The following is a 71833-nucleotide window of genomic DNA, read 5'->3' on the forward strand; positions in this document are numbered from 1 at the left end:
CCAGGCGCGGTGGCTCAAGCCTGTAATCCCAGCACTTTGGGAGGCCGAGATGGGCGGATCACGAGGTCAGGAGATCGAGACCATCCTGGCTAACATGGTGAAACCCTGTCTCTACTAAAAAATACAAAAACTAGCCGGGCGAGGTGGCGGGCGCCTGTAGTCCCAGCTACTCAGGAGGCTGAGGCAGGAGAATGGCGTGAACCCGGGAGGCGGAGCTTACAGTGAGCTGAGATCGCGCCACTGCACTCCAGCCTGGGCGACAGAGCGAGACTCTGTCTCAAAAAAAAAAAAAAGAATCTATATATTTGTGCTTACATCATACCTTTGTCTCCTCAAGCCCCCAAAAGTCCCCTCAGCTTGGTTTATCTGTTGCCTAGTAGAGTTTTAAAACTACCCACATCTTTATATCTGATGGACCTTTGAAGCAGGACACATGGCACTTGTTTTCTAGCTCTTTCATTTAGCCAAGCATGGTCCTACACTGGCTTGTTCACACACTTAAGTTAGAGGTAGGCTGCACTTTTGCAGCGCACATTGCTGCATTTCTGAGCAATAGCTGACATCCTAGACTCCTTAGTAGTAATAAATTGTGTTGAGCCAGAGATTAGTGGTAGTTGCTTTGAGATAGCCTGTTAGAATTGGTAGCATTTCTAACCTTTAGATACATTACTTCCAAACAGCTTCCAAGCCATTATCTTATGCTCCCATTGGTAATTGAAGCCTTAGCCTCCACTGTCTTCATCATGATTCAAGCCTACAAAATTACAAGGGAGAGAGGACTTTAATCTGTTACCCATTATAACAAAGCAATGAGCAATGTTGTTCCTACAATCCTTGTTAATGCCCTGAAGAAAAACTTTCCCTTAATCACTAAAATTAAAGTAGTTTTTGTTTGGGTCTATGAGATCTTCCTAGCAAGTGGAATGTCTTAATTTTGAGACTTCTATAGGAGGGAGAAGAAGCAAAAAATTCATACCACTTGTGTACATAAATACTGTTGATTGTTTTTAAATGTACTGTGAAAGAGTAGTACAGCAGTCTGCCTTAATATCACTGCCTTTTAAATCAGGTGAACAGAGGAACTATTATCTCCACTTTAAAAACAAATTTAAGGGATATGGTCCAGGTCATGCAAACATAGTATACGGTGGATTGAACTGACAACCCAGCCCCAGTATTGTGATTCCCTGTCCAGTGTTCATTTGGCTACATATTCTGAGTTTATACTTTGTTCATTGAAAATCCCCTTTTTCTTTTAAAGTACGCTTTCAAAATGATTGGGGAAAGGGAGTGTTTTCGGTAAATGGGTTTCTAGTGTACATACAGTTAAGCATCTAAGAAAGGTTTTGATAGGTCAAGGAGACAGAACCTGTGGACAAAGTAGGTGGAGCATTGAGCAAGTAAAAATCTCATTTTGCTTGTCCAGGAATCTTTTACTGTTGGCAGAGAAGCAGGAGGAATATTAACAGAATAGTTTTCCTGCTGTTGGGCATGTAGTTTTGTCGATCTAGAATAAATCTGTTGTTGGCTGAGTAGAGCAAATTCATATCTGAGAGTTGGGGAAGCATGGCTAATGTTAAACAAGAAACTGTGTTTCAGTCTGACTTTGATGTCTGCCTTCCTTATGCTGTGGGCTAATGTATATCATAGCCATTTTTTCCCTCATTTTCCTCTGATAAGAAATCTGTTTTGCCTTTTCTGATGGATATTTTTACAAAGAAAGACTTTTGCTCAGTATTTGTTATCATACATTCTCATTGCTGCTGCTGCCCTCAGAAGGATTGTATAAATGAGGTAGGTAAGAATTTCCAGTATATATATCAGTCTATATTGTAGCCTTTTTGCTGATATTGGTAGAAAGTTTCCATTAAAATATTGAAATTATTAACTTGAGAATGCTTTAAAAATATTTAGAGTTCTATAATTTAGTGAATTTACACTGTATTCTGTGTGAGGAGGAGGTAGGCTTTTGTTAATTCTGAATAGTTAGAGAGAAGTTTAACCTTTATTAAGAGTTCCTGTTAATGTTACCCTACCACAGTCAAAGCATAAGCTTTTAAGAAGCAAGTGCTGGCAGTTTTTAGGATCTGAAAGACTGAGTCAGAGAATCCCGTATTATGACCCACTTTTGTTTTTCTAGCAGATTAGTTGGCAAAACATAGTCTATAGAATTCAAATGAGAAGTCAGTCCATAAAATGTGTACATGTTTTTGTGGGTTTTTTAGTTCAAATAACGCAACATAAAATTTGATAAACATTTCTCTTATATCAGACTCTTATTGTGCTGTCATAGAGTTACAGTTGTTCATTTTTTGTACCCCATTTAAAATTGTGCCGAAGTGGCCTTTGTGTTTTGTAGTGAGTGTACAGTAGATGTTCAAGAAATACTTAGATTTAATGGAGAAAAATAAGCTACTGTCCCATGTCAAAAAAATGTATGACACTACTGCCTAAAGATAACTCTTGTGAATTAGAAAAATAAGAGAAAAATACCTGTGGAGCAGTGAGTTGTTGGCTCTGGAGGAGTGGACTGAGAGGGCTGTATGTCCCTAACAAACTCTAGTTCTGTTCTGTGTAAGATAGTAGCCCAACTTATCTAGCTTAGTTCTTTTTTCTTCTTTTATCATGAAAACATCTTGTTATCATTATTTTGTTCTGTCTGGTGCTTGAAATCGTGTTTTAGAATAATCTAGTTCACCTTTCAAAAATTATCAGTTACAAAAATTACATTGAGTTCTCATGTCTTAAGAACAAGAAGCCTGTAAGTATATTTTAAAAACTGTAATTTTGTATTTATTTTAAACAGCTTTCTATTACATGTCCCAGATGACTTTTCTGTGGGTCACTTTTACTATCAGTGAGGTTTCATAATCATTGCATGTACACTTTTACTTTTAATAATACAATACCTGTATATGCTTGCTTCTTAAATGATTCAGAATACCTCTGCTAGGTAGTTTAATAATCCTGGCTTATTGATGGTTGCTGACTGGTAAAATTCCTTGTTATATTTTTCAGTATTTAAGTGGGTAGCATTAAGCAGTCTTACTCTTTTAATACCAGCTACTGGACTGGTAAGGTGTGTCTCAGTTTTATTGGCTCCCTTGGCACCTACAGTATATTTTTTAAGGCAGTAGTAGTATCTGAATATGTGGTATAGCATTGGTATGAAATTTTCTATACAAAACTCTTGACTATAGGTTGAAAAAGCAGCAGAACCTACTAAACGTTAAGTTGTATTATATACAGTTACTGGTTTTGCTGTATCTTAATACCTGTTTTGCTCAATAAGTATTCCTATTTGTAAAGTCGTGAATTCATATATGTTTGCAGGGATAGGATTAGCAAGAGGATTATTATTAAGGATAATCAAGGATGAAAGCAGGTTCAAGAGAAGATTTTCCTTCCTTTATTATCTTTGGTGATTGCCTTTTTACTCAGGTAGCCTTGGGTCAGCGAACTTAATACTTCAAAGAGCTTTGAACCCAGATACGACATTTGAATTCAGTTGTTGTAAATTTAGATAGACAAGTTGGACAGGTATTATCATTATTGGCTAGAGAGGAAATCTGAAGCTCAGAACTACTTCTGTTTGTCCAGTTCACACTGAATTCAAGTCTTTTATTGTTAAATGTTTTTGTCCTTTCAATGTGCCTATGCTAGATTAAAACAGAAGAATCAGTATACATTTGCTTTGTTAAATTAATACATAGTTTTATTGCCAGTAGGCTACATACATTCCCCTGAAATGTATGTGCTGATGGAAGAAGGAACCTGTTTTTTGAGACAGGGTCTAACTGGGTCACCCAGGATAGAGGGCAGTGGCACGATCATGGCTCACTGCAGCCTTTACCTCCCGGGCTAGAATCATCCTCTGGCCCAGCCTCCTGAGTAAGTGGACTGCAGGCACATGTGCTGCCACATCCAACTACTACAGGCACATGTGCCGCCACACCCCACTAGTTTTTGTCTCCTTGGAGAGACAGGGTCTTGCTTTGTGCCCATGCTGGGCTCAAACGATCCTCTTGCCTCGGCCTCCCAAAGTGCTGGGACTATAGGTTTGAGCCACCACACCTGGCCCTAGACTTTTAAAATGCTATCAAAATAATCAGAAGAGCCAATTGTGTTAGCTCACGCCAGTAATCCCAGCAGTTTGAGAGGCCAAAGTGGAAGGATCGTTTGAGCCCAGTTCGAGATTAGCCTGGGCAACATAGCAAGACTTTGTTTCTCCAAAAGACAAAAAATTAGCTGGGCATGGTGGTGCACGCCTGTAGTCCCAGCTACTTGGGAGGCTGAGGCAGGAGGAGTTTGAGGCTGCAGTGAGCCACAATCCCACCACTGCACTCCAGCCTGGGCAACAGAGCAAGAACTTATTTTCTTTCTTTCTTTTTTTTTTTTTTGAGACAGAAGCTTGCTTGGTCACCCAGGCTGGAGTGCAACGGCCCTGTCTGGGCTCACTGCAACCTCTGCCTCCTGGGTTCAAGTGATTCTCCTGCCTCAGCCTCTCAAGTAGCTGGGATTACACACACCCGCCATCATGCCCAGCTAATTTTTGTAGAGATGGGGTTTCACCATGTTGGCCAGGCTGGTCTCAGTGATCCGCCTGCCTTGGCCTCCCAAAGTGCTGGGATTATAGGTGTGAGCCACCACGCCTGGCCAAGAACTTATCTTTGCAAAAAAAAGTTTATGCAGTTTTTATGTGTTTATTGTAGAAAACTAAAACCAAATGTAAACCAAAATACAGTTGTTCCTCCTTGTCTGGGGAATTGGTTCCAGGACTCCACACTCCTGTGGATACCAAAATTTGAACATGCTCAAGTTCCAGAAATATAAAATGACCCATAATATTTACATGTAAAAATCATTTACAATATCTAATACACTGTGAGTGTTATATAAGCAGTTGTTATACTGTATTGTTTAGATAATAATGATAGGGAAAAGCCTGTACGTGTTCAGTACATAAGATGGTTTTCTCTTTTAAATTTTCAATTTACAGTTGGTTGAATCCACAGACGTGGAAACCATGAATAAGAAGGGCCAACTGTACTCAGTTTGTACTACCAGAGAATTTTTAGTGCATAGTATTCATTTTTTTCTTGCATTTCCTATTTTCGTAAGTCTTAAGTTTGAAATACCCGCTTGCTCAATTAAAGCAGCCTTTGCTTCAGCAGCATTATTTTGTTTTCACTAGAATCATACGAACATATAAACAAGCTGGGAAAAAACTTAGATGGAGTTGGAAAAATAAGATGAGGAAAATACAGATAGTGATCTTTGCAGTCATTCTCATAAATGAAGCTTTTAAATACATGAATTTAACTTTAAGGTCAGCCCTACTGACCTTTAAAGTTTTCCTTGCTGTGAAAAGTTAGCCCTGGGAGTAGAATTCTCCAGTTTGGGTCTTCGGAATAATATAATGAGTAATTGAGTATTATCCAGCTTTGGATATAACTCTTGTACTTAAAAGACTTTAGCCGGGCGCGGTGGCTCACGCCTGTAATCCCAGCACTTTGGGAGGCCGAGATGGGCGGATCACTAGGTCAGGAGATCGAGACCATCCTGGCTATCCCGGTGAAACCCCGTCTCTACTAAAAAAATACAAAAAACGAGCTGGGCGAGGTGGCGGGTGCCTGTAGTCCCAGCTACTGGGGAGGCTGAGGCAGGAGAATGGCGTGAACCCGGGAGGTGGAGCTTGCAGTGAGCTGAGATCTGGCCACTGCACTGCAGCCTGGGCGACAGAGCCAGACTCTGTCTCAAAAAAAAAAAGACTTTAGAGCTAATCATTTTATGTATTTCATTTATTTCATTTAGATCTATGAGAGATTACATGCGTTTCTGTGATTAGTTACTAATTTTGTTTTACCATATCTGTCATTGAAACTATAGATAATTAGAATTATGTATATTTAATAACTTTTCTGACCGCCCCACCCCAACTCCATTCCCTTTGTTTTATGTGTCTATTGACTTGCAGTGCCACTTGAACAGCATGTCAGTGCTTCAGCTCTCAATCTGTGTGGTGACTTAGTTGAGGTCGGAATAGATGAGATATTTTTCTCTTTTACCCCACCTCTTAGACAGTAGCATTTTGTTCTTACATCTTACATATGTTTTCCACACATTGCTGTTTTGGTTTTGGTTTCGTTTTTAAAGATGGAGTCTTGCTCTGTGACCAGGCTGGAGTGCAGTGGCTCGACCTCGGCTCACTGCAACCTCTGCCTCCCGGGTTCAAGAGATTCTCCTGCCTCAGCCTCCTGAGTAGCTGGGACTACAGGCATGCACTACCACGCCCATCTAATTTTTGTATTTTTAGTAGAGACGAGGTTTCACCGTGTTGGCCAGGCTGGTCTCAATCTCTTGACCTCGTGATCCGCCCACCTCAGCCTCCCCAAAGTGCTGGGTTGACAGGTGTGAGCCACGGCGCCCAACCTGAAAATTTATTTTTAAAGAATTTATTGGCTGGGTATGGTGGCTCACGCCTGTCATCCTGGCACTTTGGGAGGCCGAGGAGGGCAGATCACCTGAGGTCAGGTGTTCGAGACCAGCCTGGCCAACATGGAGAAACCCCCATCCCGTCTCTACTAAAAATAAAAAAATTAGCTGGGTGTGGTAGTGTATACCTGTACTCCCAGCTACTCAAGAGGCTGAGGCAGGAGAATCGTGTGAACCCAGGAGGCGGAGGTTGTAGTGAGCCCAGATCGCACCACTGCACTCCATACTGGCAACAGAGCAAGACTCCATCTCTGGGAAAAAATTTTTTTACAAAAGAAAGAATTTATTTATTCTTTTTTTTTTTTTTCCGAGATGGAGTCTCGCTCTGTCGCCCAGCCTGGAGTGCAGTGGCCGGATCTCAGCTCACTGCAAGCTCCGCCTCCCGGGTTTATGCCATTCTCCTGCCTCAGCCTCCTGAGTAGCTGGGACTACAGGCGCCCGCCACCACGCCCGGCTAGTTTTTTGTATTTTTTAGTAGAGACGGGGTTTCACCATGTTAGCCAGGATGGTCTCGATCTCCCGACCTCGTGATCCACCCGTCTCGGCCTCCCAAAGTGCCAGGATTACAGGCTTGAGCCACCGTGCCCGGCCTATTTATTCTTTTTAAAGATTCTAAACTATTACTGTGATGACCACTATGTAGTATCACATGTAATAGTGGTAATGAGTTTTCTTCTGAGATTAATTGCAGAGCTTGTCTTTCACGTGGGTCCAATATTTTACTTTTCATTGTGTTTTATTTGTGCAGGACAATTTGCCCTTCAGTTATCATACCAAAACAATATAAATTGAGTTTGTTAAAGATTACTATGATAATATAATGCCTGCCAAACTAAGTATATGAATTCATGCCCACACATGGGTTTGGTGTTCCAAATAGTTAAATCCTGTATTGATTGATGTGTTTAGGGAACAAGGTTGAACAAAAGATCTTCTAATCGATTAGAACATTTAGCTTTCTTTTTTAGTCAATAACTTCCTTTACTTGAAACACAGCAGAAGATATTATTAACATCTGCCTAAATTTTTTCATTGCCACATATGGAAGTAAGTGACCCCGCTGTCACTGTTCCATGTTTTCTTGGGAAGAGCTAAATTGCCACTACCCAACTGTGACACTGCGTGGACCAACTCCTGCAGGCAAATCAGAAAAAAAGCCAGGCTAGTAAGAAAGGAACCTAGAAGAACCTTAATTGGAAATTTAAAAAACAAAGTTCAAAGACCCTTTTTTTTATTAATGTATTTCTGTTTATGCTTTTCAGGGGGTGAAGCCAGCCAGTTTTGACAAAGTAGCAATTCCTGAAGTGAAGGAAATTATTGAAGGATGCATACGACAAAACAAAGATGAAAGGTAAGTTGCCTCTTTTGACCTGAGTGATACTTGAACAAAACCTAAAAAGTAATGTGCTTTGAGTACAACACTCATTCTTCGGTGTATTTAATATTTGTGATTGGTTTCTCTATTTGTGCCTGTAACATTTTTAAAGATAGGGTTCTGTTCATTATGGTTATACAGATGTGATATACTGGAACACTGTAAAAATATGGTTTGATAGAGTTTCAGTAAACCAGAACGACCATAAACATAGCTACATTCCATGAGAACTACTTACTTAAAACATCAGCATGATTTATAAAACTCAAAAAAGAGTTTAGTATCTAACACAGGAAATCTTTCCTTAGTCGTTTACCATTGAATTCTAAATGGTGAAATAAAACCTTGGCTCTTTAAAGTCAACTCAACTATTATAGGTCTGATTTGCTGTCCTTATGCCAGAATTGAAGAAGAGCAAAACACAAAAATTCCTTGAGTAAAAAGAGAAGACTTCACCCAGGGGTTAGAAAGAGATGTGGCTTAGTCATTTGTACTAACAGAGGACTTTTCTTAGAGGAGTAGCAAGTATCTGATCTGCCATATAGCTGATTCATCACCCGTTAGGCATGGTGAAGGCCCAGTGTCTGTTTCTGGAAAACAGTCTATCTTTGCCACCCGTTTCCATCCTCCAAAAAAGAAAAAGGAGACCAGCTAGTACAGATATAAATTGCAAATTGAGCATAATCCACCACCTGAAGAATGAGAGCAATCAGATATATCAACCAAACTAAAGAATTCCATCTTTTCACCTCTCCAGTCTCGTTCTTTTTATAACATCATTATTTAGGAGAGCTTAACTTCATGGCTTAAGGCTTTATTAAGTAAAAATTTAGTTTGAGTTTTCATTTGTATATATGCTGGGTCATTAAATCTCTTCAAGAACTTTTTTGTTTTTACTATAAACAAAGGAATGTTTGTTTCAACTCTTTTTTTTTTGTGACATAGTCTTGTTCTGTCGCCTAGGCTGGAGTACAGTGTCACAGTCTCAGCTCACTGCAACCTCTGCCTCCCGGGTTCAAGCAATTCTCCTGTCTCAGCCTCCTAATTAGCTGGAACTATAGGCGCACATCACCACCCCCGGCTAACTTTTGTATTTTTAGTAGAGACGGGGTTTCACCGTATTGGTCAGGCAGGTCACAGACTCCTGACCTGAGGTGAACCACCCACCTTGGCCTCTCAAAGTACTGGGATTGCAGGTGTGAGTCACTGCGCCCAGCCTGTTTCAACTCTTGATGGAGCAGCTTATTAGATTATTGGCATATTGAAATCATTTTATCTTAAGACTGTTTCGCAATCAGACTTCTGCTTGCCCAGTACACAAATTATTGAACAAGGATTAAGAGAACTTATTGGTGTAAATAAAGCTTACTGTGGTAGAAGGTACCAAACTAGAAACAAAAATGTTTATTTTCTAGTTTTTATTTCATTATTTACAGCTTTTATAACTGTGAGCAAGATTCTCAACCTTTCTGCGCCTCCATTTCCTAATAATCAGGAGATGATATTGAATTGGGTGTTGGTCAACCAGATCATAAATATGAAGATTTGTGTTACTTATAAAATGCTGTATAAATGATCATGTGATATTTTGAAGCTTTAATAGAGCCAATTGTGTTAGCTCACCATTACTAGTATACTATTACTAAAGAGATCATTGGATTTAAAAATTTTCACTATCAGTTCTTATTCATGAATGAGATTGTTATGATGTTTTATAACTTGAGAGTAAACCTCTGTAGTTACCATTCAAATGCAGCAATGTTAAAATGAGTTATAAACTTTCCCATGTATTTTTTCCCATTTTTTTCTTCTGTGAATAACAATAATTGGCCACATTTGAAAATTATTTTTTCAAACTAATGGTGTTTTATTTTTGTTCCTTTTCTTTTCCCCTCTGTTTGGAAGATATTCCATCAAAGACCTTTTGAATCATGCCTTCTTCCAAGAGGAAACAGGAGTACGGGTAGAATTAGCAGAAGAAGACGATGGAGAAAAAATAGCCATAAAATTATGGCTACGTATTGAAGATATTAAGAAATTAAAGGGAAAATACAAAGACAATGAAGCTATTGAGTTTTCTTTTGATTTAGAGAGAGATGTCCCAGAAGACGTTGCTCAAGAAATGGTAAATTGACTTTAGCCATTTAAAAATTGATTTAGACTTATATACATTGATACTATTATTAAGTAAAAAAGCAGTTGATGAAGTGCTGTGTGTGACATACCCCACTGACAGAAAATTGCGATGACCCTAAAAGTTATCTTTGATTAGTGGGATTTTCCAGTGTGTGTTTTTTGTTTTTTGTTTTTAACTCCCTTCTTTGTATTGCTTTTATAATGGGTGTTAGATTTTATAGTCCTTTTTAAAAGTAAATTTTTTTTTTTAAGGGAGAGAGAGACAGGGTCTTGCTCTGTCACCAGGCTGGAGTACAGTGGCCTGATAATCACAGCTTACTGCAGCCTTAGACTCCTGAACTCAAGCAATCCTTCTGCCTCAGCCTCCCGGGAAGCTGGGACCATAGGGACGTGCCACTACGCCCGACTAATTTTTGTATTTTTAGTATAGACAGGGTTTCGCCATGTTGGCCAGGCTTGTCTCGAACTCCTGATCTCAAGTGATCCTCCCACCTCAGCCCTCCAAAGTACTGGGAGTACAGGTGTGAGCCATTTCGCCTGGCCAAAAGTTATTTTTGAGAAAATATGTAGATAGATAGATAGATAGATAGATAGATAGATAGATAGATAGATACACACACACACACACAGGGATAGATGGATGAGATAGATAGGTAGAACTAGTAGAGTGCATTCCAAAGTCATTTTGAAAAGTCTGTAAGATTGAGTGACTCCCAGTTTATATAAGCATCATTCATTTAGAATGACAACTTATGTTTCTACATATTGGTTCATTAGCCTTTGATCAGTTATCTGGATGAACCCTATAAACAGACATAGGACCATGAATTGTTTTTACTTTGAAGAGAGTTTTCCTGATCAAATATTAGTAGGAAGCCTTTGATGTATTATTATTTGAAGTATGTCTAAAAGATCACCCTTCCATAAGGAAACCCTTCCCCAAATTTACGCTTGCCATAGTGCCCAAAATAGCTAATTATTATGGAAAGATAACTCAGAATATCTCTACTCGGATTTATAAGAACCATTCAAAAGTGGTAGTTGCCTCTGGGAAGAGATCAGGTATGAGTTACTTGTGTTTAACTGTTAGTTGTTTGTATTATCTGAGCTTTTTTGCTTTTTTGGAGGGGAGGAGCAGTGTTAAATCTTCATATTCGTACCACAATTCATACCACAGTTGTTTTATCAGATTGAGTGGTTGCCTTATAAAAGAAAGTAAGATCAGCACAGGTTAATGTTAATGGTTACGTGTGAGGCGAAATACAGTGACTAGAACAGAGTACCTTACTTGGTTTAGGAACTGAGGTTTTAGTTGCCCCATTGTTTTGTTGTTTGTTATAAGGAGTGAAGGTATACCTGCCCTTCGGGTTTCTGCAAAATGGTGGTACCCACTCCTCAAGTATCTACAAAGATGGTAGGGAAACGCATAATGCAGACCAGGAATTTTACAGTTCGGTTAAGGCCAGTCCTGAGAGAATTCTTTGTTCCTCCTCTTCTCGACTTTTTTACAATGCCTTTTTTTGGGCGGTTGGGGGGCAAATGGGCGGGTGTTGTTTTCTTTCAGTATACTACTGCTTAATATACCCTTTTATTCTGTAGGTAGAGTCTGGGTATGTCTGTGAAGGTGATCACAAGACCATGGCTAAAGCTATCAAAGACAGAGTATCATTAATTAAGAGAAAACGAGAGCAGCGGCAGTTGGTACGGGAGGAGCAAGAAAAAAAAAAGCAGGAAGAGAGCAGTCTCAAACAGCAGGTAGAACAATCAAATGCTTCCCAGACAGGAATCAAGCAGCTCCCTTCTGCTAGCACCGGCGTACCTACTGCTTCTACCACTTCAGCTTCAGTTTCTACACAAGTAGAGCCTGAAGAACCCGAGGCAGATCAACATCAACAGCTACAGTACCAGCAACCCAATATATCTGTGTTATGTACGTATCTTGGGAAGTGACAGATAGGCTAATGATTCTCCTAATTGGTTTTTTTAGCTTCTTGTTATTTTGCATTGGCTTCATGATTTTGAATTATGAATCCTACTATTATACAAAATTTGAAATGGTTGTCGTCTAGCTTCTCTTGATTCTTATATCTGTGACTAGGAGAATAGAAGGATGGGGCGGTAAGGAAATGTGATTAGGATACAAAATAGTTTTATAAACTCCAACATCCTGGAGGTTTCAATTTGTAGATTTCTACTTTTCACAATTTATTTAAATAAAATGGAATTAATAATGAAGAATGAACTGGCTTGGCTACTAAAATTGAACCCATCAGTCTGGTTGAGCTCTTTTAGCAAAGCTGAGTGGTGTATAGACTAAAAACTAATGAGAACACTGGTTATTAATTTAATTACCTGTTTAACACTGAGAACCTTCTGGCCTCCGTACTTTGAAAGCTGTGTCAAATTTAAGGCTTATAGTGTTCCATGTTGTTTCCCTTACTCTTCAGGTGGTAAGATTCTGTGATAGCCGTATGGATTCCTTATTTAAATATAGAAATCTAAGGAATATGGTTATAATTCATTTTTTATTTAGTTCAAATCTGTGCAAAGAATAACTAGTAATATAATGGGTCTAAAATATGAGAAAATGTGAACCTCTGTTTTGTGATTTGTCTCTCTCTCTTTTTCCTTTTTTTTTTTTGGGTGATTCATTTTTCCTTCAGCTGATGGGACGGTTGACAGTGGTCAGGGATCCTCTGTCTTCACAGAATCTCGAGTGAGCAGCCAGCAGACAGTTTCATATGGTTCCCAACACGAGCAGGCACATTCTACAGGCACAGTCCCAGGGCATGTACCTTCTGCTGTCCAAGCACAATCTCAGCCCCATGGAGTATATCCACCCTCAAGTGTGGTAAGTAAATGCTTAAGGGAATGTAATACTACAGTGAGAGCCAATGGATAGTCTGCTAAATTAAAATTCTTTGTACAAACCAAGTAGCAGTATGAGTCTGAAGTAGAAAATATAAAATGCTATATCTCTAAAGGCTTATTCTAGAGTATAATTAGAGTAGTCCTGGTAGAGTAGGATATAGACATTAATGTGTGGGCATTAGCTGAACTGCCTACATGAAGCAACTACATACAAGATTTAGACTAGTTTGCATTTTTACTAAAGGTAATGCTCTCTTTAGCACTTGAGTTGAAACTATTCACAGCAATAAAAGCTGGATATACAAATGTTTTGCGGGTGGGGCAAGGAGAGTTTTTCAAAAGCTTGTTAAAATAATTACTAAGTATTTCCTGTAAGATTCCGTATTGTACAAAACACAGGTAAGACCTTCAAACCATTATAGAATGCTGCATGTGAGTACTCTAGATTGAGGGAATCCTTTATTTGAATGACTGTTTAATTTAGCGCTTGTGTTGAGTTAATCATCAGTTGCTGTGTGTGTTCCTGCCTTTTAAAGTCTGTGTTGGACACAAGTTCCTTCCCTAGTATATGTTCTTTTGCTTTTTCCCTTTAGTTGGTAACTGTTTTATTACTGATTTCAGAATCAACTTATGGAAATTATTTCCTGAAACATTTTATGCTTGCACACACAGACACACACACACACACACAAATTATCCTATGTTTTACATTAGGCACTCTTGCTTCTCATACAGAGAATGTTAAAGTAGATCATCAAATACTACTCCACATCAGATACTACTCCATTTCTTTTGTTGACCTCAGAGGAAAATAAAATACGTCATCTGCCTCTGAAAGGTACTAGAAAATAAGTAACTTGTCACTGTATAGCACTTGTTTAGCGAGATCTTTAAGCAGACAGATTTCCCCCTCCTCAGAAAGCTTTTAATCTAAACTTTGTGGAATTCTTGCCCTTCTTTAAATGAAAATCTTTCTCTGTTAAGAAAATACTTCTGCTTTTTCTGATTTTTTTTATCCTACAGCTTGGAATAAAAGATGTTCATTTGTTTCAGAGTCCATTTAAACCTGCTTTGGCTAGGTCTCAAGATGAATGGCCACAGTAACACAAATAAAAAACAACTAATGTACTAATTTTTTTTTTTTAACAATCTACTTTCTCTCTTTAAAATAATTAAGTGAGGGTAGGATAGAAGAACTTTATAAAGGCTGCACAGAAAATATATTTTTGTGTTCTGACAAATATTACTTGTCAGCATTTTTTGTCAGTTTCTACTTTTGATTGATTTTTTTCTGGATTATTGTAACTAGATTTTGCTAAAACTCCTGTTTTGTTTTTTTAAATTTTCTCTTGTCTATACTCATCATGGGGGAGCATTAGTTCTCTGTTTTCGAAAGCAAGTAGAATGACATGAAGATACTAAGTATTTGAGCCACTAATATAGCCATGTTTATTGATGCTCTAAAAGCAGACGTTCTTGCTTTTTAATGACAGTATTCTATGGAGGTATTATGAAGAATTATTAAATATTGAGAATTTAAAAATTTGTCTGATTCTATTCTTGTCTCATTTCAGGAATGTGGCTTACAATAATATAGACAAATTATAAGTGAAATTTTAGAAATTAGAATAAAAGAAATAAGGCTGGAGAGAAATCAAAACAGGAGTGAAACTAAATAATCATATGATGATTTTTAAATCCTTGCTATTGGTGGGCCACAGATTTGACCCAAAGCATTCTACACAGCCAAGTTTTGGAAATGAAAACATAGTTTTCATAGTTCACAACATCTAAAAGGAAAATAACAGTCTTATTCAAGACAACCTTTATAGCATTGCTAATACTGCCTTATAACTGTATTAAACCCTGTGCCTGAAAATTTTTTTAAGTTACTCTTTTTTTTTTTTGACAGCGTCTCATTCTGTCTCCCAGGTGGGAATACAGTGGCATGATCTTGGCTCACTGCAACTTCCACCTCCTGGGCTCAAGCGATTCTCCTGCCTCAGCCTCCCCAATAGCTAAGATTACAGGCACCCGTCACCACGCCCAGCTAATTTTTGTATTTTTTTATTAGAGACCCAATTTCACCGTGTTGGCTAGACTGGTCTTGAACTCCTGACCTCAAGTGATCCACCTGCCTCGGCCTCCCAAAGTGCCGGGATTTACAGGTGTGAGCCACCACGCCCAGCCTAAATTATTCTTCAGAGATTCAGATTGAAGATATTCTCCTATTGATTACTTTGTAAAAGTACAAAATATTTCCTATATCCAGTTGTGAATTTCTTCTAGAAAGCTAAACTTTTTCCTAGTAGTAGATCATGACTTTTTACCTTTACAAATAGAGTGGCAAGTATAAGAAATACTGTGAGCCAGCAACTTTCCATCTCATGTCTTCTAAAATAGAAATGAGAGTCTTTTTCTGAGGTTTCCAGAGCTCTTGCAAAATAATCCAATCTTAAAATTCTCTGTATCTTTTAATGTACTTTAAACTAATAGAATTCTTGTTGAATCTTAAGTTTGCCAAAGTTGCAAGCTAATATTCATTGCTTTCCCTGTCTGCACCCTTCAGTCAGTTGGTCATTCTTAAATTCATACACTCATAACACTTGGTGTTATTTCAGAATATTTAGCATGATAATTGATCATTATCATGATCATTCATTAAAAAAACCTGTACTTGGCTGACAACCTAGAATAGTTGTGATCTGTCAGATGTGCTATGTTGAGTTATAGCTCTCCTCAAAAAAAACTGACTTTGGAATTGGGAGAGGATGGAACATTTCTTTATGCAACTATGCCCTGTTATCATTGTACTTTTGTTTATTTTGTTTTCAAAGTGCTGTGTTTTTCATGTGTGTGTTTGTTTTCTGTTTAGCCTCGTCGTGGCCGTAGCATGTCGGTCTGTGCCCCCCATCTTTCTGCTGTTCCCTCTCTGTCCCGCATCTCTCCCAGTGCTCCTTCCACCCCACCACCAGTGCTGTCTGCACCTCTTTCTCCTTCCCTCCTTCGGACTGCCCCTGAGGAAACTTTTGCCGAAAAGCTTTCTAAAGCATTGGACAGTGTCCTGCCTATGCACTCTGCCTCTCAGCGCAAGCATCGACGCTCCAGCCTGCCTTCCCTCTTTGTCAGTACTGTATGTAACTGTAAACTTCTGACAAATGAACAATTATTACCAATGAATACATCCAGGCAACAAGAATTTTAATTAAAATTGAATAAAGAACAGGACTAAACTCAGTTATATTATGCTTCTAGGATACCAGTTATTCCTATAGGAAACTATTTTTTGTAATAAGGCTCTTAGGGGGAATCAAAAGCAAGGAGGTAATGAGAGAGAATACTTATAATGTCCTTGGCACATACCAGCGTGTGTCCAATAAAATTTACCTTTTATTATATCTTCCTATTTCCTATCAACATAAAATTCTTTCATTTTCATATTCTAGTTTTAAAAGTATTACTTAATTTTAAAGTTATTGCCTTAATCAAAAGCAAATTTTATCAAACATTACCCAAACATTTTTTCTCCTCACTTTATTCTAAGGAGACACTAATGAAACTGGATGAGTCCTTTTTTTTAAATAACCTTAGTCAGCAAAGGATAACCTTGGAGTGAACATTTATTTTAATTTAATCATTTGTGTAAGATGATGTGTCAGCAAACCAAAGGGCTACATAATGTTCCCCCATGGGAGTACTTTTTCCTTAGGTTTCAACCTAAGGTGGGACTGTAGCTCTAATGAATACATTAGACACATATATAGTATGTGTGACTTTCTTTGGCTCCATTAATGTTTATAAAAGATATATTTCTTAAAATTATTTTAAGTGTGTGGGTTCTTGCTGCTGCTTTTCCAAATAAAGAGTATAGTTAACTTTCTGACTAGCAACCCTAGAATTTTCAGATTTTTACTTAGGAGAATGAAGAACTGTACAGTGTTATGACTTTGAGACATACCATGAGTAAATAACAATAAAATGAGCATTCGTATTGAAAATCGAAATCCTCTTTTAGCTATTGTGAACAGTTGATCTACTTTGCCAGCTCGATAAGGATCTTTCCTATGGAAGAATGAAACTGAATTATTTTAAAAGGGGGAGTCTATGATAGTAAATTATTTGCTTGCTTGCTTATTTATTTATTTATTTACTTATTGGAGGTGGAATCTTGCTCTGTCGCCAGGCTGGAGTGCAGTGGCATGATCTCGACCCACGGCAACCTCTGCCTCCCGGGTTTAAGTGATTCTCCTGCCTCAGCCTCCCGAGTAGCTCCGACTACAGGTGCCTGCCCCCACACCCAGCTAACTTTTGTATTTTAGTAGAGATGGGTTTCACCATGTTTGGCCAGGATGGTCTCGATCTCCTGACCTTGTGATCCACCCCCTTCAGCCTCCCACAGTGCTGGGATTATAGGCGTGAGCCACCGTGCCCAGCCGATAGTAATTTATTATAGTGTATATTGTTTGCATTTGGCAAGCTATGTTTCTAAATTTAGTATTAAATCTAGAACTGCTTCTTGAATAAAAAGTGCCATCAAATAAAATTGGCTGTCATTTACATTACCCTTGTCAGTTGATTTGAACATCAGGATGTCAGAATCAGAAAATTCATGGTTACAGCCGGGATCGGTGGCTCATGCCTCTAATCCTAGCACTTTGGGAGGCTGAAGTGAGCAGATCACCTGAGGTCAGGAGTTCGAGACCAGCCTGGCCAACATGGCAAAGCACATCTCTACTAAAAATACAAAAATTAGCTGGACGTGGTGGCACACGTGTGTAGTCCCAGCTATTTGGGAGGCTGAGACAGGAGAATCCCTTGAACCCAGGAGGCGGAGGTTGCAGTGAGCCAAGATTGTGTCGCTGCACTCCAGCCTGGGCGACAGAGCAAGACTCCATCTCAAAAAAAGAAAAAAGAAATTTCATAGTTATGCAACTCTTATTTAGGATCAGAAAAGTGGACATTTTGTGATTTAACTCTGTAACATGTTTCGTGTAGTAAAAATATAGTAAAACTATTAATCATCTAGTTTGGGTAGATAGGACAAAGACATTACTGTCACTAGTCAAATTATATATCTTTTACTATCTACCAAAAATCTCTTCTGATTTCTGGTTAGAAGGCATACTATTAATTGATAAGAAAATAACACTGAAGGCCTCTATCATATCACAGTATAATAAGAATATAGGGCAAGTTAGTTCACTTTAAATTAAATTTAAGTTAAATTAAATTAAAGCACACGTCTTACAGTATAGAACTAGTCAGGCTTTTATGCCTTGTTTTAGTTCTTATTCTTCCTTTAATTCTTTTTCTGTTGATATAATTTACATTAATGCTTAAGAGTAAACTTTAAGTGTGGGTAAAAATGAAATAATTACTTACAAAGTTTAATTCTTCATTTCCTGTGAGAGAGAAAAGTTATGGAAAAGCAGCTTTTATCTAAAGCAGAGAGCCCACAGATTGATTTCATTGGCCCTGGATGTATTTAATGGGTTTTTACTGTGCACATAATTTCCAGAAGCATTGTTATTTATATATTAATTATAAATTTGGTGTAACCATTTCATAGGGTTACACAAAACTACCCAGTTGTGCATGTCTGATGTAATTTCACATATGAATGTATGAATTACTTGTCTTATTCATGTTGATACAGCCTCAGTCCATGGCGCATCCGTGTGGGGGGACCCCAACATACCCAGAATCACAGATATTTTTCCCAACTATTCATGAACGTCCAGTTTCTTTCTCACCACCTCCCACCTGCCCACCGAAAGTAGCCATTTCCCAGCGGCGTAAGAGCACCTCCTTCCTGGAAGCCCAAACTCACCACTTCCAACCCCTGCTGAGGACTGTTGGCCAGAGTCTTCTTCCACCTGGTGGCAGCCCAACTAACTGGACACCAGAGGCCGTAGTTATGTTGGGTACTACAGCCAGTAGAGTAACTGGAGAGTCATGTGAGATACAGGTCCATCCTATGTTTGAACCATCTCAAGTTTACAGTGACTATAGACCTGGACTAGTACTTCCAGAAGAAGCTCACTATTTTATTCCTCAGGAAGCAGTGTATCTAGCTGGGGTACATTACCAGGCCCGGGTGGCAGAACAGTATGAGGGCATTCCATACAACTCATCAGTACTGTCAAGTCCTATGAAACAGATACCTGAACAGAAGCCAGTACAAGGGGGCCCTACTTCAAGTTCTGTCTTTGAATTTCCATCTGGACAGGCTTTCCTGGTAGGACACCTTCAGAATCTAAGATTAGATTCTGGATTGAGTCCAGGATCTCCCCTCTCTAGTATTTCTGCACCTATCAGTACAGATGCTACACGTTTGAAATTTCACCCTGTCTTTGTTCCTCATTCTGCGCCCGCTGTGTTAACTCATAACAATGAGAGCAGAAGCAACTGTGTATTTGAATTTCATGTTCACACACCAAGCTCCTCTTCAGGAGAAGGAGGTGGAATTTTACCTCAGCGTGTTTACCGAAATCGGCAGGTTGCAGTGGACTTGAATCAAGAAGAACTGCCTCCTCAAACAGTTGGATTACATGGCTACCTGCAGCCTGTGACTGAAGAAAAGCATAATTACCATGCCCCAGAATTGACCGTTTCTGTGGTAGAGCCTATCGGACAGAACTGGCCAATAGGAAGCCCAGAATATTCCAGTGATTCCTCACAAATCACTTCTTCAGACCCCAGTGATTTTCAGTCACCTCCCCCTACAGGGGGAGCAGCTGCATCTTTTGGCTCTGACGTCTCATTACCCTTTATCCATCTGCCTCAGACAGTGTTACAAGAATCCCCACTTTTCTTCTGTTTCCCCCAAGGAACCACATCTCAGCAGGTCTTAACTGCCTCATTTTCTTCAGGAGGATCTGCACTTCATCCACAGGTTATAGGAAAACTTCCACAATTATTTTAAACTACCCTACTTTGCACCATAACATTTAAATTTTCTATTCCTCATTTCCCTGAATCATGGATTTTTGAGAAATATTGTTTAATTTTATCAGTAGAGTTTCCCCATCTTTGGAGGGTCGTGAACTACATATATGTATTTAAAAACAAAATATGAGAGAAGCTACCTGATATACCTATTATATGTGAAAACCGGTGGAAAAAAGAACGCAAAAACTAGAATTTTAGTCATTCATCAAAATCAACGACTTCTATCCCTATGCACATTATGTTCAACCAGTAGTGAAAATGCAAGTGTATATAATGTATGGTTGACCCAGCATTATTTAGGAATACAAATCTTAAGTATTACTTTCTTCCTCCAAACAAGTTTTTTAAAAATAGGATAAATTTTTTTTCTATAAAATATAAAAAGTGGAAAATAGGGAATGCTTTTTTTTGGAGTAGTATTAATAATACACAGAATTTTCATTAGTGTAGAAGGATCTAAAAAGACAAAATATATCTTACGGGAACAAAAAAAGATAGAAAAGGAAACAGTTTAGGAATTTGCCTTGAATGAAATTGCCTTTTCAAAATGGCATCAGTCAAGCAAGTTGCTGTGTATTATTATATGTCCAAATAAAATGCTAATTCATAAAATTAAGGACTGATTCTAATTTCTAGCAACTAACAATCTAGTGAGTGGTGGGCTTTTTTTTTGTTATAAGAATTTGTGATATGGCCGGGCGCGGTGGCTGAAGCCTGTAATCCCAGCACTTTGGGAGGCCGAGACAGGCGGATCATGAGGTCAGGAGATCAAGACCATCCTGGCTAACACGGTGAAACCCCGTCTCTACTAAAAAAATAAAAAAAATTAGCCGGGCGAGGTGGCGGGCGCCTGTAGTCCCAGCTACTCGGGAGGCTGAGGCAGGAGAATGGCGTGAACCCGGGAGGTGGAGCTTGCAGTGAACTGAGATCCGGCCACTGCATTCCAGCCTGGGCGACAGAGCAAGACTCCGTCTCAAAAAAAAAAAGGATTTTGTGAATGTTACAAACTAAGGAACAGTAGACATCTCAGGGCTTGTATTTTCCTCAACAAATTTAATTTTAGTTCTTTATGTGTATGAGCATATACACACTTAGTATATAAAGACAGTGTAATGAACGTAATAGAATTCAAAAGTACAATCGGTGTTTACTGTTTCATATATTCATTTGGTATATTTTATCAAATGTGTACATCTTGTAAGATCTACGTAGAAGACTATGCAGTTATATATTGAAGACATTTGGATACGCTACATATTCTACTCTTTTAAAAAGTACTGTGTGTTGTTCTTCCTACTTTCTTCCTATGTTCTTCCCTCATCGGGAGCATAAACAACTCCCAAAATTGCACAAATTATCAATTATTTAGAGTTACACTAAGACACAAAAAGATCCAGAAGCTTGAAAACTATATATGGGCATGCAGTATATTCACATCAGTATTCAAGTTGCAGCCCCTATTATAAATATTAATGTATTGCCAGTAATTATCCTTTAGACTTTCCAAAGTAAAAAATACCAGGTGGTTAATGTATACACATACTACAGAAGGAATCAATACTTAAAATAGTTAAGCTGCAGTGGAATGTGATATTATTATATCCATGTAAGCTTTAAGGAACCGCTTCTAAACTGAAATGGAATGACAAAAGTGGTAGCCTTTTCATTTCTTTAACGTACCTATATATAGTCCTGCATTCATTTCTCACTTTCTCATTTGTTTTAATTTGGACTTCTCAGTGATCAGAACGCTCTAGTTGGGGTTTCTCAGACTCAACGCTGTTGACATCTGAGGTTGAATAATTCTTTGTTGTGGTGGACTGTTCTATGTATTGTAGGATATTTAGCAACATCCTTGGTTTATACCTCCTAAATACTAGTAGCAGCCATCTCCCTCACTTGTGACAACCAGAAATATCTCCACATATTGCCAAGTGCCCCCCTGGGGGTGGCACAATTGCTCCTGGATAGCAATGATCGTCCTAGGTACTTAGCAGTTGATGATGATAACAGATTTTTTGATACTTTTGATAAAAGTCATTGTGGCACTATAAGAAGTGTTACCAAATTAGCATTACCAAATACCTTTCTTTAATTTTTCAGATAAATTTCAGATTGATAGTATTAACACTTTGTTCCTGATTATTGTATTTCTAATAACAAATTTTATTATGAATCTGACCATTCTAGCCAGCTAAAATTACAGCCTGAGCAGCATTGACAGCTTAGGTTTTCACTATCAGTGGGTTTTGCATGGGTTGGGATCAGAACATGTTGTGTGGTATGATCCTTCTCTAAATTTTTCTTACAAAAGATGACCCAGAGGCCTCTCCCATACATGATCAGGTTAATGTTTCACTTTGATCAAGCAAACTCTGAGGAGATTAAATATTCATTGCAAAAGCCTGACCTCTATACATTTACTTTAAGCCTTCTCTAATTTGTTGTGTTCACTTCTTTCCTTCAGGCACAGGGGCAGAGCCAGGGTCAGCCATCCTCAAGTAGCTTAACAGGGGTTTCATCTTCCCAACCCATACAACATCCTCAGCAGGTGAGAACAATGCATTGCAACATTTTATGGATTAGCAGTGGCCAGAACACTATTTTAACATTTGTGATTCGTGATATAAGTGGCCTGCTAAGTTTTTGAAAGGAAAATTAAGAGGCACACCATGTCTTGTGTTCAATAACAAAGAAACAAAAGAGATTTTTTCTGAAACACATTTTCTGTTTCTGTGAAACACAGAAAATGTGTTTCAGAAAAAATCTCTTTTTTTCTTTAATGTGCTTTTGAACAATTTAGTAGACATACATTATTACTTATATGATTGTCTTTTTTTAAAAGAAGATTCTACACTTTTTTTTTTTTTTGAGACAGAGTCTCACTCTGTCACCCAGGCTGGAGTGCAGTGGTGGCAATCTTGGCTCACTGCAACCACTGCCTCCCAGGTCCAAGCAATCCTCCCACCTCAGCTTCTCACGTAGCTGGGACTGCAGGTGCCTACCACCACGCTCAGCTAATTTTTGTATTTTTAGTAGAGACAGGGCTTCACCATGCTAGCCAGGTTGGTCTCATACTCCTGACCTCAGGTGATCCACCTGCCTCGGCTTTCCAAAGTGCTGGGATTACAGGCATGCGCCACCTCACCCAGCCTGGATTCTACACATAATTTACGGTACAAAGAATGTCATTCCTTTTTTTTTTTTTCCACTGCTTGCAGCAGTGATTTGTCATTACCTTCATTGTGCTTGCCTCTACTAATCCTGCACTTCTTTTTAACTATTTCTAATCTGTAGAATAATGTGTCAGATTTTACACTAAGAAGTATCTAATGAAAGCTTAAGAACAATTACTTCAGGAACATTGTTTTTTAATTTTAAATTTTTTTTTATTTATTTTATTTTTTATTTTTATTTTTGAGACAGAGTCTCGCTCTGTTGCCCAGGCTGGAGTGCAGTGGCCGGATCTCAGCTCACTGCAAGCTCTGCCTCCCGGGTTCACGCCATTCTCCTGCCTCAGCCTCCCGAGTAGCTGGGACTACAGGCGCCCGCCACCTCGCCCGGCTAGTTTTTTGTATTTTTAGTAGAGACTGGGTTTCACCGTGTTAGCCAGGATGGTCTCGATCTTTTGTGTGTTTTTATAGGGTCTCGTATAGTGATACGCTAGATCTTAACAAGGTACCAAAAATAGCTGCCTCCTGCTGAAAAACTTTATGACACAAACAAAGTTGTGAACTTTCTCAGACACAATGCCAGCTACTTGGAAGGCTGAGGCAGGAGGATCACTTGAGCCCAGGAGTTCAAGGCTACAGTGAACTATGATAGTGCCACTGCACTCCAGCCTGGGCAACAGAGCATGACCCATCTCAAAAAAAAAAAAAAAAAAAAAAAACACCGAAGTTGTGAACTACTTACCCTACTAAAGTCTGTTTGAACTGGTTTCATGAGGCAAGCTTGGGCAAAGCATGATGCTTAACTGTTAAGCTAGACCACCCCTGCCTGGCTGAAGTGCTGATTATTAGTCAGTGGGACTGTGCACAGCAGATCAACATGTACTTCTGGCATATCCAGAGGTGCCACTTCTTCCCAAATGCTCTAAGACATAACATTAACCATTAGCCATTGTAAATAACTGGTCTAGAGATCTCTTTAAGATGTTAATACAAGGGTTACTGTCACAGATACCTCTCAGTTATCTTAAGCAAAGAAATAGCTTGTCCATAAAACTGATCATTTTTGATAGTCCTTTCAGCTTTTTTTCCTAATTGAGTTCGGATACTGAAGGTCTGCAGAGATGGACCAGATACGACTACTTTGAAAGAGTCTAAATAATATAGTAAATATATAGGTAAATTTCTACAAAACAAATAAGGATAATAGCTAATATTAAAGTGCTTTGCACATTGTACCTACATTCTCATTTAATCTTTTTAAGAACCCTGCAAGTATAGATGCTATAATTATTTCCATTTTACTGATGGGAAAGCTGAGATCTGGAGAAGGTGAGTAGTTTACCCAAACTTACAGCTTATAAGAGATAAAAACAGAATTTAAATCCAAATAATCTAATTCCACAGCTCACTACTTTGTGTGTACTAATTTGACTACTACCTAATTATGTCCAAAAAAAGGGAAGAAATTAACATCTCTCCCAAGCAGGAAAGGGAATATGAGGAAGACTTTAGGAAAAAGGAGGCATTTGAAATGGACTTTGATTATAAGTTAGACTCAGATGTAGAAATAAAGAATATTCAAGGCCAGAAGATACAAAAATTATACTGTGAGCAAGGTGAAAGGCCCAAAGATAGAAAAATAGGGGACAAAAACAAATGTGCCTTTAGTTTGGTTGAACTAGAGCATAGATATGTGAAAGTATAAGTTCAGGAAAGAGTTGGTAGAGTCTAAATTTTGATATGAGCATAATTTTGAATTAAGGAGGATGTATTGGGGACTGGGAGTATGTGATTACCATATGCCCAAAGATAACATGGAGATTCTTTCTCAAATTTATCCTTTAGAAAAGAGGGGAATCACCATGTATTCAAACCTTTATCGCACTCTCATATTACAGGGTTTTCACTGTCCTTTACTTTGAACGACAACAAACCCAAAAAGGTTAATGAAATCAAATGAAACAGGTGAGAACAAATGTGCCTGCAAAGACTTTAGCTCATGTAGTTAGAAATGTTTATTGAGAACATCAGACAATTGTTTTTAAGCCATAAACATAAATTTAGTCCTTGTTCTTCAGCAATATGACTTTGCTGTTCTGAGGACTGTATGTGATTTTAAACAACTGGTTTAAAGATCTCTTTAAGATGTCAGTATAAGGGTTACATGAATAAAAACCTGTAAGAGAAATGCAAAAAAAAAAAACATCTGGTTATTTTAATGTTATGTAAGTAGGTGCCTTTCGCTGCACATTTTACCTGAAGACACAGCTCAGAGGGAATGTGTTATGTTATGCCAGCAAACTGCAGGAGTGTTCATAACTTAGCTTCTGTGACGGTGAAGATGCTGGTGTCTTTACCTGTGAGGAGTTTGGTGGAGAGGGAGCAATATTTCTGAATTAGTGTATTTAGTGTGCAATCTTATTTAGGTGTATAAATTAATAAGTTAGATAATTATAGATATCTCATTCACATTCCTTAAAGTTTAAATATATTCCAGTTGGCAAATAAAAAAGGTTTTCTGGTTTTTTAGTTCCTTTTTCTCAGGTGGGAATTAACAAATGTGTCTTATATTCAGAGCACCTTTAGAATTGGCTACATGTGGTGGATCTTAGTTTGCAGAAAATAAATTTCATATAATTCAGCAGCCATTTCTGCTTTTTTAATAGTTAAAATAAGAATACATTATCAGAGGCCGGGTGCGGTAGCTCACGCCTGTAATCCCAGAAATTTGGGAGGCCGAGGAGGGCAGATCACGAGGTCAGGAGATCGAAACCATCCTGGCTAACATGATGAAACCCCGTCTCTACTAAAAATAAAAAAAATTAGCCAGGCGTCGTAGCAGGCGCCTGTAGTCCTAGCTACTCAGGAGGCTGAGGCGGGAGAATGGCATGAACCTGGGAGGCGGAGCTTGCAGTGAGCCAAGATCGCACCGCTGCACTCCACCCTGGGCGACGGAGCGAGACTCCGTCTCAAAAAAAAAAAAAAAAAGAATACATTATCACAAATACTTAAATAGGAATAAGCCAAATATGACTGCTGTTGCCATTATATTTTAACATTCTTTTGGTGATTTTAATTGATAGAAATATAAGAAGAGCAAAAATATTATTTGCAGATTATCACCTAACAAAATCTAAGATGCTTATCACAGTGGCAAGATACATAATAAATGTACAAATAAATAGCGTATCTTTATGCCAACAGTAACCAATTAGTTGTATGGATATACCAGCATATTCGTAAAAGGCTGTTGGTTGCAGCATTATTTTAAGTAGCAAAAATGAAACAACCAAAGTGTTTATCATTAGGAGATTGATCCCATTTAGAAATTAAATGAAAGTAGTATGCTATAGAACACTATGTATAGGAAAGGCATGTTTTTATTTATTTTAACAAAAACTGTGTGAAAATGGCCACTTAGGCATAGAAAAAAATCCATGAAGGTTATTCACCAAACCACTAATAGTGGTTTCCTCTTGAGAACAGGATTAGGAGTATTTTCATTAACTTTGTAATATGATATACTAGTTAAAATTTTTATTACAAGTAGATGTTGTATTAAGGAAAAACTTAAATTAGGTATTAGAGGATCTTGAAAGTCAGCCGTAAACTTCAAATTTTCTTTCTTTCTTTTTTTTTTTTTTTGTGGAGACAGTTTCACTGTTGTTGCACAGGCTGGAGTGCAGTGGCACAATCTCGGCTCACTGCAACTGCCACCTCCCTGGTTCAAGCGATTCTCCTGCCTCAGCCTCCTGAGTAGCTGGGATTATAGGCATGTGCCACCAGGCCCAGCTAATTTTTTGCAATTTTAGTAGAGATGGAGTTTTCTCCATGTTGGCCAGGCTGGTCTCGATCTCCAGACCTCAGGTGATCTCCCGCCTCGGCCTCCCAAAGTGCTGGAATTACGGGCATGAGTTACCGCGCCCTGCCTCAAGTTTTTATTGTTAGGCAGAAGGGGCAGTACTCTAGGGGTCACAGTCCTGTTTTGTTTGGTTTTGTTTGCTTGATTTATTACAAAATTTAGTATTTGAGTATAGTTATGTGCTGTGCATTAAATTAGGTGTAAAATTATGTGCCATGCATTAAATTATACCTGAGTGCCTAGTACATAGTAGATTCCCAGGTGTCATTCCCTTTGCCTCACTTTGAGTTAAATGATAATGTCTTTGTTTCAAAAAGAGAAACTTCATTTTTATAATAAAATAAGCAATCTAAGGCATTAACAGCTAGTAAATATTAAAGCTAAAATTTGAAAATGTCTGTTATTCCAAATCCAGTGCTTCCCTCACTATTTTGTAGCTATAATCAAAACTATTATTCAAGCATATTAATTATACAGTTGATAAAATAGGGTGAGGAGAAAAGATTAAAGGAAGCTACTGGATTTATCTGATATAGGTGCCAAAGTGAGAGCTGATGCCAAGAGATAGGGAAAAAGGGAATGGCAGGGATGGGATGGGGAAACGAACTGTCTGGATATGTTATCTAAATGTCTTTGTAAAGACCTGTTGTTGGGGTGAGGGAGATACTGCGTGAAGAGCCAATGGTAACTCGGGTATTAAAAGATTGGTTAATTGTTCCTGGTGGCAACACCACAAAGAACATCAGAGGGAAAACAAATATATAATGGAAATTGATGAATTTGGGTTTGTGCATGTCTTGATTACTAAAATCATTATTTACAGACACTGAAGGCTTTAGGTAAACATGCTTCCTTAGAAACATGCTGTTACTGATTTGAAATAAAACTGAATCATGGTATTTTATTCTTAGCAGCAGGGAATACAGCAGACAGCCCCTCCTCAACAGCCAGTGCAGTATTCACTTTCACAGACATCAACCTCCAGTGAGGCCACTACTGCACAGCCAGTGAGTCAACCTCAAGCTCCACAAGTCTTGCCTCAAGTATCAGCTGGAAAACAGGTAAACTTTTTTTTTTTTAATCAGGTAAACTCTTAATTTCTGAAAGGATGCTAAAAGGGGTCTCCATGTAACTTGTCCTTTCATGTGGATAGACCCTTGAAGTAGGTTAATCTCGTTGCAAAAATGAAGTGAAAATCACCTCATTTGTGCGTATGCATTGTTTAATGTAAGTGGGTACATCACTGACAACATTGACAATCCAAAGTTTCACTTTTAGTCTTACCAGGCCAAAATCGATTTAACAGGTACTAGAAATAACGGGTTAAATAAAGGTGCTTCGGTAACTGAACCTATAACATTCCCTAGAATTGTGTCAGCTGTGTCTGATATTCTAGGTTTCCAACTGTGCTTTATTTTCATGTAGATTTCTGCACTGTTTACTATGTGGAACTTTTTTTTCTTAAGTAGTCCTCCTAATCACTTGAAAAGTACCCTGTAGAAGGTATGCTCTTCTAAATGACCTTTTTTCAACTTTATTTTTGAGTACTATTGTGCATGTATGTGCACAGTGTATTGTTACCCTAATATTTCATCACATCTGAGATGCTATCAACTTTAAAATGTATCATATTTTATGTACCACATCATCAGTTATAAGATAGATCCCAATTTCTCACATGTTAAAATGATCAGGTAGTGGAGAGGGATGATTGATTGCATCCTAGAATGAGTGAGATAATGTGAATTACACCAATTTTTATTGAGTCATGTTAGACTTAAGAATTTTAGAAATAATATGAATGAAATCTTAATTCCACTGGGAAGGAATTCATTTGAATTTCATTACTGTAATAGCAGTCATAACTTTAGTGATAGCATTATGGTATATAAAATATATTCCAATAAAGCTGTTTAAAAAATAAAGCAAACCCCTTGTCTGTGGAAGGGTCCTCTTTTATTGCCAAATGCTGAAGCATTAGCAAGTATTTCTATGACAAAAGGTATAGAACAGTCATAGTCTATTTAGCCTCTTTCTCTCCTGCTCTCCTTTCCATATTCTTATGTGGCATATTAACTTAACACTAATGTATGCAGGGTTTTGTTGGTTTGGTGTTTTTTTGTTTTGTTTTGTTTTGTGTTTTCCTTCTTTTTGGCTAATACGTAAATCTTGCTTTTGGCAGCCTTGCTTTTTTTGTTTTGTTTTGTTTTGTTTTTGTTTTTTTTAAAGCCTGTCTGTTTTATTTTTCTTTACCTTCCCAGCTTCCAGTTTCCCAGCCAGTACCAACTATCCAAGGCGAACCTCAGATCCCAGTTGCAACACAACCCTCGGCTGTTCCAGTCCACTCTGGTGCTCATTTCCTTCCAGTGGGACAGCCGCTCCCTACTTCCTTGCTCCCTCAGTACCCTGTCTCTCAAATTCCCATATCAGCTCCTCATGTGTCTACGGCTCAGACAGGTTTCTCATCCCTTCCCATCACGATAGCAGCTGGCATTACTCAGCCTCTGCTCACGTTGGCTTCATCTGCTACAACAGCTGCGATCCCGGGTGTATCAACTGTGGTTCCTAGTCAGCTTCCAACCCTTCTGCAGCCTGTGACTCAGCTGCCAAGTCAGGTTCACCCACAGCTCCTACAACCAGCAGTTCAGTCCATGGGAGTACCAGCTAACCTTGGACAAGCTGCTGAGGTTCCGCTTTCCTCTGGAGATGTTCTGTACCAGGTATTGTGTTAGCTAGCAAAAGAGGGCACCACAGAGTTTGATCCTAATAGATCAGCAAGAACATGGAAATCTAATAGTTGAGTGTCAGAATAACTAGCAATAACATGTCAACTAGAGAAGCAAAACAGTAAAATTCTGAGAAAGGATTGGGTACTGATGTTCAGTGATTCCTGATCCATTTTTCTCAAGACACTTCTTCAGAGAAAAATGGTTCTCTCAGTATTCAGTGTAAGCTGATTGAATGCTAGATGTGGTTAATAGGACACCTGACAACTTTTACATACATGGGTAGAATAAATAGAATAGCCAACATGGTATCAACAAAGAGCTTCAGAGTTTACATTGGGAAAATTAGCATTTCATGATATGACTGTTATGTGGAAGAATTTTTGCATTCTTCCATTTAAGATTGGCTAGGAAGAAATTGTGTTCCTCCTCCTCAAATCATCTGTGGGTGAAGACAACCAACAATAAAAGCGTTATTGTAGAGTCCTGTTTCTTCTGTTGGAACCAGTCTACTACTTCATTTCAAGAATGTGGTCTTTATATGCCCTTTAGATTATTAGAAAGAGATTGGCCACTGTTCTTCTTTGCTGTGTGCTTTTTTTTTTTTTTTTTTGCATGTCTTGCTGTTTTGCTAATTTAATGACCCCCAACCTGCTCTAACTCACCTTCCTCATTTCTGTCACAGGGTTTCCCACCTCGACTGCCACCACAGTACCCAGGAGATTCAAATATTGCTCCCTCTTCCAACGTGGCTTCTGTTTGCATCCATTCTACAGTCCTATCCCCTCCCATGCCGACAGAAGTACTGGCTACACCTGGGTACTTTCCCACGGTGGTGCAGCCTTACGTGGAATCAAATCTTTTAGTTCCTATGGGTGGTGTAGGAGGACAGGTTCAAGTGTCCCAGCCAGGAGTGAGTTTAGCACAAGCCCCCACTACATCCTCCCAGCAAGCAGTTTTGGAGGTAAATAGAATTACTGCATGCTTATATATAAAACATACATAAATGGATAAAAATGATAAAGGAGAAAGAAACAGGCTCCTCTGGTTTAGAACTGATTTGGAGACTACATCAAACTAACTTCTGCATGACTTTTTCTTACAGCAGAATGAAATGCCAATGTGGGGTCCTTGTTTCCACTGGCTGTTCTGTTGGGAAGTGAGTGTGCCTTGGAGAGGATTAACCCTATTAGCACTTCACTTCTCTAGCTAGCACTTTAGCCATTATTCTTGTCCTTTCACAAACTGTTTTCATGGGCAGTCATAGGAGTATCTTATCCTCCTGTGCTCTCTCAGCAATCATTTTTGCCCTGCTAGGAGAAAGATCTGAATTCATCTTTGTACTTTGCTCTGCCTGCCCTATTGCACACTTCTGGTAAGATGCTGGCTGCATGGCGAGTTGTAGGTTCACACTGCCTAGCAGATATGTTGGCTGACCTCATACTATGCAGTCTATACCAGAGACTAGCTTTAGAAACTTCCTTTGGAATTTAAAGTCCATTATCTCTAGACGCTAAATATTGAGAATTTACTAGTAAATTTAGTGCTTCTAGGACTTAATGGGGAGGGATAAGGAAAAAAATAAGTAGATTATTGGGGATAGGGATTGATAAATATATTACTACCAAGATTTGAATTATCTTTTCGATTCACAGAGTACTCAGGGAGTCTCTCAGGTTGCTCCTCCAGAGCCAGTTCCAGTAGCACAGCCACAACCTACCCAGCCGGCCACTTTGGCTTCCTCTATAGACAGGTATGTAAAACTAGAATTCTCCTTCCTCGACTGGTAGATAAGATGATATGAAACACCAAACTGTCAGACCTTTAAATCTCATATTATAAACTGCACTTTTATTTTCTTTTTAAATTTCAAAGTGCACATTCAGATGTTGCTTCAGGTATGAGTGATGGCAATGAGAACGTCCCATCTTCCAGTGGAAGACATGAGGGAAGAACTACAAAACGGCATTACCGAAAATCTGTAAGGAGTCGTTCTCGACATGAAAAAACTTCACGCCCAAAATTAAGAATTTTAAATGTAAGTATTCCTGATTTGTGGGTCTCATGTCGTTAAAGGAATGTGACACTGAAAAAGATTTTAGAAGTCATCAAATCCAAACCACTCACTTCATGAAATAAAGATAACTATCTATGTGTGATAGATAATTTCTTTTTTTGTGTTTTTAGACAGTCTTGCTCTGTCATCCAGGCTAGAGTGTAGTGGCATGATCTCGGCTCACTGCAATCTCTGCCTCCCGGGTTCAGGCGATTCTTCTGCCTCAGTCTCCCAAGTAGCTGGGACTACAGACAGATGCCACCACGCATGGCTAGTTTTTGTATTTTTAGTAGAGACAGGGTTTCACTGTATTGGTCAGGCTGGTTTCGAACTCCTGACCTCAAGTGACTCACCCGCCTCGGCCTCCCCAACCACTGGGATTACAGGGACCCAGCCAGATAATTTATATAGTACTCTTCTCACTTAATGCCTACAGTCTCTTTGACTTAAATATCACATTTTTAGAAAAATGAAAATGTGGTTCATAAAGCTATGATAGGGCCAGCAGTTAATATCATTTAAATATTTCTTAAGGCTGAGATGAATTGATGAATGTATAGGATCTTATAATTAGCCAAATGATATTCTTACATCCATATTTCTGTGATAAAGCACTACTTACCTTTTAGAAAAAGAATAGAGAGTTTTAGTAAGTAGCTCAAAGGCTAATGTCTTCTCAGATTTTCTTGCTACCAGTTTAAGAGACAAAGTACTATTGCTCCAAGGAGCAGTGATGACACTATGCTTCCTTAGACATAAAGTCAAATGCTAATCTGCATTGCTTTTCTGAAATTCAGTAATAAAGCTGAATATGGTCTTTGGAGATGATGTACCTTTTTTCTTTTTAGGTTTCAAATAAAGGAGACCGAGTGGTAGAATGTCAATTAGAGACTCATAATAGGAAAATGGTTACATTCAAATTTGACCTAGATGGTGACAACCCTGAGGAGATAGCAACAATTATGGTATGTCTGCATTTGGAGTTCTAAGTTTTTCCTTAGTACTTGATCTTAATAGCCATTGCTCTAGGCAAATATGCCATATTTTGTAATCCATGTTTATTTAAAGTTATGCATTTACTTCAATGTGAGTAAAACTAGCACACCCAACCTGTGATTTAGTGATGTTTTTGTCTAGGCTATGTCTAACTAGATATTGAAGTTCTTACAAAGATAAGAGCTAACTTGAGTACAAAATAAATAAAAATATATGTAAGTATGCAGATAGGACAGAAGTCATAAAAGTGATAGTTGAATGACATAAAGTTTAAGAAATGACACTAATTAGACTGACATCACATTTCTTTTACAGGTGAACAATGACTTTATTCTAGCAATAGAGAGAGAGTCATTTGTGGATCAAGTACGAGAAATTATTGAAAAAGCTGATGAAATGCTCAGTGAGGATGTCAGTGTGGAACCAGAGGGTGACCAGGGATTGGAGAGTCTACAGGGAAAGGATGACTATGGCTTTTCAGGTTCTCAGGTAGGTTCACCACTCCCATAGAAACTTTGTTGATTTAAAATACTTTCATAGTTCCAAATTTGCTGTGCAAAATGTCCAGTGATATCACCTGACACCCATGACCAACAACAAACTTTTATGTTCTCTTCGCATGTGGCAGTTTGCTTTGCCTAGTCATTGAGATTGCGTTTGAGAATGTATTTAATCACTTTTGTTTGTTGTAGAAATTGGAAGGAGAGTTCAAACAACCAATTCCTGTGTCCTCCATGCCACAGCAAATAGGTGAATTTATTTTCTTTCCTTGTTTTTACCTTTGACTTAAGAAGCCATTAGCTGGGAATGGTGGTGGGCATCTGTAGTCCCAGCTACTCGGGAGGCTGAGGCCTGAGAATCGCTTGAACCCAGGAGGCGGAGGTTGCAGTGAGCTGAGATCGCGTCACTGCACTCCAGCCTGGGTGACAGAGTGAGACTGTGTGTCAAAAAAAAAAAGCAATTGTGTGTGCCAATAATGAAGTCTAACAATACTTATAATAATAAGTTGCGTTTGTTTGTTGGTTTTTGACCAGGCATTCCTACCAGTTCTTTAACTCAAGTTGTTCATTCTGCTGGAAGAAGGTTTATAGTGAGTCCTGTGCCAGAAAGTCGATTACGAGAATCAAAACTTTTCACCAGTGAAATAACAGATACAGGTAAGGGATTGATTCTGCCACATTGTTATGTAAATTCTACAGTGCCTCTGCTTTGTTGAAAGCTTAATCATAAAGCAGTAATTTATGATGACACAGATAATAAAAAAGAATAGAAAACTGAAGTTATAACCAACAGATAAACATATGAGAGAGGGAAATAGGTGTAGGATAGAGAGGATTACAGAAAAAGCCAAGAAGCACGGCCATACCTAGATATAGCCTGTATAATAGATACTGTAGTATGTGTTTATTTCTGCACTTAGTACTATTGTCTGTGTTTTAAGATTACTCCTTATTTTTTATCAAAAACAGATATTTATAGGAGCTGACCTAGGCTAGTGGACAATCTTTTGAATCCATCCTTTTCAAATGGGCTGATTCTTATTTTTGTGTATTCCTTTGCAGTTGCTGCCTCTACATCTCAGAGCCCTGGAATGAACTTGTCTCACTCTGCATCATCCCTCAGTCTACAGCAGGCCTTTTCTGAACTTAGACATGCCCAAATGACAGAAGGACCCAGTACAGCACCTCCACACTTTAGTCATACAGCACCAACATTTCCAGTAGTACCTCCTTTCTTAAGTAGCATTGCTGGAGTCCCAGCCACAGCAGCAGCCACAGGACCAGTCCCTGCAACAAGCAGCCCTCCTAATGACATTTCCACATCAGTAATTCAGTCTGAGGTTACGGTGCCCACTGAAGAGGGGATTGCTGGAGTTGCCACCAGCACGGGTGTGGTAACTTCAGGTGGTCTCCACATACCACCTGTGTCTGAATCACCAGTACTTTCCAGTGTAGTTTCAAGTATCACAATACCTGCAGTTGTCTCAATATCTACTACTTCCCCATCACTTCAAGTCCCCACATCCACATCAGAGAACATTGTTTCTAGTACAGCACCGTATCCTTCAGTAACAGTTTCAGCAACTTCAGCTTCTGCAGGGGGCAGCACTGTGACCCCAGGTCCTAAGCCTCCAGCCGTCATGTCTCCGCAGGCAGCAGGCAGCACTACTGTGGGAATCACATTAACATCAGTTTCTGCCACCACTTCACTCCCAAGCACAGCTTCACAGCTGTCCATTCAGCTTAGCAGCAGTACTTCTGCTCCTACTTTAGCTGAGACCGTTGTAGTTAGTGCACACTCACTAGATAAGACATCTCATAGCATTACAACTGGATTGGCTTTGTCCCTTTCTGCACCATCTTCCTCTTCCTCTCCTGGAGCAGGAGTGTCTAGTTCTGTTTCTCAGCCTGGTGGGCTGCATCCTTTGGTCATTCCATCAGTGATAGCTTCTACTCCTGTTCTTCCCCAAGCAGCAGGACCTACTTCTACACCTTTATTACCCCAAGTACCTAGTATCCCACCCTTGGTGCAGCCTGTTGCCAATGTGCCTGCTGTACAGCAGACACTAATTCATAGTCAGCCTCAACCAGCTTTGCTTCCCAACCAGCCCCATACTCATTGTCCTGAAATAGATTCTGATACACAACCCAAAGCTCCTGGGATCGATGACATAAAGACTCTAGAAGAAAAGCTGCGGTCTCTCTTCAGTGAACACAGCTCATCTGGAGCTCAGCATGCCCCTGTCTCACTGGAGACCTCACTAGTCATAGAGAGCACTGTCACACCAGGCATCCCAACTACTGCTGTTGCACCGAGCAAACTCCTGACTTCTACCACAAGTACTTGCTTACCACCAACCAGTTTGCCACTAGGAACAGTTGCTTTGCCAGTTACACCAGTGGCCACACCTGGGCAAGTTTCTACCCCAGTCAGCACTGCTACATCAGGAGTGAAACCTGGAACTGCTCCCTCAAAGCCACCTTTAACTAAGCCTCCGGTAAAATTATTGGGATAAAATAATTAGATAAATATGATCAGTTTTTTTTTTCTCCCTATTAAGTACATTTTTCAATTCAGCCTTGCAAGTTAGAAACATAGTTATAAAGTTACCTGGCTTATAGTATTTATTAAACAAATTGACAGCAGTTTGAGGGTATATCTACAATGAATATAAGATTTTATTTCAAGTGTGGCAGGATTTGGGGGTTAATTATGCTGCACAGTTTTCCATGAATGTATAATTATCGGGTGAAATACAAGTATTTCATCTGAATTGGTACAAACTGAAGAAGTCTGTATCCCAAAAGGGAGCTAAACGCATCTGTCAGCAAAATGTATGCACATAACAGCAGTTCATAATCTTTGTTTCAGTGAGAATGAAGCAAATTTTTGGCTTCATTGTAGATTCCATAGTTGTACAATTTGGGGGTTATAAAAAATTGGAAGTTAGTAAGGAAATAGATACAGAGGAGGAAGAAATAATCTAATCCTAGGACTGAAGTAACTGGAATTTATTATCTAATTATGCTGTGGTGGATTTCCTCTTGTTCTGCCACCTTCTCCAAATAACAAGGCTGTGTTATATTTACTGTATTGTATGCTTCATCCTCTTTCTGCATTGCCATTGATGTGAGGTTCTTTTTATAGTAGGATAATGCAGAATCTTCACTCAGATAAAATAGAAATTCTTGATAATAGTATTAGATTTCTGATGCCTTTTGTTATCAGGCCTGCCTGTTGGTTATTTCTTAACCAGCTACTGTTTTCTTTTCTTGGAAAATCTTGTTTTGCATGGCAAAAGCCTGATACATACTGTACCAAATAAGTAGCTCAAGAATATCTGGATACTGCCACTTATGTACATACAGCCTTTGTTCTGTTCTCCCGAGGGAACGACTTTTTACTGTATTTTACTATTCATTTTATAGGTATATTGTAGTAACCCCTATAAGAATATCACTGGTCGTCACACCTTTTTTTTAAGACAGATACCAGAGTGTAACCTTGGTGATAAACATGTCTTAACTAGATACTTTTTATTCTTATATTTGTGCATTCAAATCAGTTGATTTGCTCTTCAGTGTGCAGTCTTTATATTTAGTGTCTCATGGACTTGAATTTCCCTTTGTTGTCTGTAGGTGCTGCCAGTGGGTACTGAACTTCCAGCAGGTGCTCTACCCAGCGAGCAGCTGCCACCTTTTCCAGGACCTTCTCTAACCCAGGTGCCTCAGGACTTGACCAATTTGTTCCTGCGCCCTACTTTCTTTGACAAAGCTTGCTGAAGTTATCCATTGTGGTCTTGGCTTTTATCTATTTGGCTTTGATTTAGTAACACCTTTCTTTTAAAACGTTATAACCAATGACCCAGGTCCTACTTAAAGTAAGAAGCTTCATAGCTCTTCTGTTTGTCATGTTTCCGGTTATCTGAAAACACTTGATACTAATATTTTTTTGTATCTTACGAAGGAAGAAAACAGCAAAGCCAACATTTTGCCAGACCCATATTGCTCCCTTTGTCATTCATACTTCTGTAGAATAGCAAAATTGCCTATATAATCAAAATTAACTTTGAGAGTGCCTTAGAAAGAAGAAGCGCAGTGGCAACTGATAAACTTTTTCTGTGAGTCCAGAGCAACCAGTTTTTTCTTGAGTGTTTATCATTTCTTTCACTAGCCACCTAATGAAGTAATCAGCTTACATATAGGTAGGTATAGGAGTGATAGTTCATGAAAACTGTGTATGCTATATCTTTTAAAATAAAAGCCACCCAGCTCACTGAGGTGCTAACATGAGATTACTCATGGAGGAACGGAGACCAGCCACATGAACTTGAGGTTCCCATCTCACAGTCAGTTCTGCTCACTGAGTGCAGTGGTGGACAGAATTACGTGTAATATTTATTATTTCCCTTTCTCACCCCAGCCTACCACCAACACATTTAGTTGAATTTCCATAAGAGAAGTACTAATTGTGAACCTGTTGTGACCAGGAAAAAGCTTCTGACATGAGACAAGCCAGTAAACTTTTAAACTAAATTAGGAACTTATTTTTGAATCATATGTAAGAAATAAGAAAAACGTGGTAAACTGCTTACTTGAGAGGCTGAGTTGGAATTTATCCCTATTTCTTTGGTCCCAGTATACAGGGGAACACCATTTAAGGAACTTGCCACAATAAAGTGAAAACTGCAACAGAGAATGCGCTCCGTCAGCCACCAGATTTGGGGGAAAGTGTGTTGTGAAAGTCCATAAATCAGGAGTTTAGTTTTAAACTTATTTTCTCATTTAAAAACATGTATTCACATTTCTAAGGGAGCATAAAGTGTGATGAGAAATAGCAAGCGAGAATGTGGAAGGGTCCTAGATACAGGGAGAGGCATCAGTGAAGGCTGTGCAAGAACAGATTGATAGAAGCCAAGACAAGGATGGAGGATTAGACTGTGGAAGGGTAGAAGGAAGCTGTGTGCTTGGGGTGGATGGAATGGTTAACAGGATGGAATACCCAGATCTCCTTGCCACCATCTGTAGGGAAGAAGTATACGTGTAAGACCTGAAGAAGAGAATAATACCCTGTGATAGTGACAGAATACGTTGATGCCATCTTTTATTCATAGGGGCAACTTCCCAGAAAGATATATAAAACTGAGAAGGAAAAGAGGGAATATGAGATACAGTGACTCTACCAGTAGATCTTTGTACATTTTTCACAATATATTTTAAAGATCGCACAAATAAACAACTCTTTCTACCATTTTGAGTAACATCAAACATAGAATGTAATAAGACTTCTCTTAAACTGCAAACTGAACTACTCTAAGCCTTAAGAGTCTGACATACAATCTTGAGAAATTGGCAAAATAATCAAAGCAGTATACTAAATTTGAGTATAGTTTTATATGTTCTGTAAAGACACATGTTATGTTGTGCCAATATGAAGCGTAAAACAGTGTGTCCTATCTAAATTGGCTCTATATCGTGACTCTGGAGGTGCCAAGGAAGTGTATTTACTCTGATTGTTTTCATTCAGGCCCAGCAACCTCTAGAGGATCTTGATGCTCAATTGAGAAGAACACTTAGTCCAGAGATTATCACAGTGACTTCTGCAGTTGGTGTAAGTTTTGAAAATCTTGATAAAATCTCCTCATAACCTTAATATATTCTATGCCTGGGACACAAACTGTAACCTAAACCATTATGAATACGTTTAACATGTATTCAGAGTCCCTGCTTATTCTAGCCAAAAGAAATGAGACTGGTTAATGAAAGATTAATGCTGACTCAGGAGTATCACTGTGGAAAAGATTGTATTTGAAAGGTGCTTTTCTGGTTGTACGTCTGGTTAGATTGTGCCACAGATCAATTCTATGGATTTTGTATTTTTTAGAGGAGGCTAAATTTTGTCAGATTAAAATAATGTTTTGGGCCAGGCACAGTGGCTCACGCCTGTAATCCCAGCACTTTGGGAGGCCGAGGCAGGGGCGGATCATGAGGTCAGGAGATCGAGACCATCCTAGCTAACACGGTGAAACCCCATCTCTACTAAAAATACAAAAAAGTAGCCGGATGTGGTGGTGCACACCTGTAGTCCCAGCTACTCAGGAGGCTGCGGCAGGAGAATAGCGTAAAACCCAGGAGGCGAACTTGCAGTGAGCCGAGATTGCACCACTGCACTCCAGCCTGGGCAACAGAGACGCCATCTCAAAAATAATAATAATAATAATGTTTTGATTGAAACTGTTTTTCTGTGACTATCCAAGTTATACCCTTAAGCATCCTATGAGAAAATGAAGAAGGCAATCAAGAATTAAGAGTAGAAATTCCTTCTTTTAAAATGTGCCTTTTTTTTTTTGAGACAGTTTTGCACTGTTGCCCAGGCTGTAGTGCAGTAGCACGATCTCAGCTCACTGCAACCACCGCCTCCCAGGTTCAAGTGATTCTTCTACCTTAGCCTCCCGTGTAGCTGGGATTACAGGGTGCCCACCACCACACCCAGCTAATTTTTGTATTTTTATTAGAGACGAGATTTCTCCATATTGGCCAGGCTGGTCTCAAACTCCTGACCTCAAATGATCTGCCCACCTTGACCTCCCGAAATGCTGGGATTACAGGTGTGAGCCACCATACCCGGCCCTGACAGCTGCCTTTCTTTACATCAGACTTTTAGACTTTAAAAGAAAAAGGAAAGAAAAGAAAATGTTCTCAGACCTAAGTGTTTCATCACATATACTTTCTTTCTGCCCTTTTACAAAGACCATAGGAAAGGCAACGAGGCCAAAGTCTGAGTGACTGAAGCTAAAGATTTGTGGTGTCTGTCTGTGTGTGTTTTGCAGCCTGTGTCCATGGTGGCTCCAACAGCAGTTACAGAAGCAGGAGCACAGCCTCAGAAGGATGGTGAGAAACATCCTTCTTCCTTTTATATTACTAATTCCAGTCCTACCTGCAGTTGATTCAGGAGGTTTACTCTTTCAAAGACACATTTCCATGTATTTGATAACTGAGGAGCATTGGTAGTAATATCTGAAGCTTGAAAGATTAACAAATTAATAAATCTATTCTGTTGTTATTTGGCAGAGGGAAGGTTATATAGGAGGTAATGATAAGGCCCTTCATTATTAGCTAGGCCAGATCCTTGCTATTAGAGATTAGGAAATTAAAGCATACTGTATTTAGAAAAGTTAATTTACTGATAACCTCTTAGCTTTTGTGACACTGGATATATAGGGATAGAAGCTTGAATAGTCTGGACATATATTTGTATGGAAATACAAATGTAAGATTTCAGTTAGTCAATTTAAATATTTTCATTTTATATTCTCAGTTGGCTCTCATTTTAAAAGAAGTCATTTGCAAATCATTAGAACAGTCTAGAAATGATAATGTAGATTCTCAAATATATACAATGAAAATAATAAATTAAAAGTTTGCTACCAATAAAAAGAGAATGTAGAATATGAAAAAGGTAGCTTTTCAAATCATTGAAAGATGGAATTTTTCTTTTCTTTTTTTTTTTTTTGAGTTGGATTTTCGCTCTTGTTGCCCAGGCTGGAGTCCAATGGCATGATCACAGCTCACTGCAATCTCCACCTCCCATGTTCAAGCGATTTTCCTGCCTCAGCCTCCCAAGTATCTGGGATTACAGGCATGCATCACCACACCTAGTTAATTTTGTATTTTTAGTAGAGACAGGGTTTCTCCATGTTGGTCAGGCTGGTCACCAGCCTCAGGTGATCTGCCCGCCTTGGCCTCCCAAAGTGCTGGGATTATAGGCGTGAGCCACCGCGCCTGGCTGAAAGATGGGATATTTTTATAAGTGGTTTAGAACAACTCGAAAGCCATCTTGAAAAAAGCAAAGGTGGATCCACTAGCCTAGACATAAGTAAAGTCCAAGTGGACCAATGATGAAATATTGTATCTTAAAATAGTATTATATGAAATCATACGGGGATTTTTTTCAACTGTCTAGAACAGGGTTAACAAACTTTTTTTCTGCAAAGGGCGAGATAGTACAAATTTTAGGCTTTCTAGACCATATAATCTCTTGCAGCTTACTCAGATCTCAAAAGTAGCAGTGGACAATACATAAATAAATAAGTTTGTGTTTCAATAAAATTTATCTACAAAAGCAGGCAGTAGGCTGAATTTGGTCCATGGATCAGTTTGGAGTTCTCAGATAAGTTTAATAGAGGTGTTAAGTTCAATGTCGAATCCAAAAGCAAGTAGTAATAGATATAAAATTTTCTTCATGGAAGAAAAGTGCCATTGATTGCAAAGATAAATGAAAACCTGGGGAAATGTATATATTTGTGGGAGGGGGAGGGGTATGTGTAGTCATATCACAAAAATAACTCGTTTTGCTAATATAAAGTTCCTAAAATTCAACATGAACCAAAAAACAATCAGAAGATACAGAAAAGGAAACTTAGACATGAAAGTATTTAACGTCCGTAATGATAGAAATACAAAGTAAGGCTACAGCTGATAGCAGTTCCCACCTCTCATTGGTAAATTCAGGGGTTTAATAGCCACCAGTGACTTGGTGCAGCCTCTGTGGGGATCAATTTATAATAGTGATGTCTACTGCAGTCTTAAATGGAAATAATTCAGCACTTTCTTTACGGTATTTATTGTACAGATCTATAAGAAAATATTTATTTTTAAAATAGCAAGAAATTCTGGGCCGGGCATAGTGCCTCACGCCTGTAATCCCAGCACTTTGGGAGGCCAAAGCAGGTGGATTGCTTGAGCTTAGGATTTTGAGACCAGCTTGGGCAGCATAGTGAGACCCCCATCTCTGCAAGAAATTTTTAAAATTAGCTGGATGTGGTGCAATGCACCTGTTGTTCTAGCTTCCCAGAAGGCTGAGGAGGAAAGATCACCTGAGCCTGGGAGGTCGAGACTAATGAGCTGTGATGGCGTCACTGTACTCTAGCCTGGGGGACAGGGTGAGACCCTGCCTCAGGGAAAAAAGAAAAGAAATTCTGAATAATTTAAATGCCCATCAGTAGAAGCCTGATTAAATGTGAAATATATATATGGTATATACATAGGGTATGATAGTATGCAATCATTAAAAAGAATGAGGCATTGATATGGAATGATCTCAAAGATATAGAATTACATGAAAACATCAAAATTGCTCAATATTCTACTAGCTGTATAAAATAAATATATCTCTAGAAAGAAACTCAAAGCATTGTTCCCCGGAAAGATTTTAAAATTGCCCAAAACTACTTATCAATAATTCTGAGGGCCAGGTGCAGTGGCTCACGCCTGTAATCCCAGCACTTTGGGAGGCTGAGGTGCGCAGATCATGAGGTCAGGAGATCGAGACCATCCTGGCTAACACGGTGAAACCCCATCTCTACTAAAAATACAAAAAAATTAGCCAGGCGTGGTGGCAGGCACCTGTAGTCCCAGCTACTGGGAGGCTGAGGCAGGAGAATGGCATGAACCCAGGAGGTGCAGCCTACAGTGAGCCGAGATCGCACCACTGCACTCCAGCCTGGGCGACAGAGCAAGACTCCGTCTCAAATAATAATATAATAATAATAGTAATAATAATAATAATAATTCTGAGACCTGTACTGTCCTATTCTAGAAGTTGCCTGTGTTACATTGAGAAAATAAAATTAGCTGGTTTTCATTTAAAAATGGGTCTTGGCTGGACATGGTGAGTCACACCTGTAATCCCAGCACTTTGGGAGGCTGAGGCAGGCATATTACCTGAGATCAGGAGTTCGAGAGCAGCCTGGGCAACACGGTGAACCTCCATCTCTACTAAAAATACAAAAATCAGCCGGGTGTGGTGGCGCACACCTGTAATCCCAGCTACTCGGGAGGCGGAGGCAGGAGGATCACTTGAACCCAGTAGGTGGAGGTTGCAGTGAGCTGAGATCGCACCACTCTACTCCAGCCTGGGCAACAGAGCGAAACTCCATCTCAATAAAATAAAATAAAGATGGGTCCTTAACGTCTTCAGTAACATCTCATCCTTCATTTCACGTATATCTCTGAATTAAAGAATGAGTAGTGAGTTTTTAATGCCTGTTAACCTTTGTTTTTATAGTATATATTAATGTTATAGTTGGTATCTAGTAGTAGAGCAAACAATAACTATTTTCCCCTGTTGGACAAAGCCTCATGGAGGGAGGAGATAAGGAAGTTCTCTTTGCCTCTAACAGCTTTCCTCCTGTGTAGTTTGGTTTTGCTGTATTTCTAGCCAAAGGGAAAATAAGTTAACTGGAAAGAGACACTTATATTTTCCTCATCCATGTATGTGTTTCAGTTTCTCAAGTCACAGAAAAAGGCCCTGTCCTAGCAACTAGTTCAGGAGCTGGTGTTTTTAAGATGGGACGATTTCAGGTAAGACAGTCACTTTGCGTTGCCTTGATTCCTTCCTTTGGAGGAGTTGTCTATGTAATAAAATTACTGCCTACCTATTTGGGACATAATTTGGGATGTAATTGCCAGTCTAGTGATTTCTATTACATAGTACTTTATAGCTCTTTTTAGCATTTTCCTAATAAAAGTAATATATACTGAAGAAAATATAGATTACTTAGAACAGTAAAAACACGGTAGATAATCGTACTATTTATCCGCCCACCTCCCAAGATTACTTTTTGGGGTGTATTTCCTTCCACTCCTTGTTTTCTGTACAAGTGTGTATTTAAAATTGAGTACCATTTCTCCTGTTCCAAATGTTACAGCTTTTTTCCCCATTCAGTAATTGGTTTACCTAACCAGTCTCCATCATCATCTCTAGTTTTTCCAACATAATAAGTTAAGTAACAGCAAACATCTTTGTGTATAAAAATGTTTTCCACATTTAAAATAACTGTCATAAGATTAATTCTTTAAATTAAAACTCATGATACCATATCACTTTATTTTACTAACTGTCCAACATGTGAGCATTTTCTGGCTGGGAAGAGTAAGTGATATTTTTCTCATTTGTAAACAGGTCCTGAGCGTTTGTAGGTGGGCTGAGTTTGTATCTGTAAATACATGGACAAACCAGAGCAAGGTTCTGGTTCCTCTTTTTTAGTCACCAGTTAGTTGTGTTGATTCTTGAGGATTAACAGGCATTTAACATTTACCTTGTAGTTTTTCTTATTCACAGGCAACCCTAAAAATTCTACATCTTGTTCATTTTATTTATTTATTTATTTATTTATTTTCTTTTTTGAGATGGCGTCTCACTCTGTCACCCAGGCCACTGCAGCCTCCGCCTCCCGGGTTTAAGTGATTCTCCTGCCTCAGCCTCCCAAGTAACTGGGATTACAGGCACACGCTACCACGCCTGGCTAATTTTTGTATTTTTAGTAGAGACAGGGTTTCACCACGTTGGCCAGGCTGATCTGAAACTCCTGACCTCAAGTGATCCGCCTGCCTCAGCCTCCCAAAGTGTTGGGATTACAGGCGTGAGCCACTATGCCTAGCCCTGACCTTTTGTTATTTATATGTTGACTAAGACATAAATCTGAATTCTGTGTATGACATCGAATATGAAAGTAAATTATTTACTTTGTAAGCGTGGCCACACAGAATCTGCTTCTCTGTACACATGTGTTCTCCGTGATGGTATTCAATTTTTCTTCATAGTCAAAGATGGAGGCACTATGTAAAGAGATAATCAGCCTACTCGTTGACAGGGAAATAAAGTGACTTTGTTTTTCCTTTTTTAAATTGTCTGTGATAGAAATTGGATATTGAGAACTTCAGTTTTTAATCTTTGTTCTTTTTTTCATCAGGTTTCAGTTGCAGCAGATGATACCCAGAAAGAGGGTAAAAGTAAGTCAGAAGATGCAAAGTCTGTTCATTTTGAATCCAGCACTTCAGAGTCCTCGGTGTTGTCGAGTAGTAGTCCAGAGAGTACCTTGGTGAAACCAGAGCCAAATGGGATAACCATCCCTGGTATCTCTTCAGATGTGCCAGAGAGTGCCCACAAAACTACTGCCTCAGAGGCAAAGTCAGACACTGGGCAGCCTACCAAGGTTGGACGTTTTCAGGTGACAACCACAGCAAACAAAGTGGGTCGTTTCTCTGTATCGAAAACTGAGGACAAGATCACTGACACAAAGAAAGAAGGACCAGTGGCATCTTCTCCTTTTATGGATTTGGAACAAGCTGTTCTTCCTGCTGTGATACCAAAGAAAGAAAAGCCTGAACTGTCAGAGCCTTCACATCTAAATGGGCCATCTTCTGACCTGGAGGCCGCCTTTTTAAGTAGGGATGTGGATGATGGTTCAGGTAGTCCACACTCCCCTCATCAACTGAGCTCAAAGAGCCTTCCTATCCAGAATCTAAGTCAAAGCCTTAGTAATTCATTTAACTCCTCTTACATGAGTAGTGACAATGAGTCAGATATCGAAGATGAAGACTTAAAGTTAGAGCTGCGACGACTACGAGATAAGTAAGTATATTTTTTCTTGTGAAAGAATGTCAGATAAGGTTTTAAGTCCTAGATCCTAGAGCCAAGATTAATAATATTTTTGCCACAATATGCTAATGTCTCATTTCTTTTAAAGAGACAGTGCCACAGAAGCCCTACCCCACACCTCTGCATCCCACCACACACACACACACACACACACACACACACACAATTCCCAACCTCTGACTCAGAGGCACAGGCAGCTTCTCTTGTACTTACACAATACAGACCCATAGCATTTCTAGTTCTGGAACTTCTTCGTTGTTAATATATTATTACTGTGTTATTGTTATTGTATTGTTATTGTATTATTATTTGTATTAATAGCATTTTATCACTGTTAACTGCTCTTTATTAGTTCACTAAATGAATCTGGTAATGGCACTTGGATGTATGATTATGTTGGCAGGTTTTGTTTGGCAAATTGGATCAGAGTAGCAAATTCAGCTATTGTGTGCATGGCCTCAAAAGTCAGGAAATGTTTTCCTCCTAAAACATTATCAACCATTTGTTGTTGGCTAGGAGCTTGTAATATGGCTTGAGTAATGCAGGCCAGCAAGGTGAGTTGACAAACTAGAATCTTATGGTAGTACATTTAGGGAAAAGGTTCATTAGTAACTAGTACATACTTGAAAGCAGGTTTAGGAATATGCTGTTAATTCTTGTTTGAATGAAGAGGATTATCGTATTTTGAATTATGTTTGGTTATCTTTCATAGACATCTTAAAGAGATTCAGGACCTGCAGAGTCGCCAGAAGCATGAAATTGAATCTTTGTATACCAAACTGGGCAAGGTGCCCCCTGCTGTTATTATCCCCCCAGCTGCTCCCCTTTCAGGGAGAAGACGACGACCCACTAAAAGCAAAGGCAGCAAATCTAGTCGAAGCAGTTCCTTGGGGAATAAAAGCCCCCAGCTTTCAGGTAAAAAGCCGTGGACTAGGTCAACCACAGCTGTCCTAATCTTTTGTTTCTGTCTCCATCTGTATGTGACCTGCGGAACGTTTGTTATTTTTGTTAAATTTCAAAGGAATTTGGCTCTCCTGGTATTTTTGCTTCCTTGACTGCTGTACTTACATTTATTGTACCTCTTTTTGAGCCTATAGAAGTAGACTTAGTGAATACAATGGCTTATTCCATTGTAATCCATATTGCTATCTACTGGTAATCTTTATTTATAGTTATTCTTAAGGATAGATTGCCTGTTAACTCATATAACTCACATTTAACCAAACTCTTGGGCAGCTGGAAGAAAATGTATTATTCTCTGTTCAGTAAAACTTGGGTGGATTCTTTCTTTTAATGGATAACTTAGTCATAATTGTAACTTAGATGAATGTAATTGTCATATAGATATTTGTGTGTATGTCTAATTGGTAACTTCTTGATTAAGGTTTTTATTTCATTTATATTGGGTTAAAGAACTTGCTGGTCATTGGCCGGGCGCGGTGGCTCACGCCTGTAATCCCAGCACTTTGGGAGGCCGAGGCGAGTGGATCATGAGGTCAGGAGATTGAGAGCATCCTGGCTAACACGGTGAAACCCCGTCTCTTCTAAAATTACAAAAAACTAGCCAGGCGTGGTGGCGGGCGCCTGTAGTCCCAGCTACTCGGGAGGCTGAGGCAGGAGAATGGCGTAAACCCGGGAGGCGGAGCTTGCAGTGAGCCGAGATCACGCCACTGCACTCCAGCCTGGGAGACAGAGCGAGACTCCGTCTCAAAAAAAAAACTTGCTAGTCATTAAAATCAAAGAAATAGTTAAGTCATACTCTCTTGTAATAGAATATATACATATTTCATTATATAATTATCCATTATATATATTTTTTGAAATAGAATTTATTTATTTATTTATTTATTTATATTTTTTGAGAGACAGGGCCTCACTCTGTTGCCCAGACTGGAGTGTAGTAGTGTGATCATAGCACACAACACAACAGCCTCAAACTGCTAGGCCCAGGCGGTCCTCCTACCTCAGCTTCCTGAGTAGCTGGGATTACAGGCACATACTACCATGCCCCGCTAACTTTGAATTATTTTTTGAGACAGACTCCCGCTCTGTTGCCCAGGCTGGAGTGCAGTGGCACGATCTCGGCTCACTACATTTTCTGCCTCCCAGTTTCAAGTGATCCACCTGCCTCAGCCTCCCTAGTAGCTGGGATTACCGGCACATGTCACCACGCCCGGCTAATTTTTGTATTTTTAGTAGAGATGGGGTTTCCCATGTTGACCAGGCTGGTCTCGAACTCCTGACTCAGGTGATCGACCCGTCTTGGCCTCCCAAAGTGCTGGGATTATAGGCATGAGCCACCGTGCCTGGCCCTGGACTATATTTTAATTGGGATAGAGAGTTTCTAATCCTTTGGTGAAATTATGGTAGTGTTAACACAATTAGTTGAAAAGTAAAGGAAGGTTAAAATACATTAAAAAGCAGTTGCAAACTTCTTAGCAGTTCCATTCTCTGGAAGCGTTCATAGATATCCAAATCTAGCACATTAGGAACAATTCATGCAGTACATTAGTAGAGATGTGATTGTAAGAGAAATCAGCTAATTTCTGATCTGATCCAAATCAGATCTTTTTTTTTTTGTTTTTGAGACAGTCGGCAGTGGGGCAACCTCCAACTCCCGGGTTCAAGCAATTCTCGTGCCTCAGCCTCCCAAGTAGCTGGGATTATAGGCGTGTGCCACCACACCTGGCTAATTTTTGTATTTTTAGTAGAGACTGGGTTGCACTATGTTGGCCAGGCTGGTCTCAAACTTCTGGCCTCAAGTGATCCGGCCGCCTCAGCCTCCCAAAGTGCGGATTACAGGCATGAGCCACTATGCCCAGCTATGATCCCAATCAGATTCTAATCCCAGTTTTGACATACGTTTTGAGTATGTCAAAACGTCTTCCTCTTCACAGGAAGAATTGGACTTGAATTCAACTGGGAGCCAGGGAACAGAGTCAATTTTAGGACAATTGACCTATTAAAAGCAACCTACCAAAAATAATTTTAAACATCCATTGCTCTGTAGTGACCTACATCATTTTTTGGCACCTCTTTTGTATTTGATCTAATGCATGTTTATAGGAAAGTCTAAGCAGAGACTGCCTAACAAACCTTTTTGTGTAATGATTCAACACATTTTCTAATAGGGTAAAAAAAAAAAAAAAAAAACAGTCGTGGAATTGCAGATTGGAATCTGGGTATCCACTACATACTCTGGTCTTCTTACTCTGCTCAGACATGTGGCCCATCTAGGTTTTCTAAAGCTAAAAAGCTTCTGAAATAGTACATATAGCCCTATTACCTATGGATTCTTTTTTTTTTTTTTTTTTTAGTGCAATGGCATGATGTTGGCTCACTGCAACCTCCACCTCTGGGTTCAAGCAATTCGCCTGCCTCAGCCTCCTGGGATTACAGGCACCCTCCACCACGCCTGGCCAGTTTTTGTGTTTTTATTGGAGACAGGGTTTCACCATGTTGGCCAGGCTAGTCTCAAACTCCTGACTTCAGGTGATCTGCCTGCCTTGGCTTCCCAAAGTGCTGGGATTATAGGCATGAGCCACTAAGCCCAGCCTACCTATTGATTCTTAGTGTCATTCCTCACTTCTCCCGTTAGTGAGGACTTTGTTCTTCTCATCATAGCTTTTGACACATCATCCATCACTCAGTGGAACAAACCAAATGTGTAAGAACAGTGCCTAATGAGTACATGGGGAAAGCTGGACATGTTTCCTCATGCCACTTTATCTTTTGGCAGGTAACCTGTCTGGTCAGAGTGCAGCTTCAGTCTTGCACCCCCAGCAGACCCTCCACCCTCCTGGCAACATCCCAGAGTCCGGGCAGAATCAGCTGTTACAGCCCCTTAAGCCATCTCCCTCCAGTGACAACCTCTATTCAGCCTTCACCAGTGATGGTGCCATTTCAGTACCAAGCCTTTCTGCTCCAGGTCAAGGTAATAAAGCAACCATCATCGCCAAAAACAATAAAATGGAGATGTTGCCATACCTGGGACAAAAGCCTGTTAAGGCGGATTGGGAGACTAGCCGACCAGAGCACAGCCTGTGTGTTGTGCACTTAAGAATCTTCGGGTGAAAGGGAAGTGGAGTGATAATGAGACTCAGTGGGCTCATTGCTCCCATTAGGTGAAATTACTTTTTTTCAAGGAATTACAGTGAAAAGTTACATCTGTGTGACCTATATGACTCGCTCATGTGGGATTTGGAACTTAATGCTTTAATATTAGGCTGAGATTTCCTGGGTGAAATTCTAAGGTGTTTTAGCAGTTTCTGAAAACTAATGCATTTTCTTAGCCATTGTAGAATTTTGTTACTTTTAAGTATGGGAGTGGCATACTAAAATGAATAACCATACAATTCAGTTTTTTAATCTACTTTCCAAATATAGCTCTGTTTATTAATGATTGCTGAAAAAATTCCTGCAGAGGAAAGAGCTTCTAGCCATATTAGAACAAGAATTGAAAAGACTTGGGCATCTGAGTGAGAAGAATAAAAAAAATATAGGTACTGGCTTATGTGCCTTTGCCACGGTTTCACAGAAATTAGAGATTAGTCTCTTCACAGGAAGAATGCACTTGATTGGCAAGGAGGGCAAACTAGCTAGCATTATTTCAACTAAGAACAGCTTCCGCATTTAGCAGATGGGTAGAATTAAGACCTAATATTTCATCTCTTACATATCTGACCTTCCCCCAGAAGCTTGTTCTTCTGTGTGCCATCTTAGTGCATTTCACCACTCCAGCCTCAAGTTTCTAACATCTTGTAGTTGTGTTCTGTCTCTTCTCCTCTCTCTGTTCTTCCCTGTTTTTCCCCTCTCACAGGCTGTGCGAAGTTTAACTGTGCATCTGAACAGGTGACATTCAAACCTGGTGGCAGGAGGACCCGATTTCTGAGTACGCCCTGCTTGGCTCTTTGTGTGTAACACCTTTACTCCTTCCTTGTCCTTGTTTTTCTGCTGCTTGGATCTGATGTTTCACGCAGTCCATTTTCATTTGTCTCTTTTTGTATATCATCTACTCAGTGGCTTGGCTGAATTACTGTTACCCTCAGAAGTTTGGGCCCCAACATTATGATAAAAAAAAAAGTCAAAATGACAAGTTTCTACAAATTTCAGTGTAACTTTCTGGTAGAAGTGCTTCTTCATAGATCTGTGACAGAGAGTAGATATGGTATCTAGGCAGTAGATTGCTGGGTCACTTAGAATAATGAAGACTGAACTCCACAGTCGTAGTCAGTGCTCTCCCTCTGCCCTAGCATTACAAATGACAGAAATCAGCCAGACACGGTGGCTTACACTTATAATCCCAGCCCTTTGGGAGGCCGAGGCGGGAAGATTGCTTGAGGCCAGGAGCTTGAGACCAACCTGGGCAACATGGTGATGCCCCGTTTCTTAAAAAAAAAAAAAAAAAAAAAAAGAGCCTGGCGTAGTAGTGTGCATCTGTAGTCCCAGCTACCCAGGAGGCTGAGGCGGGAGGATTACCACCTTGAGACCAGGAGGTTGTGAGACTGCAGTGAGCCATGATTGTGCCACTGCACCCCAGCCTGAGCAACAGAGCAAGACTCTATCTCAAAGAAAAGAAACGCAATGACAGAAAGCATTTTGACCAATGATGCTCTTAGATCCTGGCAGCAGGTAAAAATTATGTACCATTTTTTTCCATTCTTTGTCAGAGTAGATTGAAATCTTTTTTTTCTTCTCAATTAAGCCTAAGCATCTACTAGTTGAAAAGATGCTAGAATCTCTTGATTGGATCATTCCACCACTACTGTCCTCTAACCCCATAAAATCAAAAAAAGGGGTTTTAGTTTGGTTATTCCGATAAAGCACTTAGTCTGATAAAGACCAAAGCCCAGCAACTGCAAGTGAAGATGATCCTTTTAACAGGATTTCTGGGATTTCCCAGCTTTCTATTTAAAAACAAGGCACAACAGCAGGTCACCCCATCTTCCCCATATGTGAAATGAAGATGATGCCAGTGTCCTAGGGCCATCGTACAAATCAAGTTAAGATCATGTACAGAGAAACAGGTAGCACTTGAAAAGCACTTGTGATTTCTCTCTGATTAGTCAGTGCCTACCTGGCACATAATAGGTAGTCAATAACTGTTCGTTGAAGAAAAGCTTAAAACAAAAACATGGTTCAAGTAGAAAAACCTTTGTTATAATTTGGATAAAGATCTTCTCTGTTAAGGCCTCAAACTTCTGATGTGATTATTGAAGTGCTTTTTAAATGCATGTGCTCAGGCCATCACTGATTCTGAGTATGGGTCAGAGGTCCTCGGGCCTCTTCATGGTGGGAAGAATTTATACCTCCCTTTGTTCTCTGTAGTGACCACATTTAAAGCGAAGTATATAACACATTTAACTTCCATTTCCCTCACACAGTTGTAATCCTTCTAGCACCCCTGTTCTTTTTACCTGCATTAGTAATGGATTGCAGGTAAAAAGACCGCCTTTTTACTTTTACTGACTTCCCCCACATTCACTAGTCCCAGGCTCTTTAACAAAGAAGTGGGTGGAAGGCATTACCCAATTACCCAATTAGATAGTTTTCCAGGCATGTGTGGTATTTTTTTTTTTTTTTTTTGAGGACTCAGATCAATAATTCTTCTGGTCAGATTTCCTGGACTGTGCATATTAGCACTTTGACAGTTGAATAAACATTAAATTTGCATGTCCACCTAGAAAGTTGCAAGGACATTAACAGTAGGAGCTGAGTATTTTTAAAGTAGAATGTGACATGTCAGGCCTATGGTCTACAGCCTGAAGTGCCTGACAGGGAAGAAAGAGAACCAAAGCTTCTGTTTCTGAAATATAATGTGACAAATACCACTTTAATTAAATTCCATAAATTCTCATCCCACTTTTAAAGGTAGGTGGTATTACCCTTGTGGTTCAAATGAAACTGGTCAGAAATATTGAATCTTGTCCCTTCCCTTTGGGTGTAAAATGAAAGGCCCTACATCTTTTGAAGTCACATCAGGATACATCATGTAAGCCTGGTGAACAAATCCCGAGACAGACTTGAACTGTGGAAAGGAAACAGGTACTTGAAAGAGTAAGGGCCTTACTAGCTGGAGTTGAATATTCTATGCTCTCAAAATAGATAATGGTTTGGAAGCACGGCTTGGCTTACTGCTATATTTATGTTCAGAGGTTGCTTGTTTTCCACGTACTTTTAACAATTATTCTGGAAGGGAAGGGGTTAGTATATATATCTAGGATGTGGAAATGTAGCCAATTTAAATGAACTTCAAACTGTAACAGTGATACTGAGTCTACTATGGTGGGATTGCTAATGCATTTAATCGAGTGCTTTTTTAACAGCCCAGCTGGAGAAGCAGGAAGTGGGACAGGATCAGTGGAAACGCTGCTTGGGTATTGGAAATTCAAGCAGTGAGACCTGAGAGACTGGAGTTCCTCTCTGATTCCAGAACCTCAACGCAGGGCATTACTCTTTTAGATACAGAGAGTGGGTGTAGAAACCCAACATCTGTCAGCCAGATAACACAGCTCATCAGATAATCATGTTAAGGCTAACAGCCAGTTAGAAACATTCTGTAGAACTGTATCTATTCAAGGGCCACCAGGTCCTACCTATCTGTCTCCCCTCCTGCTTTCTCTTGCTGGGCGTTTGTGTGCTGTTTGGAGATTCTAAATATTTTACACTGATGTTTCTTTATCTTTAACACATTGCTTCTCTCTTTGTGCTTCAGGGAAGATGGTGAAAAAAGTCTGTCCTTGCAACCAGCTCTGTAGTAATTATCTTTTCTGTTATTTTTGGTCCTTGATTGCAAAGCCTGTTAACCACGAGTTCTTTCAACTCTGCAGTCTCATAGCTCCCTGATTCCTAACTTCCATCTAGCTCTGTATCCTATTCTAATAGATATTTAACATGCTTCATTGAGAAATCATCTCATAGTCGGTGCCCTCAGTGATAACCCCATGTGAGCCTGGCTTGTGACAGACATGGATTGGGAATGACCATGGATGTGTACAGGGAGATCAGGGATGCCTAGGTTCCTACGGGAGAGCGATCGTTTAGTCAAGCAAATATGTGCTGGGCAGTGTTATTATTACCCCAACTGGAAACTCAGCAGTGATGAAAGCATGCGAAAATCCATGCCCTCCCATTGTTCACGTTGAAGTGGGAGATGTGTGCTAGATTGATGAGAAAAACACCACTTTCTAGAGTTTGTCTTCATAGACCGTGGCTTCTCATATTTTAATGAGAAGGCCACTTACAGTGTTCTAGGTAGGGTCAACAGGGAAATTCTGTACTTGGGATGCTGGGCTGTAAGTTATGGTTCATACTAGGTTCTTGTTACTAGGATCTGGTGATGTGGGAGTAGGGAAATGTATTATAATGGCAGGAGGAAATTTAAAAATGAATCTTGGGGGTAAGTCTATACTACTTATTAGGGCTTTTCAGAAGAACTAAAAAAGGTTAAGAAGTTAGCATGTTGTCTCAAAGACCTTTCTACAGCTTTTATATTCAAGTCTCCTTTTCTTAGGAGTTAATTTCTGGTTAGAAAAGGATAGGTTTGTTTCATTCTTTAATGAGAGGACTGTATACAGCAGCCAGAATGTGAAGGTTTAACTGTATGGTTGACTCTTCCTCATGATTTCTCTTTCCTCATGGGAAGAGACTCCTGTATGAGGTCATGTAGGTTAAAATGAAAAGTGAAATTTGGTTCTAAAGGGGCCTCGCAGCATCAGACAGAGGGGTGTGTCTCCCAGCATGAGCTCTGTGTGGATAAGCAATGGTCATGTCTCCTGAGCTTCTTGTGTTTAGCTTTTGACAGTCCTGCTCCCCTGTGATTATTTGTTTTTTGTTTTGTCTCTCACATCAAGCTCACCGAGCAATAATTGTTCAAACAGGATGACAATCCCCCATGCATGTGATACGCTTGCTTTCTAGATTGAGTCACTCACTGCCATGACTGCCCATCCTCATTGCCTGTGCTTCCCCCTTCACCACTCTCACATCTGCTGTTCATGGAAGTCTGTTTTCTGTGCTTTAATACTTCTCCACTTGGGTTTCCTGTACTGTAGGGGAACTTACTCTTCCCTTCACACTGTATGTGCAATAGCAATCCCCTTGTGGCTCCAGCAGGCACCAAGAAGTGAGCTGACACGCACACTGCAGTAGTTCCATGTCTTGCCATAGTGGTAGGAAGCATGTGGCCTTCCTCACTCCGCAGCTTCACCTCAGAATTAGCTGTTACTCCAGCACAGACATGCTTGTGTGTGCCGTTCCCCAGGTGGTAGGATATGAGCTTGACTTGAGACAAGTGATAGTCAGTAACAGGCTTTTAAGTGGCAGGGTTGTGTTAGGTGTGCTGCTTTGACCTGGAAAGCAGGAAACGCATGCACTTACTCTCCCCCAGCGTTACTTGGGTGCCTTTAAGGACTAGTGGTTCACAACGGACTTTAGTCGCTTTTATTTATTCTGTAACGTGAGATCTGGTAAGACAGTGGGGGGTAAGGAAAATAGACAAGACCATGACTCTTCTTTCCCTCTTCCCCAAAACGTGCCTCCTCGAATAATCTTCAGTGTGCCCTCCAGCAGAGCCGAAATCAGGCAGGACATAGACTCCTTCTTCCTTTCTCATCAAACCATAGAAATAGAATTCCTTCATCATAACCGCAAAGCTTCCTCCTCCCCTTTGCACCCTGCCTCAGCTGCATTTTCTTGTCGCTTCTACATGGGAGTGCTTGCTGTTCTGGGAAGAGTGGCGAGAAGCGGTGGGAATCCTTGAGCCAATTGAAACTGAGGTTATCTTCAGGAAAACCATGTCTTCCTGAAGTTGAATGATTCAGGCACACCATATAGTCCTTTCCTCGTGAATAATCTTGTTCTTTACTCATGGGAAATTGGAGGAGGCTGACCCCCTCCCAAGTTTATGTTTGCAAAATCATGTTTATGGGTCCAAGTGAAAAACTCTTCTGAACACAGCATGCTACTTCTGTCTCTCTCTGTTTAAAGAATGGCTAGGCTGAGCATGGTAGCTCACACCTGTAATCCCAGCTCTTTGGGAGGCTGACATGGCAGGATTGCCTAAGCCCAGCAGTTCCTAAGCAACATATGGAGATTCTGTCTATATAAAAAATTAAAAAATTAACTGGGTGTGGTAGTGCATACATCTAGTCCCAAGCTACTTGGGAGGCTGAGGCAGGAGGAGTTTGACACTGCAGTGAGACGTGATTGTGCCACTGTATCCAGCCTGGGTGACAGAAAAAGAAGAGACCCTTCCTTAAAAAAAAAAAAAGCCGGGCGCGGTGGCTCACGTCTGTAATCCCAGCACTTTGGGAGGCCAAGGCGGGCAGATCACCTGAGGTCAGGAGTTTGAGACCAGCCTGGCCAACATGGCAAAACCTTATCGCTACTAAAATACAAAAATTAGCTGGGCATGGTGGCACACACCTGCAATCCCAGCTACTCTGGAGGCTGAGACAGGAGAATCGCTTGAACCCGGGGAGGCAGGGGTTGCAGTTAGCTGAGATCATACCACTGCACTCCAGCCTGGGTAATAGAGTGAGACTCCATCTGAAGGAAAAAAAAAAGGGGGGGGGTGGCGCTAAAGATTGTGGCAATGTCCACATGGTTTGGAAACCCACCTTCTCCTTAGCCAAGCATCTTTTCCTACTCCTACTTTAACCCTGCCCAATGCACTCTTTTACCCTGCATTCTGCAAAATTCCAGAGCAACTAGCCTTGCTGATTGTATTACACCTCCATCAGCAACGTGATGTTGGGGATAGCGTACTGGCGAGCAGTTCCAGCTCTCAGGTGCTTTGTGAATGGACTGGAAGAGGCCCCTGCCTGTGTACCTACCGTCATCCTGAGTTGTTCAGCCTTAGCAGCAGCTACTGAAGAGAAACTTTTCATCACCCTATTATACCAAAACAAATGGCTAAACAAAACCTTGGAATCTTCCCTTCTTGCATGGCTTCCCAATTCATCCTCTTCCCATTCTGTGGCTTGCCATTCATCATCCCGTGAAGTTTTCCCTCTTCCCGAAATTGTAACCTAGGCTTCTTTTAATGCTTGTATTCTGTCGCTTATAATAGGGACCAGCAGCACAAACACTGTTGGGGCAACAGTGAACAGCCAAGCCGCCCAAGCTCAGCCTCCTGCCATGACGTCCAGCCGGAAGGGCACATTCACAGATGACTTGCACAAGTTGGTAGACAATTGGGCCCGAGATGCCATGAATCTCTCAGGCAGGAGAGGAAGCAAAGGGCACATGAATTATGAGGTAAGTCTCTCTTTTGCCGTGGAGAATCCGTAATACACACCTGAATCGAGGTGATATAAACAACTAGGCTGCTGCTTAACGTCTTACACCATGACCTTCAGTAGCTCATGAATTTTAACACTTTAGAAAAACAAGGCAAAAATCCTCCAGGTACCTTTTATTTTTTCCTTCCCTGAATTCTTAACCTCTTATTGGTCAGCTCAACTTTTTCTTCTTCGTTTTTCCTTCGTCATCCTGAACTACACACACAGACACACGCATGCACATGACGTCCCTCCCCTCTCATCAGGATTATTTTCACCCTTACTTGGTAAATATAAAGAGCCAATAACTACTACAGAAGACTGTTTTGCTGTATCTTACAGGATTAGACTAGAAGTGTATGTTAGCGCCACACATTTTATACCCGTGGCCCACACCACACTTGACATGTGGTTTGGTTTTCAGGGCCCTGGAATGGCAAGGAAGTTCTCTGCACCTGGGCAACTGTGCATCTCCATGACCTCGAACCTGGGTGGCTCTGCCCCCATCTCTGCAGCATCAGCTACCTCTCTAGGTCACTTCACCAAGTCTATGTGCCCCCCACAGCAGTATGGCTTTCCAGCTACCCCATTTGGCGCCCAGTGGAGTGGGACGGGTGGCCCAGCACCACAGCCGATTGGCCAGTTCCAACCTGTGGGAACTGCCTCCTTGCAGAATTTCAACATCAGCAATTTGCAGAAATCCATCAGCAACCCCCCAGGCTCCAACCTGCGGACCACGTAGACCTAGAGACATGAGCCCAATAGATCTGGGGGCAGGAGATGGAATGGGGGGGGGGCGGGTGTGTGTGTGGGGGGAAGTAGCCTGTATACTAACTACTAGTGCTGCATTGAACTGGTTATTTCTTGCCAGAAGGGAATGTTTTTCATACTGCATTGAGCCCTCAGAATGGAGAGTCTTCCCCCGCTCCAGTTATTGGAGTGGGAGAGGAAGGAAAGAACAGCTTTTTTGTAAAGGGGCAGCTTCAGACCATGCTTTCCTGTTTATCTGTACTCAGTAGTGAGGATGAGGGCTAGGAAAGTCTTGTTCATAAGGAAGCCAGAGAACTCAACGTCAAATCCAACCCATCTGTACTTCCGAGTGGGTGGGGTTCATGCCCCAAATCCCTCACTCCCTCAAGAATCTGAACCACAAGAGACAAAACAACCTACTGGGCTCTCTCCTACCCTGCCCTCCTCCCTTTTTTTTTACCCCCCCTCTTTTTTATTTTGTCTTTCTTTGCTCTTTAGATCCCAGTGAAAAATACCAGGGGACTGGGGTGCAACTCTTTCTTATGATAGGTCATTAGTGCTTTAAGCAAAAGATATTAGCAGCTTTGACTGCAGCATTAGCAATTAGGAAAAAAAAAATTAAGTTCCCTGCGGACATGTAACTTTGCCATCAGTTTTGATGTGGAAACACTGTGATATATAAAATGTTGTTGGACAACAGTAGTTTTAAGAGTAAAATATGAAACGTTTAAAAAGTTCCAAAAAAAGCTAGCTCTGTCCTTTACTTATTGAGACACTTTAACTTTTTCCTTTGTATTTCCATTGTATTAGATGAATAAATGTGAATGTAAAATTGTATAAATTACTGTACTTGAATACTTCTGTTTCCCAGTGTTGCTTGCTGGACATTTTAGTGCCTTGGACTTCTATTGCTTCTGCCATTAGCATCAACTTATCAGACCCCAGATCAATACAGGGCATGTGGAAGGAAATCTTAGGTCCATGTGACCCCAGCAGTCCAGCAGTGGTTATGCCAAAGGGAAATTGAAAAAGTATTTTTTTAAGTCCTTCAACAACTTTGTCTAGAGCAGGTGTAAGATGAGTAGGGTGGGAAGTTAAGTTGGCATCAGTGGTTAAAAACAGAAAGTTCTGTTTCAGGAATAGTGAGGAGGGCGTGTTGTAACAAAATTGGGCAACTGAAAAGAATGGTGTGTGCTGGGTGACAGACAGACTGAAGAATGAGGAAACAAACTTGTTTTGAAGATACGTGATGCCTGGCCAGTGACTGTCATATAAACCTTTCTTACTTGAGCTAGGCTTGAACAGACGTGACCTAGAAGAAATTGAACATAAAGAGAAGGGGGTGGGGGCTAGTTTTCAAGTTGGGGAACCTGATAGTGAAAAGTCACAGATGGAGAAAGTTGCTCTCAGAAAAACTGTTTGGATTGTTTTCCTTTGTTGCACATGTGCCATGCATTTCTCAGCTTGGGGTACTATATTTTGTGGAAAGTGAATCTTTCCACATCTGACTCTTTCCACGTCTGAATTACTCATTGTAGGAAAGAATACTTATTCCTACTCATTTCCTTTATGATGTCCAAATGGTTGCAGGATCATCATCTATTGTGCCACCTTTATTTCTAGAAGTACAACTAATATGTTCACATTTTCAAATAAATATTCCCCGTAAGTAATAACTGCAACCAATCAGTGTTATTTAGTGCTATGCCTACTTGTAATGGGTAGTTATTATTTTCAGAGCTTTCCGGAAATACTGTCCTAATTGGCTATGTTTAGGATCTTTGTTATCTCTGAAGACAGACAGTGAAGCTAGGACTCTTAATGTTGGGGTGCTTATTGACTCTTAGTTGGGAAACTGAAAATATTTCCAAGCTTTTACCCACGTCAATGGCATATTCCAGAAAGCACCACCACCACCACCACCACAGAAAGAGGCTGGAGGCTCCCGTGCCCTGTTCATTCCTTAAGGGCCCTGCTTCCCTTATTAAGTTGGTCTATGGCCCTAAATATGCAAATGAGAGCCGAAGGGTTTTAAAAGGTAGAAAGGAAAAGGGCAGAGGCTTCAACCCCTGCTGTAAAACGATTGACTTATTTATTCTCTGCTTATATTATTTCTTGTGGAGAGAGTAAGGATAGAACCAAGCAGGGGCTGAGTAGCTGAGAAAGGGGCCGCCTAAGAGTGAAACATCCTTTATACAGAGGCACAGGGAGCCCCTGATGCGGCACATTCTCATTTGTTCTTTGGGTTTAATAATTTTGACATCTTTTCACTCATGCACAAAAAGTCAGAACTGGTTTTATTTACTGTTGATTTCATCCTCCTGTGGATGAACTAACTGAAGCCTAGAGGAATGAACTAGTGCTACTGAACTGTTTAAATTATTTTTGTGTTAATAGTACACTTTGAGTATCTTTTTCCACATTAAAAACTTTCTGAATTAGAAATGTTTTCCTGACATTATTTAACAATGTACACTGTTTAAAAATAAAAACTCAAACGTTGGGGGTTTCTCAGCAGCCGTTAATTGTACATTTTGCACTAACTCTGGGTGTTGCGCTTCTTGTAAGATTGCGCTTTGTGCTTCAGTTTGTTACCTTTGTAGACTTATTTAATGAAACCATTCAAATAAACCAAACTTGCTTTTGTTGAGCTGTGGGGTTTCATTTCCAGAAAATTCCTTCACATTCTCATTGGCACTATTTTGAGTTAAGTACAATTTATAACTGGATTCCTAATTCCTGGGAGCTCTTTTGCTGCCTCTTCATCTTCCAAAGGAATAGAAATGGTCGGCTGCCAGCTAGTGCTTTCAGACTTCCTTATCTCAGGTTCACAGCTTCCCAAATGGGTCTGTGAGCCAAAAAATAAGAAGGCACTGCTTCAAGATTAGGCACAGCCAAGCCCCAAAATAAGTCTAAAAAGTGGCTGGATGCGGTGACTCATGCCTGTGAGTCCAGCGCTTTGGGAGGCCGAGGCAGGCAGATCACTTGAGGTCAGTAGTTTGAGACCAGCCTAGTCAACATGGAGAAACCCCGTCTCCTCTACCAGAAATACAAAAATTAGCCGGGCGTCTTGGTGGGTACCTGTAATCCCAGCTACGCGGGAGCCTAAGGCGGGAGAATCACTTGAATCCCGGCAGGCGGAGGTTGCAATGAGCTAAGATCGCGCCACTGCACTGCAGCCTGGGCTACAGAGCCAGACACCTTCGGGGGAAAAAAAGAAAGTAAGTAAAATTGCAAACTTCATTATTTGGGGGGAGGAATTATGAAACATCTGAACACTATGAAAAGCCAATTTATGGTCAAAGTGGGTTACATCTCACATCTGAAATGGGGAAGTAGAAACAGTTGTGTTTGAGTATCCCCCTAATTGAAATGCTCCGAGATCCGAAAATTTCTGAGCACTGACATGATGCCAGAAGTGGAAAATTCCACACATGACCTCGTGTGACAAGTCGCAAAGCACCAGGCATACAAGCTTATTCAGTGACCCTAAGAGAAAAAAAAGACCCAGTCCCCTTCAGCTGCAGTATCTCTTATACACAAGCTTTGTTTCATGGAAAAATTATGTGTATAATTATGTGTATGAGGTACATATATGAAACACAGGTGAAGTCCCATCCCCAAGGTCTCACTACGTATATACAAATACTCAAAAAATGCACAATTCTGGTTTCAAGCGTTTCAGGTAAGGGGCTATGCAATATATATATTCTATTTTGTTATAAGGTATACGATTTGCTTTCTCAAAAATGCCTTTTCTGGCCACAGTGGCTCACACCAGTAATCCCTGTATTTTGTAAGGCAGAGGTGGGAGGATCACTTGAGCCCAGGAGGTTGAGCTGTGTTTGCACCACTGAACTCCAGTCCGGGTAACACAGCAAGACTCTATCTCAAAAACAAACAAAAAAGCCTTTTTTCTTAGTCTTAGATGATTATTTCCTTCCTTAGGAAAAAAATGTCAGTCTTGAAGTCTTCAAAGAATGCAGGATTGTAATGTCGTAAACCCATAAATTAGAGTTTATATTAAATGAAGACTGTAACCTGGATTGATACGAAGTAGTAAAAGCACTACTCCAACCTTTTTCCTGCCGTGATCGACAGTGTGTAATGTGGACAACGTTAAAGGCATGGACCCTAAAGGAAAGAAGGCAGATGTTATGCAAAACAACTGAATGTAGGCAATTGCTGAGGCAGGCGCTTAGGGCCAGGTCTGGCCTATATTGCTTGAGGGCAGGGAGCCATTGGTGATTCCTAAAATGTCCATCTGTATTAACATAATAGTTTAGCAATAAATAGTGGGAAGCTCACAAGCCAAAGAAAAGCCATTTCATCTGTCCCGAGCCTCTCCCTACCAGAGTGGCAGACCAGCTTTCCAAAAGTGCTCAGCTCTAACTGCAGTGCGCTCTCAGATCGTCTTGGTAAGGTTCAGAATGAAGCAAGATAAATCGCAATCAAGTTCATTCTCCAGGCGAGATGAACAATTTCATGACGAAAAAGCAGTTTTCCAAAGTCCCTTTGTGACAGAGTCCACTCACGTGGCCTGCGCCTCAGTTAAGATGGATCGTATTTCCTTTTCTTCATGTCCTGGCTCTTCCTATGAGATTCCCAGTTTCCTACAGAAGACAAAATGGCTTAAAGGTAGCTGCCATGATTTTAAAATAAACTGACAGCTAATGATTTCTGGATTATATGAATGATCCTAATCTAGACTAAGCCCAAGAAGGAGAATTACTGTTAGGAGGAAGGCAGATGATTCTCCTCGACCAAGTGGCATCGTGCTCACGACAGACCTGCTGCTGCTAGGAGGGAAAGCTCTCCCTGCAGGCGCACTTCCGCTTCCTGCTATTATCAGGAGCTGAAAAGGGCTGCACCTGCAGTCAGGAGCCCAAAGGAAAAGTTCTGGCTCTTAAACCAATTATCTTCTATGTGTGGTGCCATTCCCTAATAGAAGTTCCCTGTTCTATCAAACTTCAAATGAAATCTCATCCTTCCTCAAAAATTCCCAGAGTTAAAGCTAGGACCTCCCTTTAATTGTTGTGCCCAAACACCTCTCTGCTACCTGTTACACGTTGGTCAGTGCTGTAAGTCTGGAGGTCCCAAGATCCAGATTTTGCTTGTGGTTTCTGGTGGCAAAGGCTGTGTGGAGTCCTGTTCTGGGTCACCATCTGGTGGTTCAAGGCTGGTGTGTCAGCGGTCTGGGCTGGGTCTGCTCTACACGAGGGCTTGGCCACACCATCCCCTGCATCTGGAGTCACAGCCCACTTTTCAGAGTTGTCTTCAAGAGTCTCTACAGAGGTCAAGGGAAAGTGTGTCATCAGCAAATAATGAAATATTCTCACAGAAAGCACTGGAAAAACTGGCCATCAGAAATTCCATGTCTTGAGTACCTTCTGAAAGTTTCTGGAATTTCTCCCCCTCCCCCTCAAAGCAGACTTCCCTTCGGTTAGGACGAAAGAGAAACTGGACATACGCGATCAGCCAGAACCCCTCCACGAAACCCCACGGAAATGAGGCCTGTGCTGCCTAAAAGGTATTCTGTGGCTACTAAAGACATACAGCACAGTAGCTTACAAGCATTTCAAGGTATTTACTGATTAATTCTTGAGTCACTCCTGCAAGGAAGTCTTTCTCCAGGAGTGGTTCTGAGACGGCAGTTACAGGAGTGCTGTGCGTCAGAGGAGGGGCCGGAGGCGCTGCTAGGGTTCAGAGGAGAGAAAGGACAAGTCATAATCACATCACTACATGGGATTTCAGAACTGAGTCCACTCCCCTCTCGTCAGAGGGCACACTCTCAGGACAACACCGCTTCGGGCTGCGCTGCCTCAGCCAGTACAAAGAACTTCCGATTCCCGAGTCCCAGTCCCACCTACAGATCTGTGGTTTGAACTCTTCTCACCACTGGGAAAGACAAGTTTCTTTTCTCCTTTCATAGCAAAAGTAAAAGGGTTCTTACAGGCCATCTAGTCCAGTGTCTGGCTTGCTTGTTACAGCCATAACCCTTGCTCAAACAAAATCTTTTTTTTTTTTTTTGAGACAGAGTCTTGCTCTGCCGCCCAGGCTGGAGTGCTGTGGCCGGATCTCAGCTCACTGCAAGCTCCGCCTCCCGGGTTTACGCCATTCTCCTGTCTCAGCCTCCCGAGTAGCTGGGACTGCAGGCGCCGCCCCCTCGCCCGGCTAGTGTTGTTTTGTAGTTTTTAGTAGAGACGGGGTTTCACCGTGTTAGCCAGGATGGTCTCGATCTCCTGACCTCGTGATCCGCCCGTCTCGGCCTCCCAAAGTGCTGGGATTACAGGCTTGAGCCACCGCGCCCGGCCTCAAACAAAATCTTAAACTAAAATCTGACCAGGCGCAGGGGCTTACCCTTGTAACCCCAGGACTTTGGGAGGCCAAGGTGGGAGGATCACTTGAAACCAGGAGTTCCAGATCCCACCTCTACAAAAAATAAAATATTAGCGGGTGTGGTAGCATGCACTTGTAGTCCCAGCTACTCAGGAGGCTGAGGAAGGAGGAACACTTGAGCCCAGGAAGGTCAAGGCTGCAGGGAACCCTGATCCCACCACTGCACTCCAGGCTGGGTGACAGAGCCAGACCCTGTCTGAAAACAAACCAACAAACAAAATCTTAAGGCAAAACCTGATGTGTGAAATGGATTAAAATAACAATGGCTCAGGTTGTCTGCCAAGGGGCAGGAAAGGCCTGGAGGGCAGCTTCCTCCACGGTCTACCCGGGAGCCTCTGCAATGGTTGAGAAGCTAAACATCTGGAATAACTGGGTCAGGACATCCACAGGACAGGAAGTGGTTCTGTCTGAGTTTTTACGTTAATTTCCGCCTGTGAGTGCTGAGGGGCACATCAGTGCACAACCACGGAGCCGGTCCTCTGAATCTTCTTCACAATTCGTAGGGAAAAACTGGGCAAAAGCTCGACGGATCTGGGGCAAGGCTTCTCTCTGTTTCCACTCTGAGTAAGGACTACCTACCCCTGGACGGGCAGGAGAGAACAGGAGGGGAGACAGAGAAGGAAGCGAGGAAGGCGTCTGTATCACGGTTCCCACTGACTCTGGACTCCAAAATAAACTAAAGTTGATAGATAAACCATCTGCCAAAGGTTCCCGTTATTCTCAACCCCAATTTTGCCTTGTATTTGAAGACATCTCAGAAACAAGGCTTGCGTTTTTTTTTTTTTTTTTTTTTCGAGACCAGGTCTCATTCTGTTGCCCAGGCTGGAGAGCTTGTGGCACAATCCTGGCTCACTGCAACCTCTGCCTTCTGGATTCAAGCAATTCTCCTGCCTCAGCCTCCCGAGTAGGGGGGACCACAGGCATGTGCCACCACACCTGGCTAATTTTTGTGTATTTTTGGTGGAGATGGGGTTTCGCCATGATGGCCAGGCTGGTGTCAAACTCCTGACCTCAAGTGATCCGCCCACCTCGGCCTCCCAAAGTGCTGGGATTACAGATGTGAGCCACCGCGCCCGGCCAAGGCTTTCTAATGTAGAGATGGCCAAAGTATTTGAAGCAAAAAAAAGTTATTTACCCTGAAATTGCTAATTCTAGAAGATTTTATCAAGGCCCATTTAGTTCTATAGGAAAAAAAAAATCACTGTCTTTAGAAATGGGAAAATGTGTGGCAGATTTAAATATCTGAATTTCCTGGGCTCATCTCTCCTGCGTGTGGCAGGAGAGAAGTCCCAGCGAGGCCTGGTTTGGAGCCGGCCACAGGGTTACTGGCAGAGAATCGGGTGACCCTGCGGCCAGACTTCCTCCCGCAGACACCCCCCAGGGCTCTGCTCCCACCGTCTCACACACCCTCACGCTTCTCAACTGACGGCGCGGAGACGTGAACGTGCTGTTTCTCCATCCGCTCCCGGAACTGCTGCTGCAGCTGCTTTTGCCGGAGCTTCCGCTGGTACGTGGCCTCGCTCTCCGCCGCGGATGGAGTCGGGCTTCTGCACGAGAGGACCAGCGGAGAGAGGAGCCGCTGAGGAACTGACAGCCATGGCTCCTGGGAGCACGCACCCGGCTGGCCGGCGCTGAAGGAGGCAGTGGAGGCAGCTCCAGTGACACAGGAAGGGGCCGAGAGGGAAGGAAGGGGACCTGGGCCGCATACCGGGAGCTGCCGTCCTTGTCGCCCTGTATCACAGCATGGCTTGGTCTGGAAGGGGAGGTCACCTCCTGTGGCTGTGGGTGTCCCGGGGCCATGTTCGGTCGGCAGCTGTTATATCTTGCCTCTTCCACAGATGGTTCAAAATCTTGTCTCTTCGCTTTACTTAAATCCACTTCAAGAGGCAACTAGTAAGGAAAGAAAGAGAGGAGAAAAAAAATTCCTTCAACTGGCTCTTGGCCTCCGCTTCTTCTCCCTGACTCACAGGTATAGATTCCTGGAAAATCGCATTTGATACCCTCCATCCACTGCGCCTTCTAGGTCCTGCTGAGGCAAAGGATCTACAACTTCCAAGTAGTATTTGTAATTCTACCAGAAGGAGAAGCCAAACAATTTCATGTTTTATGTATACTCTTCTGTGTTAGTGAAGTTTTGATAAAAAGGAATCCTTCTCTGGTTTTGCTTAGGGCAGATGTTCTGTAAAATCGAACTGGAATCTTTCCTCGGCAGCTGGGTCTGTCTGTGCTGCCTCCTGGTCCTTGTTCCACGGAAATGAGCACACGCGGTCTCCGCGGAGGTCCGCACCTTCTCAACCCTTTCTGCCAGGGCCACCCCTGGAAAGAGCACTCGTCACTGAGGGAGCCTTGGGTACGCTGTGGCATCACGAAGGACCCTTCAGACGACAGAGGGAGCAACACCTGGAGGCACGGACGTCGGCTGCCAGCCAAGGCTGCAAGGAATCCTCCAGGACGGGGCTGGTCCTGCGTCTCCTCGCATGAGAACGGACGCTCCTGTGCTGCGTGGCACAGGGCAAATGATTTCATTTCCACACTGATTCCTACAGAAATCCAGAATATTTTTACTTGGGAAAACATCTCTCAATTTATAAAACTGATGCTGATGGAGTAACTGTTTGAATATGAGGGATTAAGACGATTACATTTTGACCTGAAAATGAAAATTATAGTGTAGATTTCATATCTACATTGAAAGATAAATGAGTAGTTTCAAAAGAAATGAGCTTTGGCCAGGCACGGTGGCTCATGCCTGTAATCCCAGCACTTTGGCAAGCCAAGGCAGATCACTCGAGTCCAGGAGTTCAAGACCAGCCTGGCCAACACGGCAAAAATACAAAAATACAAAAAAAATTGAAGGAGCTCCTGGGTAACAGCCCGTCTCTACTAAAAATACAAAAAAAAAAAAAAATTAGCTGGGCACGGTGGCACACACCAGCGACTCAGGAGGCTGAGCAGGAGAATCGCCTGAACCCGGGAGGCGGAGCTTGCAGCGAGCCGAGATCGCACCACTGCACTCCAGCCTGGGCGACGGAGCAAGACTGTCTCAAAAAAAAGAAAGGAGCTTTGAAAACTCTGAAAGACCGTCAATACCAAGTGCTGTCAAAGATACGGAACCACTGGAACTTACACAATGCCACGTGGGGTGTGAACACAGCCATACAGGAACACGGGAAGAACCTGCTAAAACGAAACACGTACCTATCTTCTCACCCAATGATTCCCAACAAAAATGAGCGCAAATGTACAGCAGAAGAACGCCAACAGCAGCTCCATTCACAACATCCAAAGCTACACAGACCAAAATGCCTACTAGGAAAGGACTAGAAAAGTAAATTGCCACATACTCATGCAAAAGAAAACTATACAGCAATGCAACTGCTGCACGCACCATGAACGAACCTCACAACCATGCTGAATTCAAGTAAGATACAAAGAGTTCAAACTGTAGGATTGCAAAAAAGTACATAACAATAAAAACAAGTTTGTGGCTTTGTTTTTTTTTTTTGTTTGTTTTTGAGAGAGGGTCTCGCTCTGTGGCCCAGGCTGGAGTGCAGTGGCGTAGTCACAGCTCACTGCAGCCTGGGCCTCCTAGGCTCAAATGATTCTCCCAGCTCAGCCTTCCAAGTAGCTGGGACTACAGGCGTGCACCACCAGACCCAGCTAATTTTTATTTTTATTTTGTAGAGACAGGGTCCCACTATGTTGTCCTGGCTGGTCTCCAACTCCTGGGCTCAAGCCATCCTTCCTCCTTGGCCTCTCCAAGTGGTGGGATTACAGGAGTGAGTCACCACACCCGGCCAATCTGTGTTGTTAAAAGTGGTTTGCTCCGTAGTGGGAAGGAGGGCAGGGGATGGCAAGGACTGCAAGGAGCACAGCCGGGCCTCCTAGGTGCTGGCAACGTCCTGTCTTCATTCAGACGTCGGCTGCGTGGATGTGTTTGGTTTGAAAATTCATCAAGCAGAGCACGGATGACACGTGCACTTGTCTACATGTCTGTATGTTCTAATACTTCAGTCAACTTTCTTAAAATACAAACTGCACAATTCCACTTACAGTACAATTCCATTTGTGAACTTTACATACATAAAGTTCAAACACAGGAAAAAATCTATGGAAGTCAGAATAGAAAACAGGACAGTAGTTACTTTTGAAAAAAGAAAGCAAGGCAGTGACTGGAAGAGGGCAAAATGGGGCTTCTGGGCTGCTGGTAAAGCTCTGTTTCCCTATCCGGGAGGTGAACAGCTGCGCTCACTTGAAATGGTGGCTCACGCCTGTAATCCCAACACTTTGGGAGGCTGAAGTAGGTGGATCACTTGAGGTCACAAGTTCGAGATCACCTTGGCCAACATGGTGAAACCCCATTTCTACTAAAAATACAAAAATTAGCCAGGCGTGGTGGTGGGCGCCTATAATCCCAGTTACTTGGGAGGCTGAGGCTGGAGAATGGTTTGAACCCACGAGGCAGAGGTTGCCGTGATTGCACTCCAGCCTCAGTGACAAGAGTGAAACTCTGTCTCAACAAAAAAAAAAAAAAAGAGAAAGAAATTTGGGGCCAGGCTCAGTGGCTTATACCTGTAATCCCAGCACTTTGGGAGGACAAGGCAGGTGGATTGATCACTTGAGCCCAGATGTTTGAGACCAGCCTGGCCAACACAGCAAAACACCGCTCTACTAAAAATACAAAACATTAGTTGGGCATGGTGGCAGCTGCCTGTAGTCCAGCTACTCAGGAGGCTGAGGCACGAGAATCGCTTGAACCTGGGAGGCAGAAGTTGCCGTGAGCCAAGATACCACCACTTCACTCTAGCCTGGGCAACAGAGAAAGGCTCTGTCTAAAAAAAATAAATAAATAAAAAATTAGGGCTGGGTGCAGTGGCTTACGCCTGTAATCCCACCACCTTGGGAGGCCGAGGTGGGCAGATCACCTGAGGTCGGGAGTTTGAGATCAGCCTGACCAACTTGGTGAAACTCCATCTCTACAAAATAGAAAAAATTAGCTGGGCGTGGTGGCACACACCTGTAGTCCCAGTTAGCTGGGAGGGTGAGGTAGAAGAATCGCCTGAACCTGGGAGGCAGAGATTGCAGTGAGCTGAGATCACACAATTGCACTGCAGCCTGGGCAACCAGAAGTCTCAAAAAAAAAAAAGAAAAATTAGTTGGGCATGGTAGCACACACCTGTAGTTCCAGCTACTCGGGAGGCTGAGGCAGGAGAATTGCTTGAACCCGGGAGGCGGAGGTTGCAGTGAGCCAAGATCATACCACTGCACTCCAGCCTGGGCAGCAGAGCAAGACTCCATCTCAAAAAACAAAGAACTGTTATAGGAGAAGAGGGTATTATATAATGGTAAGAAATGTCGGCCGGGCACGGTGGCTCACGCCTATAATCCCAGCACTTTGGGAGGCCGAGGCGGGCAGATCACGAAGTCAGGAGATTGAGACCATTCTGGCTAACATGGTGAAACCACGTCTCTACTAAAAGTACACAAAACTAGCAGGGCGAGGTGGCGGCGCCTGTAGTCCCAGCTACTCAGGAGGCTGAGGCGGGAGAATGGCGTGAACCCGGGAGGCGGAGCTTGCAGTGAGCCGAGATCACACCACTGCCCTCCAGCCTGGGTGACAGAGCGAGACTCCATCTCAAAAAAAAAAAAAGAATGTCAATTCACCATGAAGATATAACGATTATAAATATTTATGCACCAAACACCAGAGGTCCTAAATATATGAAGCAAACTTGATAGGATTGTAAGGTGAAATAGAAGCAACACAATAATAGTGGGAGACTTCACTACCCAACTTTCAATAATGGATAAAACAACCAAACAAAAGATGAATAAGGCAATAGAGTATTTGAACAATACTATAGGCCAACTGGACCTAACAGTCATATACACAACATTCCACCCACCAACAGCAAAAATAAATTCTTCGCAAGTACACATGCAACAAGACAGACCACATGTCAGGCCACAAAACCAGTCCTAACAAATTCAAGATGGAAATCATATAAAGTATCTTTTCAGTCACAACGGAATTAAACTAGAAATCAACAGCAAAAAGAGAACTGGAAAATCCACGAATCAGTAGAAATTAACCACCACACTCTTAAAGTCAAAGGAAACGTAACAAGGAAACTTAGAAGTAATTCCTTGAGACAAATGAATACCACAACACAACATACCAAATGAATACAACACAACATTCCAAACTTCTGGGGTGCGGTGAAAAGTCTTAAGAGGGAAATTACACACACATTTTTTTAAAAAAAGGAGATCTCAAATCTACGTTATACATCAAAGAACTAGAAACAAAAGCTATACCCAAAGCTAGCAGAAGAAAGGAAATTCTAAAAAGATGAGAGCAGACATAAGTGAGAGAAAGTACAAAAACAATACGAAAAAGCTCAACAGAAACAGGAGTCAGGCCACATGTGGCTGCTCACGCCTGTTATCCCAGCATTTGGGAGGCCGAGGCAGGTGGATCACTTGAGGCTGGGGGTTTGAGACCAGCCTGGGCAACATGGTAAAATTTTTTGTATTCTCTGCCTGGCATGGTGGCGGGCGCCTACAGTCCCAGCTACTTGGGAGGCTGAGACAGTAGAATTATTTGAACCCAGAGGCGGAGGTTGTGGTGAGCCAAGATGGTGCCACTGCACTCCAACCTGGGCAACGCTCTGTCTCAAAAAAGAAAATATGGTCAACATCAGTAATCATCAGGGGTATGCAACTCATAATCACAATAAAATATCACACCCATAAGGATGGCTAATCAAAAAAAAAAAAGCCAAAAACTCAGAAAATAACACGTGCTGGTTAGGATTTAGAAAAACCTGAACTCATGTGCACGGCTGGTGGAATTGTCAAATGAGGCAACTGCTATGAAAATCGGTAGGGCAGCTCCTCGAAAACTGAAAAACAGGATTACATACGACCCAGCAATCCCCTTCAGAATATGTCTAAAAGAATTGAAAACAGGATCTCACAGAGGGTTACACACCCATGTTCACAGCAGCACAACAGCCAAGAGGTTGAAAGTAACCCAAATGTCCCTCGACAAATGAACAAACTGTGGTCTATACGATGCAATAGTCAGCCCTAAAAAGAAGGGAATTCTGATACACACGACTACATGGATGGATCTTAAGTGCATTAATGCTAAGTGAAATAAGCCAGTCACAAAAAGACAAAAATGATGTGATTCCATGTATATGAGGTATCCAGAGTAGACAAACTCATAGAAACCGGAAAGAGACACACACACCTGTAATCTCAGCACTTACGGAGGCTGAGCGGGAGGATCGCTTGTGGCCAGGAGTTTGAGACTAGCGAGGGAAACAGCAAAACTCCATGTCCACAAAAGAAATTTATTTTATTTTTATTTTATTATTGTTATTTTGAGACAGAATCTCACTCCGTCTCCCAGGCTGGAGTACAGTGGCATGATCTCGGCTCACTGCAGCTTCCACCTCCCAGATTCAAGTGATTCTCATGCCTCAGTCTTTGGAAGACCTGGGATTACAGGCAGGCTGACCACCATGCCCAGCTAATTTTTGTATTTTTTCTTTTTTTTTTTCTTTTTGAGACGGAGTCTCGCTCTGTCGCCCAGGCTGGAGTGCAGTGGCCGGATCTCAGCTCACTGCAAGCTCCGCCTCCCGGGTTTACGCCATTCTCCTGCCTCAGCCTCCCGAGTAGCTGGGACTACAGGCGCCCGCCACCTCGCCCGGCTAGTTTTTTGTATTTTTAGTAGAGACGGGGTTTCACCGTGTTGGCCAGGATGGTCTCAATCTCCTGACCTCATCATCCTCCCGCCTCAGCCTCCCAA

The 71833-nt window shown here is 41.1% G+C and overlaps 3 protein-coding genes across 7 annotated transcripts in view; 2 read left to right on the forward strand and 1 right to left on the reverse strand.

Moving 5' to 3' along the window:
• The first annotated feature begins 1433 nt into the window (after positions 1-1433).
• On the forward strand, positions 1434-60265 carry WNK1 (WNK lysine deficient protein kinase 1). Its single transcript, XM_011931012.1, has 25 exons — positions 1434-1794; positions 7758-7846; positions 9776-9995; positions 11606-11936; positions 12670-12857; positions 22296-22379; positions 27775-27924; positions 29125-29583; positions 30275-30553; positions 31245-31342; positions 31465-31627; positions 32494-32610; positions 32957-33130; positions 33334-33391; positions 33676-33798; positions 34204-35639; positions 36781-36864; positions 38669-38752; positions 39972-40032; positions 43427-43503; positions 44895-45556; positions 46296-46498; positions 49323-49517; positions 56655-56842; positions 57290-60265. Exons 1-25 carry the CDS (start codon positions 1702-1704, stop codon positions 57605-57607), a joined length of 5934 nt encoding a protein of 1977 aa, XP_011786402.1. The 5' UTR covers positions 1434-1701; the 3' UTR covers positions 57608-60265.
• Positions 17642-20306, forward strand: LOC105503900 (serine/threonine-protein kinase WNK1). Its single transcript, XM_011931011.1, has one exon. It carries the CDS (start codon positions 18498-18500, stop codon positions 19800-19802), a length of 1305 nt encoding a protein of 434 aa, XP_011786401.1. The 5' UTR covers positions 17642-18497; the 3' UTR covers positions 19803-20306.
• Positions 60266-61536: 1271 nt separating the features above from the next.
• Positions 61537-71833, reverse strand: part of RAD52 (RAD52 homolog (S. cerevisiae)) — a 117774-nt gene continuing 107477 nt past the window's right edge. For 4 of the 5 annotated variants that reach the window (XM_011931007.1, XM_011931010.1, XM_011931006.1 and 1 more), the window contains 5 exons: positions 65723-65904; positions 65422-65561; positions 63207-63311; positions 62675-62902; positions 61537-62228 (listed from right to left, as the gene is read on the reverse strand). In XM_011931007.1, the coding sequence (XP_011786397.1) occupies positions 62167-62228; positions 62675-62902; positions 63207-63311; positions 65422-65561; positions 65723-65904 (717 nt within the window). In that variant the 3' untranslated portion in view covers positions 61537-62166. Of the gene's footprint in view, positions 62229-62674; positions 62903-63206; positions 63312-64804; positions 65618-65722; positions 65905-71833 lie in introns of those variants that run through there. The other variant, XM_011931009.1, reaches the window with a different exon arrangement.

The sequence above is a fragment of the Colobus angolensis genome, unplaced genomic scaffold (assembly GCF_000951035.1).
Source record: "Colobus angolensis palliatus isolate OR3802 unplaced genomic scaffold, Cang.pa_1.0 Scaffold89, whole genome shotgun sequence".
In the NCBI taxonomy this organism is placed as follows: domain Eukaryota; kingdom Metazoa; phylum Chordata; class Mammalia; order Primates; family Cercopithecidae; genus Colobus; species Colobus angolensis.

Coding starts and splice junctions, on each gene's coding strand:
- WNK1 (XM_011931012.1), top strand. CDS start 1,702: ATGGATATTTTTACAAAGAAAGACTTTTGCTCAGTATTTGTTATCATA. Junction 36,865..38,668: donor CAGGACCTTCTCTAACCCAG/GTGCCTCAGGAC, acceptor GTTTTCATTCAG/GCCCAGCAACCTCTAGAGGA. Junction 43,504..44,894: donor TTAAGATGGGACGATTTCAG/GTAAGACAGTCA, acceptor TTTTTTCATCAG/GTTTCAGTTGCAGCAGATGA.
- LOC105503900 (XM_011931011.1), top strand. CDS start 18,498: ATGTATGAATTACTTGTCTTATTCATGTTGATACAGCCTCAGTCCATG.